Raw genomic sequence first — 69,188 nt, forward strand, 5'->3', positions numbered from 1 at the left:
ATGTAATCACCTTCCATATTGTGATCCGATTTGAGCAGCCAATCAGTTGAAAAGGGAGTTTCCTTGGGGGTGTGGCTTGCCTGCAGTATATAAATGGATGTTCTGGCAAACTTGCTCTCTTTCTTGACCCTGCAATCTTCTCCTGACCTCTGGTTCTTAGGACATAAGCCTGCGGAAGTCTCTGGTCTGTTGCCTAACCTGCAGATTTTGAATATGCAGGACCCTGCAATCCCATGAGCCAACAGAGGCCTCCAGCCTGCCGCCTGACCCAGAGATTTGGGACTTGCCAGCACCCACAAGTGTGTGAGCCATTTCCTCATAATTCTCTGAGCCAGTTCCTTGAAGTAAACTCCTCTTTTGTTATCTCTCTCTCTCTCTTCACTGTTTTTGCTCTTCTAGAGAACTCACACTGTAATACTTGTTGCAAGCATTTGTTAGAGGCTTCCTTGCACCTTATGAAGAGTCTTCCTACATTTGGGAATTTTAAGTTCACAGTATAAGTCTCACTTCTCCAGGGTTGAAAACAGAACTCACTTTCCCTGCCTTGAGGCTGTCTCACACTGTGTGAGATGACAAATCAAGAAGAGAGCAACACAAGGAAGCAGCTGCCACTCAGAATCCATTTTCTGGCTAGGATGGAAAAGATTGGCCAGAGACCTGGAGACTCTGAGCTGGCAGTGGCAGTAGAGTCTCTGCTGGATTTTTTTGGTGGTATAAACTCTGTTACTTGCATCCAAGAACTCAGACTGATAATGCACTTCATATTCCTTTCTTTTTCACCCAAAGGCTTCACGCTCCTCCAACCATAAAGAAATGATCAACTTCACTCAAAATAAGAGGAATGCAAAATAAATCTAGAGAAAATCGCCATTTCCTGCGTATAAAACTAGCAAAGATGAAAACGTCTGATGAAATGCAGTGATGAGAATGTGGGGAAATACGCTGTCAATGGGAGAGTAAGCCAGTAGAGTCTCTATGAAGAGAAATTAACTATAATTATCAAATGTGAAATGCAAAACCCTTGACCCAAAAATTCCACTAATAGGAATTTATCCTATAGTTCAAACACCAACAAACTTTCCTTTCAAGAGCCAGATAATGAATATGTTAGGTTTGCAAGCCATACATCACTATCACAAATACTCATGTAGCACTTATGGGGGTGGATTATCCAATAGGCAAGGTAGGCATGGTGCTTACCTTGCTCACCAGATCATCCGTAGTGAGCTATTTCACATTTTTTCACCACATCAAAATTCTGCTTCTTTGCAACTGATGTCACAAAACAATTTGTTTATAAATTTTTGAATAAAAAAAAAAAGATTCATCTTCTAGGAATGGGTGGCATCTGTCTCTCTCCCAAACCCACAGCACCTTCCTAGAGAATGAAAGCCTCTTCTTAAATTCACAAACCCTAACAGGCGCAGATGACCCAATAAGCAAGGTAAGCACAAGTAAACTTGCTTACTTCCTAAAAACATGCACATATACAAAATTCATTGCAGCATTAGCCTAAGAATGGAAACCGCCTTAGTATCCATCAAGAGAGGACTAAACCCATTGCCATTGAGTCAATTCCGACTCATAGCAACCCTATAGGATACAGTAGAACTGCCCCCATGGGGTTCCCAAGGAGGAGCTGGTGGATTCCAACTGCTAACATTTTGGTTAGCAGCCATAGCTCTTAACCACTGTGCCACCAGGGCTCCGAGAGAGGACTAGAAAAGTAAATTATGGCACATCCATTAAATGCAATAGTTATAGCTGCTAAAAAGGAGGCATCTCTGTATGTATTGATAGGGGTTGATATCTGTTACAACAGCAACACCACAAGTAGGTGGCTTTAAAGAACAGAAATTTTTTTTCTCACAGTTTAGGAAGCTACAAGTCTGATTTCAGGTCACCTGCTCTAGGGAAGGCTCACTGTCAGCTCTGGCGAAGATACTTCTCTCAGCTTCTGTAGCCCTTGTGTTCCTCAGTTCCTGGGCAACCCTCACATGTGTTTGTCTTCCCCAGCGTATGCTTGCTAGTCTCTGTGTCTGACTAATCTGCTCTTTTTATATCTCAAAAGCTATTAGATTTAAGACACACCCTCCACCGATATGGCTTTATTAACATAACAAAGAAAACCCTATTCCCAAATGGGATTGCATCCACAGGTATGGGGGTTAGGATTTCAACACATATTTTTGGAAGACATAATTCAATCCATAACAATATTCAAAATATATCAATTTTTTTTTTAAAATTAAGCAAGGTAAAAAACAAAGTATGCTTATAAATACGTATGCATGTATATGTATGCATTTGCTTATCTAAGCATAGCACATAACTGAAGGGCACACAAGAGCCTGGGGAGGGAAGCTGAATGGCAGGGGTGTGAGAGAGGCATTTTATTTTTCACTGTATACCCTTTTGCACTCTTTGAACTTCATACCATATGCTTTACCTATAAGAACAGATAAATGTAATTTCATTTTTTAAATGCATATGCTCTTTCAGTAGTGTTTTGGATCACCAAATATAGGTAGAAAAATAAAGTGGGGCTCTGAAAAGCAGGCCTAGCTATTTACAGAGTCCCCTCCTATGTCCAGAGGCTGTGTGGTGTCCATCAAAGAGCACTGTGCTGGGAATCAGGAGACCTGGGTCTTGCCACCGACTCTCTGCTGCTACAGACCAGTTGCTTCATCTCTCTGATCATCACTTTCCTCTTTTGTAAAATGGAAGCAATGGTACTTTTGAGCTGTGTAATATAAAATAATATTACTGTTACTGGGAAAATCTCTTAATGTCTCTGAGCCTCTTTCCTCAGCTCCAAAATCAGAAACTTGGACTAAAATGATCCTTTCAACTCTAAAATGCATGATTCTGTTTATAAACAAAATTGTCATTTACCAGAATTCAGGCAGAATAATGAACTTGGCACGCAAGTGAAGGTCTCCTTTCACTTATCTCAAGAAAGTGGCTTCCAAGTCCAAAAAGAAAATAAGATATGTTGTAAGCACTTAGGGATCCAGTCCAACGTGGAGGGAGGCAAAATCATGGGCTGCCTTCCTCCAAAGACTTCCAAGGGCCTTCCTTGGCTGGACTGACCCAGCATTTGTCAGCCAGCAACATTTATTGAGTTACTTGACCCCTGGTGGTGCAGTGGTCAAGAAAATGGCTAGTAACCAAAAGATCAGCAATTCAGATTCACCAGCCGCTGCTTGGAAATCCTATGGGGCAGTTCTATTCTGTCCTGTAGAGTCGCTAGGAGTCGGAATCAACTTGAAGGCAATGGATTTGGTTTTTTGTTTGTTTGTTTTTAACTGGGTAAAGAACATACCCTGTAGGAAGAAACATAGGAAATGCCACTTATGAGGAGGTGTACACTAATAGAGCCAAACAACAGACTCACGAGGGCTGGTGGGACAAAGATATGGAGGGATCCCAGTTAGAGTGGCCATTCATGGAGGTCCCTGCCCCTTCCTGACTTCTGGCCACTGCCAAGAGCCATCAGTTACATTGTTTCAGGAACTACGGGGAGATGACAGGATAGTGATGGGGAAGAGTGGCACTGCGCTATCCTCCTATTTCTGAGAAGTGAGAACAAGAATTGGTCATTGTTAAACAAAAGTTTGGAGAGTTAAACTGACAGGAAACAATATACATGTTGAGTTATAAGTTGGCAAAGGTTATGAAATCTGGTTTCAGAATGTCCCAACTGGATGAGAATATGCTGATGTCATAAGGACCAGGGTGCTGAACACCATCTCAGCTGGTGGAAGAATCTTTCCTTCTCCTGTTCATTTCCATGGGCTTGGATATGGCTTCCCAGACACTCTGAAAAGAATATCACAAAGAACTCTTACTGTCCCTGGCTTTAAAGAACTTCTTACTCCTGAATAAACCATTTTTTGCTCTCTCAATCTTAAAACCTTGGCAGCCAGTTAAACCTAAAAGATTTTAATGCACAGAGCACACCGAAGTTATATCCCAAAAAATGATGGGATGGGGCACAGGACTGAGAAGATGCTTCTTAAGGCAGCAGAGGAAGAAGAGAGAGGAATTTCCAATGTGAATTAAAGAATTACTACTGCTCTTTGAGAGGTTGGAGGTAAATGTTTATTAAATATAAGAAGCCAGGACATAAAGATTAGGTAAAATTCATGGTGGATTATGGGAGCAAATAGAAACAGGATGGAAAAGAGAAAAGATGAAATAAGTCAATTCAATTCAATAAGAACTTGCTATGCCTAATGAGGAGATGCCTACTGAGGAGAAAGATCCTGACCCTGATGGGAAGATGTTGTGTTACAGAAGAACAGACAAGCCCTTATGGTGTAGGGCCCTGAGAGAGAACACTCAGACAGACTAGCACCCAAGAGTGAAGAGAAGGGGACCCCAACAGTACATTCCCTTTGTTCCTTGCCCAGTCCCCATCCCCTCCCTGACTCCCAGGAGAAACCACCATCATAAATTAGGCTTAGCCTTTAATTCTGTGTTTTGCTACATATATATGCAACCATAACAACAGATAGTATTGTTTCTATGGTTTTTATCCACAATTGGAAAACAAAAAGGTAATATCCAATATATACCTACAACTTGTTTTTTTAACTCATTGTTTCCTGATCCATATTGATCTAGTTCATTCATTTTAACCACTTACTATCATTCTATCTTATGACTATATCATGATTATTCATGCATTCCGCTACTGATGGATAATTAGCTTATTTCTAATTATCCTATCTTGTAAACAATGAGATAATGAACATCTTTGTACATGTCTCCTGGTGTACATATGCAAAAAGTTTCCCTACACCAATGTACACCTAGAAATAGAATTGTTTTGTCCTACAGTATGCTTAGCTTAAACTTTACAAAATATTGCTAAACTCTTTTCTAAAATGGTTGTACCAATATAGACTCACACTCACTCCCCACAGGATATTATAAGACTTTTTTTTTTTTTTTTTTTTTTTTGCCATTCTAGTGGATATGAAATGCTTTTTTTTAATTTTCATTTTCCAGATTACTAATAAAGTTGAGCATCTTTTCATATGCATATTTCATCTATGACTTGTCTATTTATACCCTTTGCCCATTTTTCTCCTTTTTTTGAGGTGGGGGGTCTGTTTCATATTGACTTGTAGGAGTCCCCTATATATGTTGAAATTTATTCATTTATTTGATATATCTGAGAGGAGTTTTTAATCCAACAGTTTGAAAACTAAAATATCAGTAATAATTTCTGTTGTACAACATTCAGGTATGTAGATATTTTAATGAGAAAATTTTTTATTTAATTTTTCTGATCTAAAAAAATCATAAAATATTTTCTATCTTTGGCTCTTTTTTTTTTGGCTCTGATGTACCAAAAATTCTACAAATGGCCAGCTCCTGAAGTGTCCAATAGTATTTATCATATGTTACAATAAAACTTAACCCAGTAGAAGAACTTTTCCTCAGACTTATTTTAAACTTTCTATACCAACCAGGATCACCACCCTGCACTCCCCCAAAAACACATGGCACATTCAAATTAGGCAGATTTGAAGATGTTTTAGTTACAGAGGAGTGAGCAGGTACAAAAGAACCATAAAGGATAGTTGCAGTAGAGCTGCCACCATCCCAAAGGGATAAGGGAAGGAGAAGTTGTCAGAACCTGGAAAGAAATAGTGTTTAATGAGCTTCCTAGACAAGTGTGGTGGTGGCCTTCTGTGGAAGGGCACAGCAGCCTGTGGTAACCTTTTAGGAACAAACCAGGGAAATAAATTGTCTGATCCCATGTTTCTCTCTCTCTCCCTTCCACCTCTGGCAGGAAGCCAGAGAGCCTAAGTGCCTTTGATGTAATCCATGCAGAAGGGCCTCCCAGGGTAAAGAACGGTGCAGAGAAAGGTGGAGAGTGGATCTAGAGAGACAATATAAGAAGCCCAAATTCTTCCCCAGCCAAAATAACTTCATATTCTATCCCATGTACAGGAAAGGTAGAGAACTTAATGAAGGTACAAAGAGTTATGAACAGTTTTTTTCTTCCTAAATATGAGTTTAGAACATGAGTTGCTCAGTCAACACCTCCACTCAAAACTATACAAAACAGACTACAATATCCCAATCCAATAAAAACCCATTTAATAAAGGTCAGAAATGTTCAATAACACAATACCTTGTAAATCCAAGAGCTTCCTTGTAAACTCAAGTGCTGTACTATGAACTTTTAAATATTAACAATGACTTAAAGGAGTTTTTAAAGTTATTTAAGAGTAACAAAAACACGACCACCTGTGTGTCTGCCTGTCGGATAGTGGTGGCTTGGGTGTTGCTATGATGCTGGAAGTGATGTCACCAGTATTTCAAATACCACCAGGGTCACCCAGGGTGGACAAGTTTCAGTGGAGCTTCCAGACTGAAACAGACTAAGAAGAAAGACTGGCAATCTACTTCCAAAAATTAGGCAATAAAAACTCCATGGATCGTAACAGAATATTGCCCAATATCATGCTAGACAATGAGCCCCCTACGTTAGAAGGCACTCAAAATACACAGTGGCCACAACAATGGACTGGAGCATACCAATGATTGTAAAGATGGCACAGGACTAGGCAGTATTTTGTTCTGTTACACATGCGGTTGCCATGAGTCAGAGCCAACTCAGTGGCAACTAACAACAATAAAAACAAAGAAAGTGAAAGGTTGATAACGGGGGGCAGATACATAGTTCATAAAATGTTTCATCTTCTATTTTCCACCTTTCATCTCTGCCAAGGAGAGTGATCATTGGACAGAAAATGGTAGAACCAGCATTCATATAACAAACCTGAAAATCCAAACTGGTGGAGAGATTAAAAGGGAGCACCTGGGTTCGCTTCATCAGTGCACCCCTCCTGGCCCTGACAAACCACATGCCAGCCTGGTACTGGAAGAACTGGGTGATAAAATGAGTTGCTGTTTGTTATCTCAGAAGAATCCTGGAAGCAGGGGCAGCGATGGGTACTGCAGTTCTCAGACAGATTATCAAGCATCACTTTGAACCCAGAGAGAAGGAAGGGGAACATTTAAACCTGCAAGGGATTCAGGAAAGAGAAGTCATGATCTAATGAATTAACACCGCTTCCCTTTTTATTCAAATTCTGCCAGACTGGTTGTCTTGGTCATCTAGTGTTACTATAACAGAAATACCAAAGATGGATGGCTTTAACAAACAGAAGTTTATTCTCTCACAGTCCAGTGGGCTAGAAGTCTGAATTCAGGGTGCCAGCACTGGGGGAAAGCTTTCTCTCTCTGTCGGCTCTGGAGGAAGGTCCTTGTCATCAGTCTTCCCTTGGTGTGGGAGCATCTCAGTGCAGGAACCTCAGGTTCAAAGGATGCGCTCTGCTCCTAGAACTACTTTCTTGGTGGTATGAGGTTCCCATGTCTCTCTGCTCACTTCTTTCTTTTATATCTCAAAAGAGACTGGCTTAAGACACTATCTAATCTTGTAGACCTCATCAATATAACTGCTACTGATGCATCCCATTAACATCATAGATGTAGGATTTACAACACACAGGAAAATCTCATCAAATGACAAAGTGGTGTACAATCACACAGTACTGGAAATCATGGCCTAACCAAGTTGACATGTATTTTTGGGTGCACAATTCAATCTATGACACTGGTAGATCAGAGAAAGCTGTCAACATTCAGCTTCTGCATTTGAGCTCAGCATTTGATAGAGACTCACCTTGTGAAGATGGAGGAATGTGGCCCAGATGATCATAAAGATAGATGCTAATTATCAGTCAGTATCAGCTCAGAGTCTCTAGAGTCATGAGGCTCCCCTTGGCCTTGTCCCATTCACTAAGTAAATAGCTGAGTATACAGCTAACTTGCTTAACAACTTCTTTGATGGCTGGGAGAAGTAGCCAATATATTGAACAGCAGAGTGAAGATACAAAGACAATAACAAGCCAAACAAAGCAAAAAAAATTTAATTAAAATAAATACAAAGCCCTACACTTAAATATTTTTAACACATAATAAGAGAATCAGAAAACATGACTAGGCTTCCAACTAAACAAGGCAGATTTTACTTCTTGCTTTTATTTCTTCTCTCTTCCAAAGCTCACCAAAATGACAACAGACAAAGTTTTTTAAAGAGAAGTATAAACCCACGAGAATGAAAGAGGAGAAATGGAGGACAGGAGATGTGAGCAATAATTTGAACGATGGAAAGCAGATAGTAACTGATTTGGGTAGATCAGAAACCACCACCAAAGCACCCACAAAGTACCAGTAAGAATAAAGACAATTTACCCTGAAGAACCCTGGAAAGGTGCAGGATTATGAGATTTCAGGTATCAAAGGAGTGGTGAAACATGGAGTGAAAAGTAGAAAAGTGTGTGAAAACCATTTGATATTGTTACTTACTAGAAATTATGAAATGTATTAATTTCAAATCTTCATTAGCATATGTGAAAATAGCAGTTGCATAAATTCTCCCATGCTCTTGTAATAAAGGGAAAAATAAAAAATAAAGCATGAAAATATTAATAAATTTTAGTTGTTCAGCAAGGATGTGTTAGCATTCACTTAAGATATTTGAGTAGATGTTAGACAACTGATAATCAAATATATTACAAAAGTGATTCAAGGTTTGAGTAGAAAGTTGACTCCGACGACCTTTAAAATCACACCGTCTCAAATCCTATGCTTCTAGAATTTATAGTTTTATCATTGCATAGACAAGACTGCAATAGGTTTTGGATGTAGTTCCTATAGAGTCCTATATAGGTGGCACTGTGGTAGAAGATGAATTCAGCAAGTCGCTGCTCCCTGATTCTTCCAGGCTATAAATCTGTTAATAGGTAATATCTAGAAGGCTCCTGGATGTCAAAATCAGAAATCTAAACCCATAGAATACCTAGGTACAACAGCTCTAGTGACCATGAGCCTCTGCCCGCATTAGTTTGGCATTCTTCTCAGCTCTGGTCTTCTGCCTTATTCATGTCTCAGCAATGACACTTCTCTTCAATATATTTTGTCATTATTGGACAGCCAAATAGGTCAGATGCCAGCGCAACTGTTCCTTCACATCCTAGATATCCTGCCTTATTATGCAGATGCTTTATCACAGGGCTCCTGGGGGTGCAGGGCCTTCCAAGTTTTTTCCCTTTGATTTAAATTATTATTACTTACTTATTAACTAATTAAAAAAAAAACTTCCTTTCCAGCACAAGTTTAGGCCAGTATCTCAAATACAATTTAGTTTCTGGATTGCATTTCTCTTCCACAGCTGTTGTCGGCAGTTTGTTGGTAGGTGCCCATCGAGTCGGTTCCAACTCATAGTGACCCCGTGTACAACAGAACAAAACACTGCCCAGTCCTGCACCACCCCCACAATTGTTGCTATGTTTGAGCCCATTGTTTTAGCCACTGTGTCAATCCATCTTATTGAGGGTCTTCCTCTTTTTCATTGACCCTCTACTTTACCAAGGATGATGTCCTTCTCCAGGGACTGGTCCCTCCTGACAACATGTCCAAAGTATGTGAGACGTAGTCTTGCCATCCTTGCCTCTAAAGAGCATTCTGAAGGAGGTTTATTCTTAGCTTCTTAAAAGCTAACTGTTTAAACAATACCTAGCACTTCCTAACAAATTTTGCCACTCATCAAAGCTGTATAACTTGTTTTCGTTACTTCTCTCAATCTACTTCAAATTTACAAAGTCTGTGGGGATTTTCTGCTCCTCATCAAGGAAACTATCAGTTCCACAGGCCAGAGAACTCTGCACCTACCTTCACTCCTCAAATTCAGAAAAGCATCCTCACATTTCCCCTGCCATGAAATTGATTCGGAGTCCCAGTGACCCTACAGGACAGATTAGAACTGCCCCATAGGGTTTCCAAGGAACAGCTGGTGGATTCAAACTGCTGACCTTTTGGTTAGCATCCATAGCTCTTAACCACTGCGTCACCAGGGCTCCATCCTAACATTAGGAATCAATAAAACTCAAACTCACTCACTCTTGGCATAATTTGCCCCACTGGGCTTTTCAACCTACTGGTTTTGGTTTCTCAGCTAAATGCCATTACCTACTTATCTACCAGTTACTGTTGAGTCAATTCCAACTCATAGCAACCCCATGTGTGTCAGAGCAGAGCCGTGCTCAGTAGATTTTCAAATGGATGATTTTGGGGGAAGTAGAACGCCAGGCCTTTCTTCCAAGCCATCTCTGAGTGGACTCAAACTTCCAACTTTTTGGTTAGCAGTTGAGGTCATTAAACATTTTCACCACCATCACACCTGTTTACAAAAAAAAAAAATCTTGCTGCCGTCAAGTTGATTATGACTCATAGCAACCCTATAGGATCACTACCATTAAAACCCAAAGCCAGGACTGTCTTTTTTTCACCCTTGGGTCTCGTCTAACTGACTAGACACTTGAGCTGAGTGGTGGGAAAAATCTCACACATTCTTTTAAAAGACCAGATTTTCAATAGCATTGGCACCCCTACACTTACTCCAAGTGTGTGTCCTAACTTCCTTCATCAGTAATAGGCATGGGTTCCCAATATCTGGTTGGCTGTGGTTGTTTTGTTTATGTATTTGTTTCTGAAATGTCCCATGTAATAACTTGATGAACTCAAGAGTATCATGTGGTAGCTCAAGATGTTTCCCCTGTCCCAATTCTTTCTGGACTTGATCTTTCTGTCTCTCTGGAGAGGACTAAAATATTTAAAGCAGTTGGTAACCATTTGTAGAAACATCTTTGAATGGTTTGTCTCACAGAAGTAAGGGTAGCAACTAGCTAGTTAGTCTTCCAACTCAGTCATTTCTACAGTTTTAAACATGTTCTCAGTATTTCCAATATCATTTGTGTATGCGAACACCCATCCCACACCCATATCACAAAATGGAAAAATTTCAAAGGAATACTATGCTTTTGGAGATATAAATTCCAATAGGTCGATTTTAAATTTCTCATCATATTCACAGTACTTACTTAATCCCTTAAGTAGCTTATAAAAGGAAAAAAAAAAGTAGTGCTGTAGTGATGCTTGTAATATACTGGATATAAGCAAATTGCAGAACTTTTGGAAAAGGGAAGAACGCAAATTTTGTGGATTCAGACAGCTGAATTTGTCCCCACTCAAGCCAAATGTTTTAATGCTGTGATAACACTATACGCTGGGAGAAACAACAGATGAAGCAAACCAATGTCTTTATGTTTGTAATTCATGCATCTTAAATACAGATGTGAGATAGACATGGATGCATACATATGAACAGGAAGGCATATGTGAGTATATAGATGTGCATGTATAGGCCTAACTCTAGGCATATGTATATACATGTTAACGTGTGCTGCATATATTTTCAAATATAAAAGAAAGCACAGAGGGGGCACTGCTATGGATACTTACTAGACATAATCAAACACCTCACGAGACTGGTTTTACTGGGTTTGAGGGCCTAGGACCATAGTGTTGTGGGGCAACTCAGTCAATTGGCACAATACAGTTTATAAAGACAATGTTCTACACCTTAGTTTGGTGAGTAGTATCTGGGGTCTTAAAAGCTTGTGAGCAGCATTCTAAGATACAACTAATGGCTTCTACTCATCAGGAGCAAAAGAGAAAGAAGGAAACCAAACAGGCAAAGAAGAAACTAGTCTACAAAACTAATAGCCTACACAAACAATGGCCTGGCCTACCTCGACACCGGAAGAACCACTAACTACCTACCACTAGTGACCATTTCGACCAACGTCTCAATAGATGGTCCAGGACAGGATGAGAGAAAAATGTAGAACAAAACTCAGATTCCTAAAATAAAGGCCAGGCTTACTGGTCAGGTAGAGACTAGATGAACCCCTGAGATTATCGCCCTGGGATACCCTTTAAACTTGGAACTCAAATCACTCCCAAAGGTCACCTTTCAGCCAAATGACAGATTGGCCCATAAAATAAATAATATCACTTGTAAATACTGTACTCCTCTAAATAATCATCTAAATGAAACCAAAAGGTAAACATTTTCCCTAGATCAAAGACAAGAAGGTAAGGTGGGATGGGAAGCTAGATTAAGGGAAACAGAACAACCAGAATAGAAGTAATGAGAATGCTGATAATACTGTAAAATGTAACCAATATCACTGAGTGATACATATAGAAATCTTTAAATGAGAACCTAATTTCCTGTTTCACCAAAAACACAATAAAATATTTTTAAAATATATATACAGATGTGGCTTCCAGCACACCAGGATGAGACTGAAGCTTCTAAAACTGATGAAAGAGCTGCTCTAGAAACCATAAAAGCTTTTGGTCTCCAAGGCAAAAAAAAACAATCAATAACTTGAGCCTATACTTGCTTCAAGAACATTTGTAGTGAGGTTTAAAACAACCAGCCAACAAACAAAAACAGCATGACAGGTGCTCCAGAATTAGTTTCTCATTAGGTCACCAGGGGTGCTAGGTCTCTCCAAAAGTCTACTCAAAGATGCCATAAAAATGTCCCCGAACAATTTATGACTTTTATGGTGTTCATCTTCTGGTGCTGATAGTAAAAATAAGGCTATAATTATGCTTCATATGAAGTATAATTATATACAGTATTTGACCATGTTGGCCTGCTTGGTCAATTTATAAACATTCTGGAAGCTTAATACTGCAGGAATAAATGTTTTGGGGTCACTTCTCCAAAAAATCAAGCCCCTAGGCAAGAATATGACCCCCTGCTTTACTTTTATTTCAATGAGAAGCTAAGATTCAACTTGCCTTATTTCAACTTCCAGAAACTTCTCCCAGCTCATACCCATCACAAGAAGAATTTAACTTATGTATTGTACATAAAGCTAAAACAAAATGCAAAGCATACCAGAATATCTGTGTGTGTTAGGTTTTTTGGTAACAAGGTAATTTCGGGTTACCTCAAGTAATTGGGGATTTATTATGAGTCCCATATACCCAAAACCCAAGCCCAGTGCCGTTGAGTCGATTCCGACTCATAAAGACCCTAGAGAACAGAGTAGAACTGCCCCATGGAGTTTCCAACGAGCGCCTGGCGGATTCAAACTGCCGACCCTTTGGTTAGCAGCCGTAGCACTTAACCACTATGCCACCAGGGTTTCCAAGTTGCATATAGGATTAAGAAAAAAGAAATCTCGGCTAGGCAGCAGACAAACTGAACAGTGAGGCACTCCAGGGCCTGGGATACAGGTCCTAGAACTGGATGGCACAACACAGCAGCAGCGACTAGGGAATCTGGGGCAACATACCGACTCCTCAAAAGCAGGTGTTCATGGATCCTGCACCATTATGGTGACTCAGCAACTCTTTTCTCTGCTTCTCCAGCTCCATTGCTATCAACCAACCATCTCACTTTGAATACTTTTTCTGTACTTCATGGCTTATGTTACTCATCCCTTCTGCTAGTTCATAGCTTCCAGAGCCTCTTAGTATCTGTGTAAACCCTTCCTCTGCGGAACCATGATCTGCTTCTCGACCAGTTGCCTATCTACTTCCCTAAAACCTGATTGATTTAGCAAGTAACTATAGGCCACCTCATAGGTCTCTATCCCAGTGGTTCTCAAACTTGAATGTGCATCAGAATTGTCTAGAGGACTTGTTAAAACACAGAGTGCAGACCATACTCTCAGAGTTTCTGAGTCAGTAAATTTGGGGCCAAGGCCAGTAATCTGCATTTCCCACAAATTGTCAGGTGATGGTGATGCTTCTGATCTTGAGACCACACATTGAGAACCACTGCTTAGCCTATGTGGTTGTTGCCAGTTGCTGTTGGCTCAGCTCAATGATCTTGTGTATCTTATGCACATGGTAATGTATGTATCTTATGTACATGACCTTATACACATGACAATCTTATGTATCACAGAACAAAATGTTGCCCAGTTCTGCACTATCTTCTTGATCGCTGGTATGTTTGAATCCATTGTCAAGGTTATTATGTAAGGCCTTCCAGTCTAGGGGGCTGACCTTCCAGCACTATATTGGACAGTATTCAGAATAGCTATATAGGACAATATTCAGCTTAGCATATAGGTTGATAGCATTTGGGTAAGATGTCTACCAGCTGTACACAGGGCAGTAAGTTATGTGACTGAGAATATGGCGACCTATGAATAAGAAACTAAGGGCCATTTCCCTCAGCAAGGAGCTCTGGACATAAATCTTTCAATATGGTCTGTGGACAGGAAAGCAACACTCCAACATTTGCCCTGCCCAGGAGAATACTACCACAGAATAAAGTTTTTTTCTAACGAGGTTTAACAAGCATTTGATGAGCACCTACTACGTGCCAAGCCTTCATGTACTAAACACTGAAATGCAAAGCTAAGTAATTTTAACTTCTAATAATGAGGGCTCAGCTAAATAATTTTAATAACTTATAACAATCAAACTAAATGTTCTGATTTCCATTTGAATGTAAAGATACATCCACATAAAACTACAGGAATTCTCAAGTTTCCACTCAAATCACATTGTGAGGGAAAGAGAAGCGTGAGAAGTGCCTAAGCCAGATGGGTACACTTCAAAAGAATAATTAAGATTTAAGAATTACTTATGAAAGAGTCAGAATTTGTAACACTGTATTAGTTTCCTAAGGCTTCCATAACAAAGTACTGTAAACTTGGCGGCTGAAAACAACAGAAATTTATTGCCTCACAGTTCTGGAGCCTCAAGTCTGACACCAAAGTGTTGGCCATGTTGATTTCTTGTGAGGGTCCTGAAGCAGAATCTGTTCCATCCCTCCTCCTAGCTTCCAGTGATGGCCAGTGATCCTTGGAGGTCCTTGGCTTGCACCTGTATCACTCCAAATCTCTGTTTCTGTCATCACATGGTTATCTTCCCTCTGTGTGTCTGAGTCTGTCTCTTATCCCCATTTATAAGGACACCTGTCATATGGGATTAGGACCCACCCTACTCCAGCATGACTTCTTGTTAATTTAAGTAATAATCTCTTCAAAGACCCTATTTCCAAACAAGGTCATATCTACAGGGACTAGGTGTGAGGACTTCAGCATATCTTCTGTCGGGGGGGGGGGGACATTCAATCCATAACGTTGCATCAACCAAAGAGTATTATGATGAAAACAAACTAGACTCTGCGCCCTTAAAATCCAGCCACATACAAAGGAGTAAAATGAAGTAAAGCATGTCTAAAAAAGAAAAGGTATTTAGAAGATCTGCTAGAAGCACGAAATGAGCCAAATATATACTAGTTTTAGAACAGTCCTATATAATCAGCCTCTAAAATGGTTGCTGTGAAAAACAGCATGCTCCATTTTTCCTTAAAAGTAGGACAGCAGAAGAGAAGGCTAAAAACCTGCTTCCTTTCCCAGTCATTCCAGGTTGTAGTACCCTTCCTTCCCTTCTCTAGGTTTTTGCAGCATGCACTAAATTCACGGTGGGTTTGTGTTGGATTATATCGTCCTCTAGTGGTTTCAAAAATATCTCACCTCCATTCGAGCAGTGCTTATCACAGGGCCACATATGCACTTGGTGCTTTACACATGTCTGTTAAATGAATGGGAGAGAATGGCACAGAATCTACGCAATGATAGACTAGATAATACAACCTACCTCAGCTTCACTAAGAGAATGAGTGTTCAAGTATTTCAGGCTCAGGTTACTTATTACATTATTGGGTTCCTTTAAAGTAGATAATACAACATGGTTTGCCATTGCTTCTCAGTTTCAAGGAAATTCAATGTAATTGAATTAAAAATTTTTTGAGTGATGTAGCCTGGGAGTTTGAAAAGTTCCAAAATGATAACCGTAAGTTTTCTATTAATAAGAACAAATGCAGCGAGTTGAAGTGTTTAAACGCTGGTCTCTATCCCAGAATATTGTGACTGCAAGGCATTTCATAGTGAGCCTTCACATCTCAGTCATGTCCAGAATGTAAACACCTCACTTATCAATTAAGGAAACAATGTAAACTTATGGCTCATTAATCTTTCTTTTGTCTCGGTTTGGTGTATTGTGGGTTTTTTGTTTTGGTTCAGTTTTTTACTTTATGTATTCATTTAACACCTGTTTATTGCTTCTGCTATGTGCAAGGCACCCTCATGGTCAGTTTGGGGGAAGATCAGGATATAAACAGGACACACTAGTTATTAATTTAATTGTGCCCCCCCAAAATATGTGTTGGTATGTTAATCCCTATACCTGTGGATGTAATTCTATTTGGGAATAGGGTTTTCTGTGTGTCCTAAATCTAATTACTTCTGCATTATAAGAAGCAGTATAGACACAGAGACAATGCCGTTTGTCTTAGGCTGGGTTCTCTAGAGAAGCAAAACCAGTATACAGAGATATTTATATCAAGGAAATGGCTCACACTATTGTAGAGGCTGGAACATCCCAAGTCCACAGGTCAGGACAGAAGCTCCTCCTGATTCACATAGCCACCGGGGCTGACAAACCCAAGATCAGCAGGTCAGACAGAGGAGCTCTTGCTCACAGGCTTCGAAGATCAATGAATCCCAAGATTGGCAAGTGAGATGGCAGATAAGATGCTAGCTCAAGTCCCAAGAACTGGAGGTCAGACAAACAGGAGCCGGCTGCCGGATCCAGAGCAAGCAAAAGCCCTTGAGTCTTGCCAGAAAGTCCATTTATACTCAGTGCGGGCCACACCCCCAAGGACACTCCCTTGCTACTCACAGCAGATCTCATCATGGAGGTGATCACATTATATCAAATCCCATCACGGAAGTGATCACATCATCATATGATTGCCAAACTACATCATAACTGCCAAACCACTGAGAATCATGGCCCAACCAAGTTGACACACAACCTTAATGATCACACCACTTAAAGATTGCCAAGGAACTAAGAAATGCCAGGGCTACAGAAGTTGAAAGACAACAGAGAGAGAGAGAAAGCTTTCTCCTAGTGCTGGTGTCCTGGGTTTGTACTTCTAGCCCCCTAAATTGTGAGAAAATTAATTTCTCTTCTTTAAAGCCACTCACTTACGGTATTTCTGTTAAAGCAGCACTAGGAAACTAAGACAACATCCTTGCCCTAAAAGACCAACAGTATAGTGGAGAAACCAGGTGTACATGTAGATTCTACACAAGCTGTTTTTCAAAGTGTCCCAAGAGAGGAATGAAACTGAATTTTAGGAGTTCAAAAAAGGAAAAGGCCACCTCTGAAATAGTTCTGTTTGAATGCATGACACTTATCTTTCACAAATGGTTTGTTTGACCATTTAACAGCAAACAAACCACAGCAAATCAACAGTGACTGAGGTTGATATCATCCGTCATTTTGAAACTGTGACCAAAGACAAAGGACCTCACTCCTATTCGTGCAGTAACAAAAATGCTCCTGAATTTCAACCCAAGGGAAAAAAAAAACACACTCAGTAATTACTGGTTTTAAGATGCTTGACCAGACACCATAGGAAAAGAAAAAACAAGTAATGTATTATTGACCATGGCCTGAAGGAATTTATATAATGGGGAATTTGTTTAGGATTGATTATCAAGCAATGTATCAGAAATGAAATCCTATGAATAATCCTTTAATTTAAGCTCAGCTGTTTTTGAAAGTTCTATTAAAATAATTTGTAACATATCTGAGTGTTAGTATTTGAGGTTGTGGGCAAAAAAACATATATTTTTAGCCTACAAACCCAATTTTTTTTTTCTGGAAGAAAGCATTTACAAATCATTTGTTGATAAAGGAATCGTATACAGGATATAAAGAATTCCTACAACTAAATAATAAAAAGACAAACCACCTAATCAAAAGTTGGGTAAAATACTCAGATACTTCACAAAAGACCTAGAAATGGCCAACTGAAATGACCCAGCAGACCAACATATGCATTATGAGAGTCCCAGACAGAGAAGAGAGAAGGAAAGTGGCAGAAAGGCTATTCGAAAAATAATGGTTGAAAACTTGCCAAATTTGACAAAAGACATAAAATCTACACATCCAAGAAGCTCAACAAACTCCAAGTACGATAAACCCAAGGAGATCCACATCAAGGGATATTATAATCAAACTGTAGAAAACCAAAGCTAAAAATAGGATCTTGAAAGCAGCAAGAGAGAAGCCAATTATCACACACAAGGGGTCCTCCTCAGAAAACATGGAGGCTGAGACCAGAAGACATTGAAATGACATATTTAAAGTACTAAAAGAAAAAACTCTCAACTAAAAATTCTGTATCCAGAATGAGGAAAAAAAAAAAGGCAAAATTAAGACATGCTCATACAAACAAAAGCTGATAAAGTTCGTTACCACCAGACCTGCCATACAAGAAATGCTAAAGGGAGTTCTATGAAGATAGTATCAAGCTGTATGAAGAAATAAGGATCTTCAGTAAAGGCGATTCTGTGGGTAAACATAAAGGCCAATTTTACTGTATTTTTGGTTTGTAACTCTATTTATTGTGTCCTACATGATATAAAAGACAAATGCATTTTTTTAAAGTATAAATTTATGTTATTGGGCACACAATGTATAAAGATGTAATTTGTGATAACAACAACATAAGGGGGTGTAGATATATAAAAATAGAATTTTTATATGCTATTGAATTTTTTTTTTATTGAAGTTAAGTTGGTTTCAATTCAAACTAGATTGCTATAAGTTTAGAAGATTAAATGTAATACCCATTGTTATGACACTGAAAATAGCACAAATTTACACAAAAAGAAATTAGAAGATCATCAAAATGGTTCACTAAAAAAAAAAATCAACTGAACACAAAAGAAGGCAATGTAGGAAAAAAATGAGGGACCAAAAAAGGTATAAAATACACAGAGAACAACTAACAAAATGGAAAAAGCAAATCCTTCCATATCAGTGATTATTATACATGCAATGGAATATTATTCAGCCATAAAGACAAAGTTTTGATATATGCAATGACATGGATGAACCTTGAAAAGATAGTGCTAAGGGAAATGAGTCGGACACAAAAAGAACAAATACAGTATGATCTCACTTACATAAAGTATTTAGAATAAGCAAATGGAAGAAATATCAAAACCTTTGTTTCCTCTAGGGATTAACTGAAAAGGGATACGAGGGAATTTTCTGGGGTGACAGTAATGTTCCATATCTTGATATGAATTTGGGTAACAAAGGTATATGCATTCATAATCTCATTGTGATTTTGAATAATTGGCTAAATATTGAATAATTGAATAAAATATTGAATAAATGTTTATTCAGTAGATTCTTTGCCCATTTTTAATTGGGTTATTTGTCTTCTTTTATTAAGTTATAAATGCTCTTTATATATTTATATATTCTAGATACACATCCCTTAACAATTTGCAAATATTTTCTCCTCTTCTGTGGGTTGTCTTTTCACTTCATTGATAGTGTCCTTTGAAGCACAGAAGTTTTTAATTCTGATGGTCAATTTATCTATTTTTCTCTTACGTTGTTTGTGCTTTTGATGTTGTATCTAAGAAATCATTGCCTAATCTAGGGTCACAAAGATGTGTGCCTATGTTTTCTTCTCAGAGTTTTAACTCTTACATTTAGGTCTTTGAACCATTTTAAGTTCATTTTGTATATGGTGTGATATAGGGGTCCAACTTAATTCTTTTGTATATACATAGCCATACGTCCCAGCACCATTTGTTAAAAAGACTATTCTTTCATTGAATTCTCTTGGCACCCTTGTCAAAGATTAATGTGAATTCTCAATTCTATTCCACTGAGCTATACGGAGAAGTTCTGCTCTACAACATACAGGGTCACCATGAGTAAGAATCAACTTGACAGCAATGGGCCTATGTCTATCCCAAAGTCATAACAAATTATGGACAACATTGTGAATAATGGGAATTCCAGAACACTTAATTGTGCTCATTCAGAACCTTACATAGACCAAGAGGCAGTCAATCGGACAGAACAAGGAGATACTGCATGGTTTAAAATCAGGAAATACGTGCGTCGAGGTCATATCCTTTCACCATACTTATTCAGTCTGTATGCTAAGCAAATAATCTGAGAGCTGGCATATATGAAGAAGAATGTGGCATCAGGATTGGAGGAAGACTCATTAATAACATGTGATATGCAGATGACACAACCTTGCTTGTTGAAAGTGAAGAGGACTTGAAGCACTCACTGATGAAGATCAAAGGCTACAGCCTTCAGTATGGATTGAACTTCAACATAAAGAAAACAAAAAATCCTCACAACTGGACCAATAAGTAATGTCATGATGAAAAGAACAAATATTGAAGTTGTCAAGGGAGTCATTTTACTTGGATCCACAATCAACACCCATGGAAGCAGCAGTCAAGAAATCAAACAACGTATTGCATTGGGCAAATCCACTGCAAAAGACCTCTTTAAAACTGTTAAAAAGCAAAGATGTCACTTTGAGGACTAAGGTGTGCCTGACCCAAGCCACGGTATTTTCAGCTGCCTTCTATGCATGTGAAAGCTGGACAATGAATAAGGAAGACTGAAGAAGAAACACTACATTTGAATTATGGTGTTGGTGAAGAATATTGAATATACCATGGACTACAAGAAGAATGAAAAAATGTGTCCTCGAAGAAGTACAGCTGAAATGCTTCTTGGAATGAAGGATGGCAACACTTCATATCACGTACCTTGGACACGTTAACAGGAGGGACCAGTCCCCAGATAAAGACATCATGCTTGGTAAATTAGAGGGTCAGCAAAAAAGAAGAAGACACTCAACACAGTGGCTGCAAAGATGGGCTCAAGCATAACAATGATTGTGAGGATGGTGAAGGACTGGGCAGTGTTTCATTCTGTTGTATGTAGGGACACTATGAGTCAGAACCAACTCCACAGCATCTGACAACAACAACATCTCAGTACCATGCTTTCTTCATTACCGTGGCTTGTTAGTAAGTTTTAAAATAAGGAAGTGTGCGTCCTCCAAATTCATTCTTCTTCAAGACAGTTTTGGCTATTCAGGTCCCTTGTCAGATTTATTCCTAAGTATTTTCATCTTTTTGATGATATTTTAAATATAATTGGAAACCCTGGTGGCGTAGTGGTTAAGTGCTATGGCTGCTAACCAAAAGGTTGGCAGTTCGAATCTGCCAGGTGCTCCTTGGAAACTCTATGGGGCAGTTCTACTCTGTCCTATAGGGTCGCTATGAGTCAGAATCAACTCGACGGCACTGGGTTTGGTTTTTTGGTTTATATAATTAAATATACACTTTTTCTTTCACCACAAAAAAACTAATAGTAGAAAAATATATTGACAATGGTCTTAAAGAAAACAATGTTGTAATTCTAATCAAATCAGCAAATATCAACCAAATTCAACCTCGCTTGAGATGAAAGTCAATCTCAGTTTAAGCGTGTCATTTTGCCAAATTTTCTGAGCACCAAAGGAATAGAACTAGTTTTAGAAAAACATAATAGTTGCTACCACGGCAACTCTGACTAGAAAATAGTCAACCAGACCCTGCTCTCAGTTTGCTCTCAAAGTCCCAGCAGGCAGAGCCTGATTCCTCACTCTTTCATGCTACTAAGGCCCTTTGTGTATACTCAAATTAACCAGAGTATTATAAACTATTTGCTGAAAACAATTCACAAATGATTGCAGCTGTATATCAACAGGGAACTGCCAGAAAGTCAAGCCAGATTCATACACATGTGAAAGCTGGACAAGGAATAAAGAAGAATTGATGCCTTTGAATTATGGTGTTGGTAAAGAATATTGAATATACCATGGACTGCCAGAAGAATAAACAAATCTGTCTTGGAAGAAGTACAGCCAGAATGCTCCTTAGAAGTGAGGATGGTGAGACTTCATCTCATGTATTTTGGACTTATTATCAGAAGGGACCAGTCCCTGGAGAAGGACATCATGCTTGGTAAAGTAGAGGGTCAGCGAAAAAGAAGAAGACCCTCAATGAGATGGATTGACACAGTGGCTGCAACAACGGGTTCAAACATAGCAACAACGGTGAGGATGGTGCAGGATTAGGCAGTGTTTCATTCTACTGTACACAGGGTCGCTATGGTGCTATGACTTGGAACCAACTCAATGGCACCTAACAACAACAACAACATTACAAACTAACTTTCATTTATACCATTTTCAACTTCAATTCCCTGCCCCCAAATTTCCCTAATTAAAAAAAAGTTGCCACTGATTTTGACTCATAGCAACCCCGCCCCACTGAGTGCTTACTATATGCCATTTACTGTTCTAGACACTTTTCATGTATTAGCACATATAATCCTCCCAACAACCTTAAGAAAAGTGTCATTCTAATCAAATCAGGAAATATTAACCAAATTCAAGCTCCATTTGAGATGAAAGTTAATCTCGGTTTACCAAGCTCTCTGAGCTCCGAAGGAATGGAGCTAGCTCTAGAAAAACACGATAGTTAATCGTTACCATTGCCATTCTGACAAGAAAACAGCAATTCTACAAAGAAATTGTTACCCAAAAATTGCTACAGAAAAGTCACGTGGAGACTTTTGAAGAAAGTGAAGCCTGAATGTATCGACAAAAATAAATATTATTATTCCTATTTTACAGATAAGAAAACTGAGGTATAGGAACACAAGTGACTGGTAGTCACACAATTAATAAGTGGCAGAGTTGAGATTCAAACCCAGACAGACCCAGGAGCCCACATTCCTAACTTTCTAACAATAGAAGAATAATCCTATAAAGCCTGGTCCTACTTGGTCTGGTTTTACAGGTGCCAGGATTAAATAGCAGAGCTTCACAGTAAATGAGAGCTCCAAAACTGAGATGTTTGAGCAGGGATGGATTATCCAATAAACAAGGTATGCACAAGCTTAATTGTGCTTACTTAATAATCTGTAGTGGATAATTTCAGCTGGTTTTTACCACATCTACCGTAAGACGGTGCATACTGTGTTTACTGGTTAATCCGCCCCTGTGTTTATAATAAAAAGGCTGGTCTAAATCTAAATTCAAACTCCTTTTTGTTATTAAAGGAATGATGTCTACTTTGAGAATGCAAACTGCTGACCTTTGTATCTTTCCACTGTGTCCTGCAAAACAGCATCGTAACATATAATTCAGGAAATGTTTTTCTCTGTGGTAAGCTAGGATGTGAAAAGAATGTTCCCAAAGGGAGTCTTGACGTAAATGGCTTATCAGAAGTCTCCGGCTAAGCAACCCTCAAGCAAATACCTTGCTCAAAAACCTATTTTAACAGAATAGTCCCAGGAAAAATTGTCCTGTAATTGCCTTATGACCACAATGTATATATAGTCACATATTCCTACATTGTTAAGAAAATAACCAATCCAAATAGCCCAGACTTATGCTTTGTGCCAATCCCTTCCAATTCCCCGCTTCAAGTTATCCCGCCTTCCACTTCCCTAAATGCTTAAGCACCAATCGAAAAGTTGTACTATAAATCCCTAATTTCACTACATAAATGTAGTTGTTCATCTTCAGATCCCTAGCGCTGGGTTTCGCTTTGTGAAGCTCGCCGAATGTCCACAGTTCAATCCCCTGTTCAAACTGTCTCTCAGCCTCTGATAAATCGCTTTTTCATTTTGATAGAGTACATGTACAAGCTCTTTGACAACAGCCAGAAGAAACTGAAAAGAAATTGTATTCTGCAAATGCGTAAGAGGCCAAAATTCATTAGTAGTTACCAAGGGAGAGAGGGAGGAAGAAAGGGGGAGTCATTGATTCCGGAGTACTGAGTTCCTGTTAAGGGTGATGGAAAAAATTAAAAATGGATAGTGATGACGGTTGCACAACACAACGAACATAATTAATACTACTGAATTGTATGTATAAAAATGTTGAAATAGCAAATGTTTTGTTATATATATATTTTTTACCACAATAATAAAAAGTAAATTCTATAGTTTTCAAAAAGGAGATAAAAATGCATAGGTCAAGGCAACACTTAACCAAATCCCCTTTCTTCTATAGACAGACTGTCCTCAGACACTTCTGCAATTCCAAGGTCTCTGTGTAGCAATCACCCCAGCACCCCAACTCCCAAACAAAAAACCCAGAAAAGCAGTTACCCCCTCTTCATTCTTTTTAAATAGATCACCCCAGCCTCCCCCAGGAAAAGAAGAAGCCTTGAGTGAGAGGGCTGGAAATTATGGCACAGATTCCCTTTGGTGGGATGGAAGCAAAGGCCTTGAAGACCCACAGAGGGTCACTCCTAGAAAATTGCACAGAGATGGGGGATATATACACAGTAGTTTGCAGAGATGGGAAATTTTGGCCAATTACCAGCTTCCCCTCTCCGAGGTCCATCAAAGGTGATCAAAACAAGAGGCTAAACCTATATTTGTTACATATTCTCTACAGATTCAAACAGATAATAGTTAACTATTTGGGAGTTGTCTTAGTTATCTAGTGCTGCTATAACAGAAATACCACAAGTGGATGGCTTTAACAATGAAAAGTTTATTTTCTCATAGTAAAGTAGGCCAAAAGTCCAAATTCCGGGTGTCAGCTCCAAGGGAAGGCTTTCTCTGCTGGCTCGGGAGGAAGGTCTTTCTCGTCAATCTTCCCCTGGACTAGGAGCTTCTCTGCGCAGGAACCCCGGGTCTGAAAGACAAGCTCTGCTCCCAGGGCTTCTTTCTTGGTGGTATGAAGTCTCCAACTCTGCTTGCTTCCCTTTCCTTTTATCTCTGAGAGATAAAAGGTGGTGCAGGCCACACCCCCGGGAAACTCCCTTTACCTTGGTTCAGGCAGGTGACCTGAGGGGTAGTGTTACAACCCCACCTTAATCCTCTCAACATAAAATTACAATCACAAAATGGAGGACAACCACACAATACTGGGAATCATGCCCTAACCAAATTGATACACACATTTTGGGGGGGCATAATTTTAATTCAATCCATGACAGGGGTCATGCATTTTTATTGTTGTTGTTCAGTGCTGTTGAGTAGGTTCTGATTCATAGTGACCCTAAGTACAATAGAAACATAGAAACACAGCCCGTTCCTGCACCATCCTCACAATCCTTGCTATGTTTGAGCCCATTATTGTAGCCACTGTGTCAGTCCATCCCACTGAAGGTGTTTCTGGTTTTCCTGATCCTCTACTTTACCAAGCGTGATGTCCTTCTTTAGGGACTGGTCCCTCCTGATAACATGTCCAAAGTACTTGAGATGAAGTCTCACCATCCTCGCTTTTGATGAGCGTTCTGGCTGTACTTCTTCCAAGATAGATTTGTTCGTTCTTCTGGCAGTCCACAGTGTATTCAACATTCTTCACCAACACCATAATTCAAAGACATCAATTCTTCTTTGGTCTTCCTTATTCATTGTCCAGCTTTCCCGTGCATATGAGGCAACTGAAAATACCATGGTTTGGGTAAGACACACCTTAGTCCTCAAAGTGATATCTTTGCTTTCTAACACTTTAAAGAGATCTTTTGCAGCAGATTTCCCAGTGCAATACGTTGTTTGACTTCTTGACTCCTGCTTCCATGGGCATTGATTGTGGATCCAAGTAGAATGAAATCCTTGACATCTTCAATCTTTCCTCCGTTTATCACGATGTTGCTTATTGGTCCAGTTGTGAGGATTTTTGTTTTCCTCACGTTGAGGCATAATCCATACTGAAGGCTGTAGTCTTTGATCTTCATCAGTAAGTGCTTCAAGTCCTCTTCATTTTCAGCAAGCAAAGTTGTGTCATCTGCATATCATAGGTTGTTAATGAGTCTTCCAACCCTGATGCCCCATTCGTCTTCATATAGTCCAGCTGTCCGATTGATTGTTTGCTCAGCATACAGATTGAATAGGTATGGTGAAAGAATATAATCCTGACGCACACCTTTCCTGAACCATGCAGAATCCCCTTGTTCTGTTCCAATAACTGCCTCTTGGTCTATGTTCCTCATGGGCACAATTAAGTGTTCTGGGATTCCCATTCTTTGCAATGGGAATCCATAATTTGTTATTATCCACACGGTCAAATGCCTTTGCATAGTCAATAAAACATAGGTAAATATCTTTCTGGCATTCTCTCCTTTTGGCCAAGATCCATCTGATACCAGCAATGATACCCCTGGTTGCTCATCCTCTTCCGAAAACAGCTTCAATTTCTGGCAGTTCCCTGCCTATGTACTCCTGCAAGCACTTTTAAGACTAGTGAAATTTATGGGTCTTCTCACCAGAAAATTCTTATAGTCACACAAATTTCGAGGTAGGCGAGGTGTGACAGACCCGAGATTAAGAATTTCTAAAGCAGTAGACTAGTAAGCTAAGTTTACTCACACTCGGTGCGTTTTCTCTCGCTCCCTCCGCTACAGGAACCCGCCGTACCTGTGATGGCCCATAGGTGGCGATGCAGGGACAGGTAAGTGGCACACCGTGTCAATGTGAAGGGCCGAGAGGAGGCGTGGATATGACTCCGTCATCCGGCGGTGGGCGGGGCCTAAGAAAGAGTAAGGGAAGGCGACTGTTCTGTATTGCGCAGGCGCAGGGCTGGACACTCCCCCGGGAGTGAGGGCTGCTGGGCCCGATGACGTGGCCTGGCAACGTCCGTGCCGGCTCGCCTCCCTGGGACTCCGCGCCGCTGGAGCTGCCTGTGGCCTAGTCCCGACGAGCGTGTGCCAGTGAGCAGGAGCTGGGGGCAGCGGCGGCTCTGGCCTGCGGGGACCCGACAGGGCTGCTGCCCTGGGGGAATGAGGCGCCTGCGCCGGCTGTTCCGCGGCAGCGGCGAGACATGACGAGACCCCGCGGTGGGGACAGTGGCGGCGGCTCCTGAGCCCCGGAATGGAGGAGAAATACGGCGGGGACGTGCTAGCCGGTTCCGGCGGCAGCGGCCTCGGGCCGGTGGACGTGCCCAGTGCTCGGTAAGGGACCGATCTGGCCCAGGTCTCCAGAGCCGCTGCCCCTGCGCCTGCGCCTCCTGGCTTGCGGACCCGGACGGCACTGTCAGCCCGGCCGCTGCCCCCGAATCCACCCGAGTGCGCGGGGACGGCCCCACTCCCTGCCCCTGACAGCCGGGAATGGCCTCCTAGGTGTCTCCCAGAGCCCAGACCGCTTTCCCTCTGCTTCCTGGCTGCCTCTAGGGTCCCCGCTGCGGAATGAACGCTCTAGAATCCAGGAAGCTTCTGCTCGAGTTTCTGGTTTTCAGGGTAGACCGTTAACCTTAGGACTACCAGCCAGATAGTTCATGTGAGGGATTTTTATGATCTGTGAAACCTTTCTGTTGGTTCTTTCTCCTTGAAATAGTAGTTTATTAACTAAGCCTTTCTGACGTCTCCCTTCGTTAAGTTAGGGGACGGTGTTAACCACCATCTCTTCAGATGAAACAAACTCGTGAACTTAGCACCCGTATCTAGCTTTATTTTTTTATTTTATTCTAATATGAAATAAGAAATATGTTCTCATTGTCAGAAAGACCAAACAGTAGAGAAATTCATATAGTAAAAAGTGAACGTCTCCCTTTGCACTCAATCCTCCCACCAACCCGTAAGCGGTAAGTACTGTGGCCACTTTCCAGTGTGTCCTGGTTCTGTCCTAAGTTCCGTGATAGTTTCGCAGAGGCATAAAAGATGGCCCAACAGTGTGTTTAGAACTGCTGTTTATTGCCTTCAGTTTTAATGAGGTTACGTTTTTCTCGTTCTTGAATGCTTCTTTTAAGATTTAAGGATTGTTTTGATAAATTCTTTGGAACTGTAGAAATAGCATTAGTAACAACTATTTTTTGTGAAAAGGAAAGGACACAGTGCTAGAACAGTACTTAAACCAACTTCATTTTTGTAGGATTAATTTTCTAATTTGTTTTGAGCAGCTCATTTTTGTTTAAAATCACCTCACATGTTATTTACTGAGGTATGGTAACTAAATGCAATAGACAGTTCTTTAAAGGGCATTATGGGGTCAATTGACAAAACTGGACTATGGTCAGTAGATTAGATAAAAGTACCAGTGTTAAATTTCCTGGAGTTGATAGCTGTACTGATTTTATGAAAATGTCCTTGTTCTTAGGAAATATAGGTATTTAGGGGTAAAGGGGCATGATGTTTGTAACTTAATCTCCAATAGTTAGAAAAAAAAAAAAAAAAACCTGTATATGTATGTGTATATAGAGAGTCAGTGTCAGTCCCTGGGTGGTGAAAACGATTAATGCACTCGACTGCTAAACAAAAGGTTGGAGGTTCAAGTCTACCCAGAGATGCCTGGGAAGAAAGGCCTAGCAGTCTGCTTTTGAAAAATCAGCCATTGAAAACCCTGTGGAGCACGGTTCTGGTCTGACACACATGGGGTTGCCATGAGTTGGAATCAACTCGACAGCAACTGGTTTTGGTTTGTATGTATATGTGTGTACATATATGTATTTATTTACAGAGAGGGAGAGAGGATAGTAAAACAAATGGAACAGAATGTTAACAATTAGTAAATCTAGGTAAAGAGAATATGGAAGTTTTTTGTACTGTTCCTGCAAGTTTTCTGTAAACTTCAAATTATTTTTAAACTGTTATTTTCTCAAGAGCTTATTGTGTTAGGTAGATCAACATGGTAAACATACCCTTACAATCTTATTTGCGTTATTTGCTTAGCAGAGCTGCCCTTTTATTGTATTTATTGCAGAATCAAATTCAGCTCAAGGACTGGCCAAAATTTGAATGTGTTCTAGGTTGTGAGATTTTTACTTTATATAGTTTAGACTAAAAATCAAATGCTGGTTATGATCATTAACAAAAACTAATTGGCATATCCTTTAATTGTGAATCTTTTTATCCCCAAATTCACAAATATGTGTTGTTTTAAATAAAAGATTTCTATTTGGTTTCTTTTAGTTCTCTTTACAGGGAGCATATGATCTCATTTAATCCTTAGAACAGTACTACAAACTAGTAGTGGTATCTTTGTTTTGTAGATAAGGAGACGAAGACTTATAAAAGTTTCACACACCTAGTACCTGTAGAGCTAGGAATATGAATTATTCTAAATCCCATGCATGTTGTTGTTGTTAGGTGCCATCCAGTCAGTTCTGACTCATAGAGACCATATGTACAATGCAAGGAAACACTGCCCAGTCCTGCATTGTCCTCACAATTGTTGCTGTGTTTCAGCCCATTGTTGCAGCCACTGTGTTAGTCCATCTCTTTGAGGGTCTTCCTCTTTTTTGCTGACCCTCTGCCAAGCATGATGTCCTTCAGGGACTGGTCCCTCCTGATAACATGTCCACAGTATCCTTTCACCACGTTTATTTAATCTGTATGCTGAGCAAATAATCTGAGAATCCCATGCATAGTGCCCACTATATAGTAGACACTTGAATATTTGTTGAATGAATTGAACTTAAATTATACACACTGACTTTTTTAAGCAGTGGCCTGCAAGCTGCTGCAGTGGGGAAAGCCCTTCTTGGAAGTTTGAACCCAGCCCAACTGAAATTTGTGAACTTCCGTAATTACAGGTTTAGAGAACTGGAGAATTTTCTAACCCTTCACAGGAAAGACAGGTGTGATATCCTTGGAATGAAACCCTGCCTGGTCCTACGCCATTCTCAATGATCGTTGTTATGTTTGAGCCCATTGTTGCAGCCACTGTGTCAGTCTGTCTCATCAAGGGTCTTCCTCTTTTTTGATGACCCTCTGCCTTACCAAGCATGATGTCCTTCTCCAGGGACTGGTCCCTCCTGATAATATGTCTAAAGCATGTGAGACAAAGTCTCGCCATCCTTGTTTTCAAGGAGCACGCTGGCGGTACTTCCTTCCAAGACAGATCTGTTTATTCTTCTGGCAGTCCGTGATATATTCAATATTCTTCGCCAGCACCACAATTCAAAGACATCAGTTCTTTTTCAGTCTTCCTTATTCATTGTCCAGCTTTCACATGTATATGAGGCAATTGAAAATACTATGGCTTGAGTTAGGTGCACCTTAGTTCTCAAAGTGACATCTTTGCTTTTCAACACTTTGAAGAGGTCTTTTGCAGCAGATATCTTGACTGCTGCTTCCATGGGCATTGATTGTGGGTCTAAGTAAAATAACATCCTTGGCAACTTAAATTTATTTTCTCCATTTATCACGATGTTGCTTATTGGTCCATTTGATGATTTTTGTTTTCTTTATGTTGAGGTATAATCCATACTGAAGGCTATATATGTAGTCTTTAGTCTTCCTTAATTAGGACTTTAAAAACCACAAAATTCAACTTTTAACCAAAATGTTAAAATAATTTTCCTAATTTAATAGTGTTAAGAAAAGAGCAATATATATTATGTGAAAAGTCACATAAGTATATCAAAATACTTTTACAATTTCAAATGTGTGAATGTATGTAAAATAATGTGTGTGTACACACATGGAAATGCAAAGGAAAAGGTTTGGAAGTATGTACCCAGCTGCTCACCTGTGAGGAGGGAACTGGAGTTGGTTTTTATTTAAAATATTTACTAAAACCAACTATTCAGGAATTACTTTTGTAATCTCTTTTTTAGAAAGTAAAAAGGGAGTAAAGAAAATAAATACAAAGTACTTTATGTAAATTAATAAAAAAATTAATAAATATGACTAAATCTTGCCATTTAGAAGTTTTTTAATACTTTAGACGGAAATTGTTTAGGAATAATTGTATATATTTTTCCCTGATAAAAGGAGCCACGGTGGCACAGTGGTTAAGTGCTCTCCTGCTAACAAAGCTTGACCATTTGAACGTACGAGCCACTCTGTGGGAGATAGATGTGGCAGCCTGCATCCGTAAAGATTACAGTCTTGGAAACCCTGTGGCAGTTCTACTCTGTCCTGTAGGATCACTATGAGTCAGAATCAACTCGATGGCAGTGGGTTTGGTTTTCGTTGATAACCCCTGGTCATTATGAGTACCGTCTGTATTTTATTCATCGGCAGTAAGGTGAACTGACTTAAATACAGTAATTCCTTCAAAGGCTCCTTCCGAGTATAGTGAAGCCTGTGAGACCCAGAACTGGACGGGACTGCCTTGTTTTTCAGAGTTGCAAGTTTTCCTCCCTTGACTAGGTGCAGCCTTACCACTTTCGTATTCTTCTTTATTGAATGAAAAATATTTGCATTTTCCTTCTCTGACAGGTGTCCACTTTACACAGGTTTTGCTCTACTTGTATTTTGCATATGCTGCTCTCCGTACTTGAAATACCGTTTTCCGTTTCCTTACTTAGTGATCCTACTTAGTCTTCAGTGCACAGCTTACGTATCTCAAACTCTGTGAAAACATTCTTCGCTTCCCTAGGTAGAGTTAGTTGCTTCCACATTTGTTTTTTAAGAACTCACTGTTTACTTGCCTGTCTTTCCCATTAGACCCTGAGCTCCTTGAGAGCAGAGTGTCTTTTACTCTTTTTGGTGTCTTAGGTATCACCTAGGAATGTGTTTAGTTGTAAGTAACTCAACTAGCAAATTTAAACAAATAGGATTTATTCTTCTCAAGCAGAAGAAACCAGAGGTTGCTGGAATTTGTTCACCCATTCAGTGATGCCATCTGGGACCCGGGTTCTTCGTGTCTTTCATCCCTGCCGTCATTAGTATGTTGGCTTTCATATTCAGGCCTGTTATAAAATGGAGTCAACAGTGTTAGATAAAATTTCTCCCTTTAAGGCAGAAAGAAGGAGAAGGAAGTAGTTGCAGCTCCGTCTTGCCCTTTTAACAGGTAAAGAGAAGGCTGTTCTGAAGCCATCCCAACAAACTTACCATAGGTCTGTCTCATTGGCCACCTACGACATCTGCCACATAGTAAGCAAACAAAGAATTTTTGAAGAATGGCTAGATAGCCCTATAGGGGATGTACACGGCTCTTTGCTGAACCAAAAATTCCCAGACTGCTGTGATTTTAATGTATCTGTATTTTTCCTGGTCTTTGCTTTTTTCCTCCCTGTCGTGTTGACAGTGATCCTCCTGTTTTGACCTCCTCACTTCCCTTCTCAAGTTCCTGGTGACTCCAGTTTCTGAGCCTTTTCGGGACTCTATGCATCTAGTCACTTGACTTTTCAATTGCAACTGTCACTAGTCACTTAGCAAAGCAGAGAAGGGGCAATTCTATGTCTTCTACCCTTCCTGCATTTCCTTCTTCCTATATTATGGCCTTCTAGTTTCATCACAGATGGAATTTGGGTTTTTCGTTTGTTTGTTTTTTGTTCTCAGTTGTTTGGAGTAATTATTATTAAGTTTAAAAAGCATGTTACAAAATAGTCTAGGCAGTTAATTAACCAAGAACACTTTTAGTTTTAATTGGCTTTTTTTTTAATAGGCTTTATCTACAAATGTATTCATAAACATGGAAAAGATTCTGGAAGTATATATGCATACATAATGCTAACCGTAGATATCCCATGGGATGATGAGTTGTTTGGGTATTTTTTTTTATCATTTCATATTTTTTGTTTGGTTGTTTATGTGTATTTCTGTGATTTCTATAGTGATCTCTATTACTTGTATAAGAGAAAAACAGAGGTTACAGAGTTCTTTGTGATTTCAGTGATACTGAAACTTGTTTCTGCTTTTATTTTTCAGATTAACAAAATATATTGTATTGCTATGTTTCACCAAATTTTTTAAGGCTGTGGGACTTTTTGAATCCTATGATCTCCTAAAAGCAGTTCACATTGTTCAGTTCATTTTTATATTAAAACTTGGGTAAGTGTGTGTGTGTGTTTTTGAACTTTTTTTTTTTAATTTCTTTGAAAATCCTGTTTTAACTGAGCATCTTTAAAGAAATTTTACATAGAATATTTTGTGCAGTTATTCCTCCTGAGAAACATTTGATAAAAAAGAGAAGAGGAATTCTCAAGTTTAGGGTACAAAGCTATTAGAAAAGAGATTGTTGTACTCAATAGCTTGCCAAAACATAGACTTTTACTTTAGTTTGTTTTAATGAGATTTTTGCAAATTTCTTATAAAGTCTGACTTAATAGAAGACAGCTAGATTCTCCTATCTGCTTCAGCATTCATTCTGTTGCAGTATCTCATGTTATCTAGTCTCTAAAAAGCTCCCCTCTACACTCATGAGAGAATGAAAATGGAAAACAGCAAATAACGTCTTTGTATTTTTATGAAAATAGTTTATACCTTGCAGACTCCTCCCTGAAGGGTCTCAGGCACCCCAAGATTCCCAGACCATAATACTAGTGTAGCCCAACTCTCTAGCAGGCACAGAACCTTACCTGAGGCTTGTCTTGGCAGAAACGATCCTTTTTTTCTAATTTTAAACCAAGCTGGGCTATGTTTACTGCATGTTTTCTTTATGGTCTAGGGTTGCTATGAGTCAAAATCGACTCAATGGCAATGAGTTATAGGGTCTTCTTATAGTACGAAGTCCACGTTATTCTAAATATGGTGAGAAATTCTTTTTAAATAAAGTTTCTCTGGACCCTGAGGTATTGATAGTGACACCCTCTGTGTTAATAAAAATCTGTTAATAACTCTTGGGAGTACAACGTTGATGATTATGGCAAGTGATTCTCAACTGGGATATTTTTATATCACTGTTTTGGTAATGTGAAAGAGGGATATATAGTTAGTACTTCATTTCTCTTTCAAAATTTGTTATTACTGAATCTTGGAGAAGATGTGGATTATTTTCTTTGGTATTACAAGGTATGAAAAAATATTGAGACTCCTTTTGTGGCTTTTGAATGCTTTCTCAAAGCAATTCCAAAGACAGAGTTTCCAAAATGTTGCATTGGGGGCCTTTACTAGAATAAGTATAGCTCCTTAGTATGATTTCTTTGGAGGATATCATACCTTTCAAGTTCTAGTCCTGTTATATTTGTCTAGAATACATGTCTTTACTTAAAACCACATTTTATATTTAGTATTGATGAATATTAATATATTAATGTTTTAATATTTACGTTAACAGGACTGCCTTTTTTATGGTTTTGTTTCAAAAGCCATTTTCTTCTGGGAAAACTGTTACCAAACACCAGGTAAGTTTTTTGCAGAATCCTTTATTCCTAGCAGCTTTGGATTCCGTGGGTCAGGATGTAACACTCATTCCTTGATCAGAGGTACTTAATGAATTATTGGGTGCATAGCCAAACATTTCCAGCATTAACTTGCTCTTGACTTGAATACCATGTTTTGAAAATTGAGGCCTCAAAAGTATATTGTAAAGTGTTAAGATATTAGAAGAGGGAAGAAAATTTTAAAAAGGTACATATAATTATTTTCTCTTTATTCTGAAAGATTTACAAATCAGACATGGAGACATGCCCAAGAGCCCAGTACAAATGTCACTGGGAGGCAGGTATAAAGGAGGGATGAGGGTGTGGCCTCTGCAATCTTTTCCTACCTACTGACTCTTACTTTGAGCAAGTTACTTAATTTTTCTCTCACCGTAGTTTTCTCATCTGCAAAATGGAGGTAATAATACCTTTGTACAGAAGGAACCCTGGTGGCACAGTGGTTAAAGCACTCAGCTGCTAACCAAAAGGTCGGTGGTTCAAACCCACAAGCCACTCCACGGGAGAGAGATGTGGCAGTCTGATTCCGTAAAGATTACAGCCTTGGAACCCCTATGGGGCAGCTTTACTCTGTCCTATAGGGTCGCTATAAATCAGAGTCAACTGGATGGCAGTGGGTATTTTTGGTTTGGAAGGGAGCTGTGAGAAATAGATGGATTGATACATGTAATGTTCTTAGAATGGTGCCTGGCACGTGGTGACTGTGCAATACATATCAGCTGTCATCCTCATTGTCATCATCATTATTCCCTTTAGGCATCTAAGGTTCAGGATTCATGCCAGAAACATCCTACATTCTGCATAATAATCTTACATCATCAAATCTTTGGACAGCAATCTGTGCCATGATTTTTTCGTTTAGAGTGATAAATTTAAGTACCTCTGTTTTAGAGACTCAGAACATTTTAAAAAACAAGATTAATTATTTAAACCCCATCTAAACATTTTTTCTCCTTTTTGAAATTAATTCAGGCACTGAAAATTCCTAATAGAAAAGAATTTAAAATATTGTATTCCTAGCAAACTAGTGGGAAACTAACAAGAAAACAGCAAGAAGTATACTCTGAATTAAAAGATTTCAGAATTTAAAAGAATGTAGATGATAGAAAATATAGTACTGTCTTGCAAATCCCAAGTTAGTCAAGGAATCTTCATATTTTCTGTTTAATTTCAAATATGTAATCATTTAGCCTTTAAAATACTTAAATGTTGCCATTATCTTGTGTGTTTCATTTAAGATTTTGAGCTATTTCAATATATATGTGACTGAAATTTTTTATTTCTATTTATAGTGGATCAAAATATTTAAACACGCGGTTGCTGGGTGTATTATTTCACTTTTATGGTTTTTTGGCCTTACTCTTTGTGGACCACTAAGGTAAATAAAATGTGTATTTTGAATGTATATGTTTTTATTTTGAATATTAAATTTATTCCACTCTATTTTTGTCAGGTATTTATTTGTACAAATGCTTCTATCACTCCCATAACATTGGATACAATTCGGCGAACATATATATAGAGGGAGAGAACTTGTTTAGTTTATGGATTACTTCTTATTGTGAATACCATCAATTTATTGTTCATGATCTGTCACAGATATTTTACTAGTACAGCCCAAAGAATTTCAGAAAGTTTTTAGCTTCAGTGGCTTTTTTATCGTTCTTTGGTGATCCCTTTAGCAGCTAATTTAGAAGGTAAAAGATCTAAAGTGGTAAATAAACAACCGATAAGGAGTGCAGACTCTTTTTAAAAGCACTCATTTTTTCGTACAACTCTGCAAATACCCCAGTACCCCAGAAAGTGCTTCAAAGATATTTCACTATTTATAAAGCGTTAGACTTATTGGATAATAGTATAAGAAAAAAACGTGTTGCCATTGCTGAGGGGGAAACGTGAGGATGAGAGATGAAGGAAGGATGCTTAAAGGATCTCACTTGGAATTGAGGGGCGGGCGGAATGGAGAGCGATTGGTGGGAAATGGTTTGGGAAAAATTCTTTCCCTTCTCCCAGCCAATAGAATATCTTCTGGGTTTTGGTCTCTTTGGCTTGTTTGTCAGATGTAGAGCAGAATATGCATGACTCCAAATGCCATATCCCTGCCCTGACACAGCAGCATCCTAGAGGGGTGAGCTTGGGGAGGGCCTTTTCAGTTTATGCTTGAGTATGATTGAAGGTGGTAATATTGCTTGTCATCCCTGATATTTTAAATTTCTTATTCATGAAATTATGTTTTGGTGCATACGTTTCTAAATAACTTGTGCCTACATATTATAGTAGGGAGGAAAGGGAGATAACTCTTAAATTCTTACTTGGCCCCATATTTAGCCATCTACCTTACTTCCTGCCCTTATAACCCCTCCCCACCATCAGCACCTCTACCACCACTGCCCCGTCATTGATTTACTAAAGCCATCCTGCAATTTCTTGAGGAGAAAGACTCCTGTGGTGCTTCACAGTGCGTCTTATTTTAGATGAGTCTTACACTGTTGATATATTTTCTTAAATTATAATCTTCTAAATATAACTAAAGTTATTGCTGATGTGTTCTCATAACAGATATTTTATTGTTGTAAAAATATACGTAACCCAATATTTGCCAATTCAACATTTTTCAGGTGTACAATTTAGTGACATAAATTACATTAATCATGTACAACCACCACCCATGATCGTTGCCAAAGTTCCCATCACATAAACAAACATTCACTGAACAAAAACTCCCCTTTTCCCCCTCCTTTACACCCCTGGTAAGCACTAATAAACTTTGGTCTCTATACATTTGCCTATTATTGTTGTTTCATATAAGTAAGATCATAACAATATTTGTGCTTTTGTGGTTGACTTATTTCACTGAGCATAAGGTTTTTGAGATTCATGCATGTTGTAGCATGTATCAGGACTTCATTTCTCTTTATGGCTGAGTAGTATTCCTTTGTATGTATTACGACATTTGTCTGTCCATTCACCTGTTGAGGGACACTCAGGTTGTTTCCATCTTTTGGCTATTGTGAATAGTGCTGCTGTGAACATTGCTGCTTTCAGGTCATGTGGGTGTGTACCTAGAAGTGGATTGCTGGGTCATATGGTAGTTCTATGTTTAACTTTTTGAGGAACCATCAAACCATTTTCCACAGCGGCCTCTACCATTTTACATTCTATCATTACAGATGTTTTTTTACTAAAGAAGAAAAGCATATTTAACAAACATTTAAAAAGCTGTCTACTAATTAGATCTGTAAGCCCCCTTTTGGCTGGTAATAATTTTGTTTTTACTCATTTTTGTGGTAAGATACATGCAACAGAATTTACCATTTTAACCATTTTTCAGTGTACAGTTCAGTGGCATTGATTACACTTACAGTGTTGGACAAGCATCACTACTATTTCCAAAGTTTTTCCATCACCCCAAACTGTACCCATTAATCAATAGCTCCCCATTTTCCCCCTTCTCCTAGCCTGTATTGTTGTTGGGTGCTTTTGAGTTGATTCCGCTTGTTGGGTTCAAACCACCAATCTTTGGGTTAGCAGCCAAGAGCATTGTATTTATCCATTCATCTGTTGATGGACACTTGGCTTACATCAACCTTTTGGCTATTGTGAATAATGCTGCTATGAATGTTGGTATCCAAGAATCTCTTTGAGTCTCTGTTTTTAAGTCTTTTGGGTATATACCTAGGAGTAGAATTGCTTTTGATTCTTTTAAAGAAATATTTCATACATGTAAAAGAATAAATATAAATATTGTTGTGTGCCGTTGATTCTAACTCATGATTATCCTATATATGACAAAGTAGAACTGCCCCCATGGAGTTTTCTATGCCGTAATCCTTATGGGAGCTGATTGCCAGGTCTTTACTACCACCAAGTGGCTGGGTGGGTTTGAACTGTCAGCCTTTAGGTTAGCAGCCAAACATTTAACCATGGCACCACCAGAAAAAAAAAAAAAAACCTTTTGCTGTCGAGTCGATTCTGACTCATAGCAACCCTATAGAACAGGGTAGAACTGCCCCATAGGGTTTCCAAGGAGCAGCTGGTAGATTTGAACTGCCAATATTTTGGCTAGCAGCCATAGCTGTTAACCACTACACCACCAGAGCTCATTAATTATAAATATAGGTATGTTTAAAAGAGTAATAAACATCCATATATTCAACACCCAGCTCCCAAAATGAAATGTTACCAATGCGTTTGAGGCCCTGTGTATCCCTCCTAATTGGATCTTCCTCAACTCCTATCTTTGGATGTAACCATCTTCTTTTTATTTTTCCTTGTAGTTTTACCACATATTTATGTTTAATTTTGCAAGTGTTTTACTTTATATAAATGGAATTATAGTGCATGTATTTTACTGTAACATGCTTTTTCCATTCACTGTTACATTTGAGATTTGTCCATTTTGGTGCATGTATCTATAGTTCATTTAGTTTTATAACTTTTTTTTATGTAATTCACATGTCATAAAAGTTAACCTTTTAAAGTGTTCATTTCAGTGGTTTTTTGTATGTCCACAGAGGTTCATTCATTTTTTAGCTTCTGTATAGTATTGCATTGAATAGATATACTCCAATCTGTTTATCCATTTTCCAGTCAGTGGACATTTAGATTGCTTCCAGTTTTGGGCTACTACAAACAGTGCTGCTGTGAACAATCTTATAAGCGTTTCCTTGTACATATGTACAGGGATTCTGTATGGTATGATTCTAGAAATGGTATTATTAGATGTTGATAGCTTCAACCTTTCTAAGTTAGTTAATGCCAAAATATTTTCCAAAGCAATTGTATTGATTTATTTCTCTCATAATGTTTCATGAAATCAAGGAGTAATATTTATTTTCTTTTACTCTAGTTGAATGCTCTTTTCCCAATAAAGATCAGAAGTATTTCAAGAACGATACATGTTTTATTTTTGTAGGACTTTGCTGCTATTCGAACACAATGATATTGTTGTTATATCACTGCTCAGTGTTTTATTCACGAGTTCTGGAGGAGGACCAGCAAAGGTATAATTTTCCATTGTCAGTTACTTGAAAATTGAAAGTATACATATAAAATGTTACTCAAAGCAGTAAAATATTTTCTTTTACCACTTAAAAGAACACAAGGATTTTTAACGCTATTTTTAATTTTTCTTCTTTTTAAATGATTATAGATTACTAGAAAGTTTCAAGAATAGTACAGAGAAGTTCACAAATAGAGCAGAGAGAGGTTTCATGGGCTCAGTTTCCCCCAATGGTAACATTTTAATGAACTCAAGTACAATATCAAAACAAGGAAATAGACGCTAGCACAATCCATAGACCTTGTTCAAGTTTTACCAGTTTTATTGACACCATGTATATTATACCTATCCTAGTACCCAGTGCCGTCAACTATGCATTTTATAAATACAAAAGGTATAGTAATGTTATTTAGATTGCTTTTACATCTAACATTCTGAATCATTTGCATAAACTGCTAGTATGTCCTTTCGGTAACTTATCAAAAAACAAAACCAGTTGCCATTAAGTCGATTTCACTCATAGCTACCCTATAGGACAGAGTAGAACTGCCCCATAGGGATTCTAAGGAGCTGCTGGTGGATTCGAACTGCTGACCTTTTGGTTAGCAGCTGATCTCATAACCACTGCGCCACCAAGGTTCCTTGTCAAAAAAGGCAATCTTTTGTCAAAATTCCTTCACTGGAATGAAAACTTAAGCTTAAAAAGAAATCACTTTGCTAATTTTAGTAACATGCCCTGTTTATTCCTCTTGCCTAAAGAAAGGCATCTGTAGCTTCAGACTGTCAAGAGTACTACATTGTGAATACTTAGAGTATTGATGTTATTGTAAGTTAACACTCTATCCCTTTCATATTGCAGAGTAAAATAAGTCTGTACTAATTATTCTTCAGCTGCTTGAGCTTTTCAACCAGAAGTAAAGTAGCATTTAAAAAATTTAGAAAGGTTAATTCTATAAACAGTAATAGTTTGCGTATGGTAACCTGCCTAGCTGTATTAGGAGATGGTTGAAATCAAATGTTACGTGTTTTAAATGCCCTTCATGTACCCTGCAAAATTTATTGGAGTGCTTTACTTTTATATCTTACTGTTTATACTATAAATTTATACTATAAAATATAAGGATTTTAATCGCAGATGTTATTTTTTCTTTAAATGTTTATTTGAAAAAAATTTTTTCTTTAGAATTTGTATAATCATAGTCTTAATAATCAACACTTAAAAAAGCATCCTTAGTATTATTTTCTTTATTTTCAGACAAGAGGGGCTGCTTTCTTCATTATTGCTGTGATCTGTTTATTGCTTTTTGACAATGATGATCTCATGGCAAAAATGGCTGAACACCGTATCCTTTGCTATAGATTGGAGTTATTTAAAGTCTTGCAGAAAAATAGAAGACTAGCAGAATGGGAAAAGAAGGGGCAAGTGAATTAAACTGGTTAATCATGAATGAAACTTTCATAGATAAATGTAGGTATTCTAAATCAGTATTCAAATAGTGAATAAATTCATTCTGAATTAAATATAGCATCTCTATATCTTCAGCAGCACCCTAAATACTCAGAAATTTAGGGACATCAAAAGAGTATTTTAGAATGTCCTGGTGCTAAGAAACAATACATGATTTCCCACTCAGTCAATCTATTTGCACCCTTCTGTATTACAGTTCAGATGCTCATTTTAAAAGTCAATGGCAATTATTAAATGTAAACTTCCTTGAAGTAAGAACAACTTTAGCATCTCCTCTGGAAGAGAAAATTCAAAGTCCTTAACCTGGTATTAACTCTCTTGTTCTAAATTATTATTTCCAGCTAAGCCCCACTGTTCTCTTGAATAAACCCAATTTTCCAGTTTAAAAAAAATAAATAAACTCAGTTTTCTCTACAGGTGTACCTAGTTCTTTTCCACCCACACTCCTTTGCCCAGTTTATGCAGTAGAATGCAGCGGAATGCAGAGCACCAGTTTAATTCTTCTGGTTACTGATACTCAGTTTAATTTACTTTGTTACAACAAAAGAGGGGTCATGTCTTTGAAAAAGCTCCAGATTACATGTGATACACCCTCCTTCTCCACCCCACCTTCTCGCTTGCTGCTTGCTTTGCTGAGGCTTATGTGGTCAGTGGCTTCGATTTAGGACTGGTTGTTCCTGTCATTCTACAAGGGCAACCTTAGTTTCACTGGGCAGGAGTGGTCTGAGGAGGTTCCCTGCTCTTGTCCTTTTGTCCATTTTATAGTATGTATGCACATGGTTTTTGCAGGTTAAGAACTAAAATTTAGCAGCTATGTCATAAGCACTATTGTAATTGTTTTAGAGAATTACAGCTCATTCCAATTTATAACCAGTGTCCCAAAATTAATTTTTAAATTGATGGAGTTTTTTATTTTTAAGAGAAACATGTTGTTGAGTATACTCAGGTTTTCTACCCTTAGAATCATCTACATTCAGCCAAAAAGTGTTTACCTAAAATTTCAGGAGGATTTCCATACTGTAATACAGAAGGGTGCAAATAGATTGTATTCCAACTGTAATACAGAAGGGTGCAAATAGATTGACTGAGTGGGAAATCATGTATTGTTTCTTAGCACCAGGACATTCTAAAATACTCTTTTGATGTCCCTAAATTTCTGAGTATTTAGGGTGCTGCTGAAGGGTTAATATTTGGTATTTTTTCCTTTACTTCAACTCACATAGCTGAAGGACATCATGACAGTGCTCTCACTCACATGCTTTATACAGCCATTGCCTTCTTAGGTGTGGCAGATCACAAGGTATGTTCTTTTGTTTGTGCTAATGTGATCAAAAGATCCTGAAAAGTTACAACAATTATAACTTTATAAGTGCGTTTAAAATAAAGTATAAGTAATTTACAATCTTTCTTTCCATTTAAGTAATTACGTTAAATAATTTGATCCATGGAAAGAAACATACTAGTTCTATTCCTTCAGATGTAATGTACTTAAGGATTCAGTATTGGACTGTGTTTCTAATAGGACTTACCTCATTTTACTTATAGGGTGGAGTATTGTTGTTAGTGCTGGCTTTGTGTTGTAAAGTTGGTTTTCATACAGCTTCCAGAAAGCTCTCTGTAGATATCGGTGGAGCCAAACGTCTTCAAGCTTTATCCCATCTTGTTTCTGTGCTTCTCTTGTGTCCATGGGTTATCGTTCTTTCTGTGACAACTGAGGTAAGAGCAAGAATTTATTGGTAACAAGTAAAATGGATTACTAGTACTTATAAATTTTAGCTCATTACACTTAGTTCATTACATTGTATTTTATTTTAATCAGATGTTAAAAGTGACTTAAGTTATCTTTGCTTTTTCCTTATAGTTTTTGAAAAATATTTGGTGTTAATTTTATTGTTCATGGAAAGTACAAATCAAATACTATTGGATTTACATATTCCTCATATTTCTTTGGTACAAGCATTATGGGTCAGCTAGTATTTATGAACTTATTAGATAATTATGCTTTGTTTTGAATACTGTGGGGGGTATTGGAAAAATGTCAATGTCTTTTAGTGCTTATGTTTTGACATTTCACAAATCATGTTGAAACATGAGAATGTTGGTTTATAGGTAAAAGCATTAACTAAAACATAAGATGTGAACTTTTTACTCGTGTAGTATTAACAATTCCTTTTTTTTTTTTTTTTTTAATTTTTAGAGTAAAGTCGAATCTTGGTTTTCTCTTATTATGCCTTTTACAACGGTTATCTTTTTTGTTATGATCCTGGACTTCTATGTGGATTCCATTTGTTCAGTCAAAATGGAAGTTTCCAAATGTGCCCGTTATGGATCCTTTCTCATTTTTATTAGTGCTCTCCTTTTTGGAAACTTTTGGACACATCCCATAACAGACCAACTTCGAGCTATGAACAAAGCAGCACACCAGGAGAGCACTGAACATGTCTTGTCTGGAGGAGTGGTAGTGAGTGCTATATTCTTCATTTTGTGTAAGCAATTTCCCCTTGTTTTTATTTTAACAATTATGATGTTCAAATACTTTACTTAATTTGGGAAATTGTTCAGTGATTGCATTTAGTATTGAAAGCATGTTGGTTTTTGGTAACTTAAACTTTTAAAACTTTTGTAATACTCCCCTTTTTTTTTTTTCATTTTGTAGCTGCCAATATCTTATCATCTCCCTCTAAGAGAGGACAGAAAGGTACCCTTATTGGATATTCTCCTGAAGGAACACCTCTTTATAACTTCATGGGTGATGCTTTTCAGCATAGCTCTCAATCCATCCCTAGATTTATTAAAGAATCACTAAAACAAATTCTTGAGGAGAGTGATTCTAGGCAGATCTTTTACTTCTTGTGCTTGAATCTGGTAAGATTTTTAAATATTAGTGGTATATCTTAATAGCTTACTATTGTAATTTTGACAACTCTGATAATTTGTGATTCCCAAATTTCTGATAATTAGAGAGAGAATAAAATTTATGTTTCCTGTACACAGTAGAAAGAAGACAGGGTCATTTTCAGACTACTTGAGCAAACAATTTTCTAGGTATTTTTAGAAGTAATTTCAAATCAGTAAATATAGTACTTTTTAAAGATTTTTATGTACTCCTTATAGGATCTCACTACAAACCCACTGATAGTTAGCATTTTGTAGCCCAGCTTATTGATTATTACAGACATGTGAATAAAACTCTGTTCTTTTGATTAGCTTATGATTATAAGATGGACATACCTGATTTAGCCTAGTCTTTCTTAAAGTTTATAGGAGGTTTCCAGTTTAAATTGCAGTTGAGTAACCAAAGAAGCAGAGTTACATGATTTCTTCGAATAAGATTTGGCATTTAAGGATTGAAACCCTCATGACTAAATTCTAACAAATGTGTATTGAACAATATTTCACAACATACTCCTCCCTGTTTTTTAACTTTCATTTTTTTTTTTTTTTTTAGCTTTTTACCTTTGTGGAATTATTCTATGGCGTGTTGACTAATAGCCTGGGTCTGATCTCTGATGGATTTCACATGCTCTTTGACTGCTCTGCTTTGGTCATGGGCCTTTTTGCTGCCCTGATGAGTAGATGGAAAGCAACTCGGATTTTCTCCTATGGGTAAGTACACTGACTACCAAGGTGATGTAGTGCAATGAAAAACCTAAGTGCAAATTTCATCTTAGGGAATAAATGTTATTACTTTTAATACAAATGATTTTTCAGAGCTTCATTTTTCTTTAATCTGAAGTAGATAAGAGGAAGTGAACCAAACATTGGATAAATACCGAATGGCAGTAAGCTCAAGACTATATACCTAACAAATCCCTCTTACAAACAGGGAACAAAGTCAGTTAAAATCCTGAGATTCTTGCCTGACGTGTTTCTTTAAGGCAATGGAATGTGCGTGATCATTCACATCTTTGCTATTAAAAAGAGTATTCAGAATTCGAAGTGATTGTGCATAAACATACCTTTCATTAAGCAAATATTTCAGCAGGTATTAGAGGCCTTGCTTTGTAAAAGGTATTTTGATAAGACCTATCTGAATAGATTAATAAAATTTAGTTCTTATTCTCAATTATTTATATTTTGAAAAATGGATGAGCTGAAAATAACATAATTTTGGTACAAAGCAGTGTCCCATTTGCCATGAAAGATACAGAACACAGCAAGGGTTTAAAGTAAGGAGAAATAACTACTTGCTAAGAAATTAAGAAAGGCTTTGTATGAGAGGGGACACTGAAGAAGGATCTCAATGAAAGTGTAATATTTCAACAAACAGATAAGTATGTGGAAGGACTTCCAGCATTAGTAAAGTATTTAAAGTCCTGGTAATTTTCTAATCCTATTATTTTGAAAATTTGGGCTTGTTTCCTCATTTATAAACTAGTAATATTTATACTTTAAAATATATTTGTTGTTTTCCTTTTCTAAAAATATATCCTACTGTTTTAGGTATGGCCGAATAGAAATTCTCTCTGGATTTATTAATGGACTTTTTCTAATGGTAATAGCTTTTTTTGTGTTCGTGGAGTCAGTGGCTAGATTGATTGATCCTCCAGAATTAGACACACACATGTTAACAGTAAGTCTTTTTATTTTCCTGCTTGAATTTCTGCTCTTGTATGCATACGGTTACTTTCCATGTGATCTAGGGAAATTTTATTATTTAAATTTTAAACTACTATTTACATTGCTAACGCTTAAGGTTTTTTTCTAATATTTCACTGTGAAAAATTACATGACATGGTAGAACATATAGGTGTTTTTTCTGACTTTTAAATTTTTTTTTTTTAAGATGAGTTTTTAAATATCTGAGGAAATTTGCAAAATGTTGAAGGTTAAAAAAAATCAGGGAAAAAATAGAATTTTAAAGACTTTACAGTAAGCTGAGTATCAAAGACTTGTCCCTTCTCCTTCACTTACCATTCAGATGAGGCATGAAACCACAGGCCAAAGTAAGAAGCCTTAATTTAGAACTTTAGCATTGTCGGTCCAGTACTGAAGGCAAAGTGACACTACTCCTTTGCCTGTTCCAAGAGCCCCCTTTGAATAGCTCTCTCCACAATTTAAGCAGTACCTAAGGGCGTAGAGAACTTTAGAGATGGAAGGTACTTTAAAGGCCATCCCATTGCTATTCTTTTATAGATGAGGGAATTGAAGTCCACAGGTGAGGTGAAATCCTCACATTTTACAGCTAGTCTGTGATAGACACAAGACTAAAACCTAGATTTTTACTGATTTTTCTTCTGTACTATACCCAGTAAAACCCAGTGCAATTCAGTCCTTTTCTAATTTAAAGTAACCCATATATTGTTACATAGGTGCCCATTCTAAAACACTCATTTTTATCTTGTTAGTGTTTGTCTCAGAACTTCCTTCTTAATATTTCCTGTACCAGGTACACATTTGACTTTCAAGGCCCTTTGTAGACTGGTTCCACAGTTGTTGTTAGTGTCCGTTGCATCAGTTCTGACTCATGGTGGCCCCATGTGTGCAGAGTAGAACTGCTCCATAAGTTTTCAAGGCTGTGACCTTTTGGAAGCAGATCGCCAGACCTGCCTGCCCAGGTGCCTCTGGATGGGTTTGAACCGCCAACCTTTTGGCTAGTAGTTGAGGGCTTAACTACTTGTGCCACCCAGGAACCAGAGGACAGAGAGAATTGTTAATTTAGAATGTTGTTTAGCTAGGTTATCTTTGAAGTTTAACCTATATTCTGTAATTGTATATGTTTATATAATATTAGATCATATACTACTACTAAATTATTTTTAATTACATTTTATACATAGGTAGGATCCATAATCAATGCATAGATTATCTCTCTAAGAATGCAAAGAGATAAGTATCAAGCGGTGTCACAATGGTTGTCTCCAAGAAGATAAACTGGGTGGCTGGGGAACAGAGAGAGAACTGTTCTTTATTGTCTTTTTTGTACCTCGTACAGGCATTACCTATTCAAAAATATTTCAATTTTTTTTCTTAAAGTATATCTACTAAATTAACAATGATGATTAAGTTTTCATTTGTGTCCCAAAAGTTACAGTTGAAATAAGGACAGGCAGATCATTATCCTTTACGCAACTGGTTTGTTCAAGTTTATGATTGCAGTGTGACCATTTTGATTTTTCTCACACACACAAACACTCCTCCACCTCTCATCTGAGTCCTAAACAGGCCTTAATCATCTCTTGTCTAGACCATTGTAGTTGTCTCCCTGACTGCATTATCCTTCTTCTTCCAGTGTCCAGTCTGTCCAGTGATCATAAAGTAGTCTTCCTAAAACACAAATCTGATCATGTTTGGAATTTTGTGGCTTTTTCATTAGTTACATAACAAAGTCAGACTTTTCCAGTGGCCTCTGCCCATTCTGAACAACTTCCCTTCATTCCCTTGACCTTGTGATGGTTCTCCGTCAACCTCATCATCTTTCCATGTACTGCTTATAGTTAAAATGCACTTCCCTCACTTCTGCCCTTTAGTCTCCTTCGAGGCTTTACTTATATGTCTCCTCTGATTGGACACTTTCCCTGAATTCCTCTTTCCTGTTCAAAGTTAATTTGATTTTCCTTCTCCATATTCCCATTGTATCTTGTGCATTCTTTTACTAGCAACATTGGAGTTGTAATTGTTGTTTCATTTGTCATTCTACAATTAATATGTAATTGTAAGAAAAAAAAAAAAAGATGTGTCTTCAACACCTGAACTGTATGTCATTAACTCTCAGATTCTAGCACCTGGCTTGTAAGAGAAAATCAGCAATTAATTGTTGAATGACTAAAAGCAGTTATGAATAAAAACATGTCTTGTTGGTAGAAGCATATGTTAGTAAAATGTTTTTTGGCATACAGTTTGGAAATATCTATTGGACTTTTAAATGCTTATATCCTTTGACTTTTATTTAATATTTATCATACAGAAGCATTCACTCAAGCCTATAGAAGTACATGATTCATTGTACCATTGTTTGTAATGGTGAGAAGAAAAAAGGAAGCAACTCAATTCCCATCAATTAAAGGGACTACTTAAATAAATTTAAGGTTAAAAAAATATATATATATTAGAATAATACTATGAAGCTATTTAAAATGAGATACATTTATATATACTGGTATGAGAAAAAAATGTACGAAGTGAAGAAAACAAATTATACAACAGTATATATAATATGATCCTATGATTAGTTTAAAAACATGTATATGTATGTATTAGTATGTGCATAGAAAATACACCATTCTCTTAGGAATGACTAACTCATGGGAATAGAATTATGGGGGACTTTGACTTTCTGGAAACCCTGGTGGTGTTGTGGTTAAGAGCTACAGCTACTGACCAGAAGTCAGCAGTTCAGATCCAGCAGGTGCTCCTTGGAAACCCTGTGGGGCAGTTCTGTTCTGTCCTGTAGGGTCCCTATGAGTCAGAATCGACTTGACGGCAACAGGTTTGGTTTTTTTTGGTTTCACTTTCTACGCTGCCATAGTCATCTAGTGCTGCCATAACAGAACTACCACAAGTGGATGGCTTTAACAAAGAGAAATTTATTTTCTCACAGCGTAGTAGGTTACAAGTCCAAATTCAGGGCATTGGCTCCAGGGGAAGGCTTTCTCTTTCAGTGGGCTCTGGAGGAAGGTCCATATCCTCAATCTTCCCCTGGTTGAAGAGCTTCTCAGGTGCAGGGACCCCATGTCCAGAGGATGCGCTCTGCTCCTGGTGCTGCTTTTTTGGTGGTATGAGGTCCCCAACTCTCTGCTTGCTTCCCTTTCCTTTTATCTCTCAAGAGAGAAAAGGTGGTGCAGGCCACACCCCAGGGAAACTCCCTTTACCTTGGATCAGGGAGGTGACCTCAGTAAGGGTGGTGTTACAATCCTACCCTAATCCTCTCAACGTAAAACTACAATCACAAAATGGAGGACAACCACACAATACTGGGAATCATGGCCTAACAAGGTTGACACATATTTTTGGGGGGACATGATTCAATCCATGACATACATCATAATATACAAAGATGAAGTATTTCTCAGTAGGGAAAGAAGTATTAATGGGATTATGGGGTTCCCGTAAACAGTATTTGGAAACCCTGGTGGTGTAGTGGTTAAGTGCTACAGCTGTTAACCAAACGGTCGGCAGTTCAAATCCACCAGGCGCTCCTTGGAAACTCTCTGGGGCAGGTCTACTCTGTCCTAAAGGATCACTCTTAGTCGGAATCGACTCGACGGCAACAGGTGTATAAGCAGTATTTGGTTTTACTCCAAAACTCATTAACCATCTACAAGCTTATACAGCTGACTGAAAGTTTAAATCGGGTAGACAAATGGTCTGAGTCACAGGAAGAAGTAAATAAACTCCAATAAATGCTTACTAAAGTAAATTTCTTACTACCTTTGGAAAGTAAAGTTATATATTCTCTTCATTTTTATATTTTCTATTTATAAAACAAATGGATTTCTCTAAAGGAGAAATCATAAATGTTTGTAAATTAAATAACACCCTAAGCTACTATTTGTAAGAGAAAAGAGTCAAGAGCAATAAGCAATTTTGTTTATGTCTTGGAGTGTTAAATTAAATAATTGCAATCATTGCCATTACAAACTGTTGAAACTTACCTTAAAAAAAAATAAGATTTCAGGTAAAGTATACACTTGCCTAAGTAGGCAATACTTTCAAGCTCTTTAAACAAAACTTTAGTACCATTTATTTATACATAAGCTGTGAACCAGGTCCGTGTTAATCATGTAATTAAAGCAAGTCCATATCCTTCAGTTTGTCAAAATTCTGTTTGGTATTTGAAAATTAAAACGTTTCTTCTAAAATATTCAAATTCATATTTTTTTAATTTTGTATTTACATATTGAACTTTATGAGGTATTTGTCAGTACTTTTGAAACTAAACAGAAGAACATACTAATTATTTAGTAACTTTTAAATAGCAAGTTTATAAGAAATTACAAATCTGAAGATTTTCTTTTCTCTCTTTACTAGCCAGTATCAGTTGGAGGGCTGATAGTAAACCTTATTGGTATCTGTGCCTTTAGCCATGCCCATAACCATAGCCATGGAGCTTCTCAAGGAAGCTGTCACTCATCTGATCACAGCCATTCACACCATATGCATGGACACAATGACCATGGGCACGGTCACAGTCACGGATCTATAGGCGGAGGCATGAATGCGAACATGAGGGGTGAGTCCTTGCCACATACTCTGCTACCTTTCACCTGTGTTCTGAGAAGCCTCTCTGTTTTTATTTGTATTTAATATTGAGCTTCTGATAAAGTTTTATTTTTAAAAAGCAGTCTGTGGCTAAAAAAGGTCTGAAGTCATTTGCTATAGAAAATATGTTTGTTCATAAACATCAATTTTTAATTAAATTATTATGATTATAGCGTCCATTTCTGATAATCGAATAATCATTATTTGCAAAGGAAACAATGAGTATACCATAATGAACTTTCACTACATAAGAGCTGGGAAATTTTTATTGTACTGTAAAAAAAAAATAGGGAAAATGTTAGTCACTTATTATGTTGAATTATTTATTCTTATTGTTTAAATGATTTTGGTGATGTCAAGACTTGGCTCAAGCATGATTTCTTGGAAATCTTCCCAGATAAACTGTATTATCATAAAATTCACCACACTGTGTCATAGTTACCCAAGTACATACTTTTTGCCACTATACCGTGAACTCTTTGAGAGAAGTAGCCATGTTTTAGTCATGCTGAAAGTACCAGCCCCTAGCATAGTGCCTAGTACATAATTGTTGTTGTTAGCTGCCATCAAGTGAGTTCCTGACTTCTGGTGACCCCACGCACAATGGAACGAATTGCTGCCCAGTCCTGTGCTATCCCCATGCCCAACAGGATTGGCCCATTGTGATTCACAGGGTTTTTATTGGCTGATTTTCAGTAGTAGTTTGCCATGCCTTTCATCTTAGTCTTAGTCTGGAAGATCTGCTGATACCTGTTCAGCATCATAGCAACACATAGTAGATAGTAATATTTGTAAAATGGATGAAAACTAAATTAGACATGACTTAATTTTTTATGTTTTTATGTATTTTATTTGTAGGTGTATTTCTGCATGTTTTGGCAGACACACTTGGCAGTATCGGTGTGATCGTATCCACAGTTCTTATAGAGCAGTTTGGATGGTTCATTGCTGATCCCCTCTGTTCTCTTTTTATTGCTATATTAATATTTCTCAGTGTTGTTCCACTGATTAAAGATGCCTGTCAGGTCCTGCTTCTGAGACTGCCACCAGAATATGAAAAAGAGCTACATATTGCTTTAGAAAAGGTACTGTACATAATTTGTTCACTATATTTTTCTGTTTTGTGTGTGTGTGTGTGTTCATTAGGTGAAACTTTACAGTGAAAATTAGTTTCTCATTCCAAGATTTATACACAAATTGCTTTCTGACATTGGTTGCAATCCCACATTGTGTCAGCACTCTCCCCTTTTCTGTTTGCACCCTGGGTTCCCCGTGTCCATTCATCCAGTATGCCTGTCCCTTCCTGCTGCCTCATCTTTGCTTTTGGGCAAATGTTGTCCATTTGGTCTCATAGACTTGACTGAACTAAGAAGCATATTCCACACGTGTTATAGTTTGTTTTATAGGCCTATCTAATCTTTGGCTGAAAGGTGGACTTCGGAAATGGCTTCAGTTCTGAGTTATCAGGGCGTCCAGTGGTCGTAGTTTACGGGGTTTCTCCAGTCTCTGTAAGACCAGGAAGTCTGGTCTTCTTTATGTGACTTTGAATTTTGTTCTACATTTTTCTCCTGCTCTATCTGGGACACTCTATTGTGATCCCTGACAGAGCGGTCTGTGGTGGTAGCCAGGCACCATCTAGTTGTTCTGGGCTCAGGCTGGTGGAGGCTGTGGTGCATGTGGTCCATTAGTCCTTTGGACTAAAAATGTTTTCCATGTGTCTTTGGTTTCCTTCATTCTTCTTTGCTGCAGATGGGACCAATACATGTATCTTAGATGGCCTCTCATAAGGTTTTAAGACCCCAGACACTACTCACCAAAGTAGGATGTAGAACATTTTCTTTACGAACTGTTACGCCAGTTGTCCTAGATGTCCCTGAGATGATCCCCAGCTCTCGGCCCCAGTAACTCAGTCCTTTAAGGTGTTTGGATGTATCTAGGAAGCTTCTATGACTTTACCTTGGTCAAGTTGTGCAAACTTCCCCTATATTGTGTGTTGTCTTTCCCTTCACCAAAGTTGACACTTGTCTGCTATCTAGTTAGTGATTTCACGTCCCCACCCCTACCGTCCCTCCTAACCATCAAAGGTTGTTTTTTTTGTGTGTATAAACCTTTTCTTGGGTTTTTATAATAATAGTGGTCTCATAAAATACTTGTCCTTTTGTAATTGACTTCTGTCTTAGTTTTCTAGTGTTGCTGTAATAGAAATACCACAAGTAGATGGCTTTATCAAAGAGAAATTTATTCTCTCGCAAACTAGGAAGCTAGAGATCCAAATCCAGGGCGCCAGCTCTATGGGAAGGCTTTCTCTGTCAGCTCTGGGAGAAGGTCCTTGTCATCAATCTTCCCCAGATGATGAGTTTCTCAGCACAGGGACCCCAGTTTCAAAGGATGCGCTGTTCTCCTGGCTCTTGTTTCTTGGTGATACGAGAGCCCCTGTCTCTCTGCTTGCTTCTCTGTTTTATATCTCAAAAGAGATTGATTTGAAGCACAAGCTAATCTTGTAGATTGAGTTCTGCCTCATTAACATAACTTCCCCGAATCCCACCTCATTAACATCATAAAGGTAGGATTTACAACACATAGGAAAATCACATCAGATGGTAAATCAGTGAACAGTCACACAGTATTGGGAATCATGGCCTAACCAAGTTGACACACATTTTGGGAGGACACAGTTCAATCCATAACAACTTATTTCACGCCCTCAAGATTCATCCATGTTGTGAGATGTTTTGTGGATTCATCATTGTTCTTTATCATTGGATTGTGTGTGTGTACCATTTATTTATCCATTCGTCTGTTGATAGGCACTTAGATTGTTTCCATCTTTTTGCTACCGTAAATAATGCTGCAGTGAACATGGGTGGGCATATGTTTATTCGTGTGACCGTTCTTATTTCTCTAGGATATATTCCTAGCAGTGAGATTGCTGGATTGTGTGCTATTTCTATTTCTAGCTTTTTAAGGAGGTGCCGTATCATTTTCCAAAATGGTTGTACCATTTTACACTGCCACCAGCAGTGCATAAAAGTTCCAGTCTCCCCGAAACCTCTCCAACATTTGCTATCTTCTGTGTTTTTAATTTGTTCCAGGAATGTTAAGATGAGATGGTATCTCATTGTAGTTTTGATTTGCATTGCTCTAATGATTAATGATCTCCAGCATTTCCTCCTATTTCTGTTAGCCGCCTGAATGTCTTCTTTGGTGAAATGTTTGTTCATATCCTTTGCCCATTTATGTTTTTCTTTTTAAAAAAGCATCTAAAATTGAATAATCTGACCTAACAAGAGATATGCCAGATATGAATGAAAAAAATAGTTTTACTTAAAAGACATAAAGCAGGGACTAAATAAAGGGAGAGGGAGATTTTCTTGGAGAAGACTCTGTATGGTGAAAATGTTGATTTTCTCTGATCTTAATCCAGTTGCCTCTCATGGGGACTTATTTTCATTTTTGTTTTGGGTCAGGAGGTGATAATCCAATATTAAAGCTTATTTGGAACAGTTAATATCTGAGAGTAAGCAAGAAAATTGTACTTTTTTACAGAATTAATGAATTTATTCATTAACAGATCATATTTTGTGCTTATAAAGTTATAGAATAAACTAACAAAACTAACAGTTTGATTTTTGCATAGGAATAAACACATAAACCAATAGAGAAACAAAACAGGTCATCCAGAAAAAGACCCAGGAACTTAGAGGAATTTAGTATGTAGTAAAGATGGCATTTCAGATGAGTGGGAAGAAAAGGTTGACCTAGTTAACCAGTTTTGGATCAGTTACTTTTCTATTTGGTGGGAAAGAAAAGCTATATCTCTACACCATATCATATAAAATATATTCTCAGGGGATTAAATGTCTAAATAGCTAAAAAAAAATAAATAAAACTGCTCAGATAAAATAGAAGAATATTTATATAGTCATGGAGATAAGGAAGGCCTTTTTAATTTTGAAATGAAACCAGAAGCCAAATGCTTACACTGGCAAAAGATTCCATTAACAAATATGAAGTACAAAAGGCAAACAAGGAGAAAATATTTAAATGATGTCTAAATAGACAATGGCCTGCTATCCATAATCCTGTAAATTAAAAAAAAAAAAGCAGTCTCATAGAAAAATAGACTGAGACTATAAACAGACAATTCACAGAAAAAAATACGGAATAGAATGACTTCTACCTGGTGATTTCTCATATCATATTAAAGGAATTATCATCTGCTGATAAAAGAGTTGACATCTTAAATATTTATGCTATACCATCTTAACCCACTGTTTTTATAAGTAAAGTTAGTAAGATTTTCTTACTCTCTCATAATTAGTAACTCCTGTATCCTGCTGGAAACCCTGGTGGCGTAGTGGTTAAGTGTTGGCTGCTAACCAAAAGGTTGGCAGTTCGAATCTGCCAGGCACTACTTGGAAACTCTATAGGGCAGTTCTGCTCTGTCCTATAGGGTCGCTATGAGTCAGAATCAACTCGACTGCAGCGGGTTTTATCCTACTAGGAGCCCTGGCTGTACAGTGGTTAAGAGCTCCACTGCTAACCAAAATGTTGGCAGTTTGAGTCCATCAGTCCCTCCTTGGAAACCCTATGGGGCAGCTCTGCTCTGTCCTGTGGGTTAGCTATGAGTCAGAATCAACTCAACAGCAATGAGTTTGATATCCTATTAAAACGCTGCTGGCATAGCAGTTAAGTGCTAGGCTGACAACCAAAAGGTTGATGGTTTGAACCCACCAGCCACTGTGCAAGAGAAAGATATGGCAGTCTGCATCCATAAAGATTTACAGCCTTGGAAACCTTATGAAGCAGTTCTACTCTGTCCTATAGGGTCGCTATGAGTCAGAATTGGCTTCACAGCAACAGATTTAGTTTGGATTTTTTTTATATTCTAAAAAAAAATGTGGTCCCCTCCCCCCGCCTTGATACTTACTTTAGAAAATACATTAGTACTTACTGAGGAAAAAATGCCCAAAGAAAGTGATTTTTTTTTTCTTTCTTTCTTTATTGTGCTTTATGTGAAGGTTTACAGATCAAGTCAGTCTCTCATTCAAAAAGTTATACACACCTTGCTGTGTACTCCTAGCTGCTCTCCCCGTAATGAGACAGCACATTCCTCCTCTCTACCCTGTGTTCCCCATGTCCATTTAACCAGCTCTCGTCCCCCTCTTCCTTTTCATCTTGCCTCTAGACAGGAGTTGCCCACATAGTCTCATGAGTCTACTTGAGTCAAGAAGCTCACTCCTCACCAGTATCATATTCTGTCGTATAGTCCAGGCCAGTCCCTCTCTGGAGAGTTTGTTTTGGGAATAGTACCAATCTTGGGCTAACAAAGGGTTCAGGGATCACAACCTCCAGGGTTCTTCTTGTCTTAGGCAGGCCATTAAGCCTGGTCTTTTTATGAGAATTTGAGATCTGTATCCACTGTTCTCCTGCTCCATCAGGGATTCTCTGTTGTGTTCCCTGTCAGGGCAGTCATTGGTGATAGCCAGGCACCATCTAGTTCTTCTGGTCTCAGGCTGATGGAGTCTCTGGTTTATGTGGCCAGCCCTTTCTGCCTCTTGGGCTCATCTTTACCATATGTCTTTGGTGTTCTTCATTCTCCTTTGCTCCACGTGGGTTGAGACCAAGTGGTGCATCTTAGATAGCTGCTTGCTAGCGTTTAAAACCCCAGATGCCTCTCACCAATGTGGGATGCAGAACGTTTTCTTAATATATTTTGTTATGCCAATTGACCAAAAAATGTAGTTTTATTTCAAAAGTAATATACGTCCACTACAGAAAATTTCAAACTACAGAAACTTCCAAAAAAGGAAAATAAATAAAAACATACATAATTCTACCACCTGGAAAGAAATACTTTTACAAGTTGTTTTTCTATATAGTTTTTTGTTTTAGTAAAAATGGCAACAAACTGTACTGTTCTATAAATTTTTCTTTTATATCGGTAAATACTCTAATACATTTTAATGACAATGTTTTATTACATTATACATGTAGTCTATAATTTATTTAACCAATCCTCTATTATTGAACATTGAGTTTATCTGTGAATGTGCTATCTATATGTAACAGATAATATATCCATATGTGTATCATTGTAAAGAAAAGCATGTAGTTCTTTGCACATGTCCAGATAATGTTTGAGAAGCCTGAGTATGTCTGTGTACAATAGGCAAAGTATATTTTACATAGGTGAAAATGGGTGTGTGGCTGTTGGTGATAGTCATATTTGGGTGTAAAGACACCTGTAACCCCCACTGACCTTCCAAGTCAGAACTCCTTCTCTAGAATCACTCTTAGGTCAGAATGTTAAATACAGGCACCTTTACTTCTAGCTAGAGGTCCCTCTCCTATTCTTTCTACTTTTTTTTTTTTAATCCACTTACTAGTGATTCCTGGGCCAAAAGAATTGCTGTGTGTTAAGCAGATTAACTTTTAAGAATATATATATCACCTTTTTTTTTTATTTGCCAGATACAGAAAATCGAAGGCTTAATATCATACCGAGACCCTCATTTTTGGCGTCATTCTGCCAGTGTTGTGGCAGGAACAATTCATATACAGGTGACATCTGATGTGCTGGAACAAAGAATAGTGCAGCAGGTAATAATCTTTTTGTTTTTAAAGTAATTTTAATTGAGGTAGTTCATGCCTAAAATTGCAGGTTACTGTAAATGTAGCTAAATTCATAGCAGTAATGAAGTTGATAGGATATATGCTGCTACTGGAGACAGGGGTCACAACAGTCCTCTGTCTGCATTCTGGATGAACCCAGTCGGAAACAATAGTTGTTTTCCTTTTCTACCTTGAATGACAGAACAGTAATTTACTAGCCATCTAAAAGATCCTGTCTAACGTTTTGACTAACTAAATAATAAACTTTGAGGATTTATCTTTGACTATCTGTAACTATAAAAAATACAATATTGACTATGTAAGACATGTTAAGATGAACATATTTTTCATCTAGATACTTTTAAATGTCTTGATTTTTATAATCAGGTTACAGGAATACTCAAGGATGCTGGAGTAAATAATTTAACAATTCAAGTGGAAAAAGAGGCATACTTTCAACATATGTCTGGCCTAAGTACTGAATTTCATGATGTTCTGGCTATGACAAAACAGATGGAGTCCATGAAATGCTACAAAGATGGTACTTACATCATGTGAGATAACTCAAGAATTACCTCTGGGGTATGAACAATGAAGTGAAGATTAAGTGACCCAGTATTTGTGATATTGCCAGAACAAAGAAAATTGCACGTAACGGTACAGAAACATGTTAATCATATTTGAAATTTTTTTTAAAAGCTTCCTACTATTGGATCAAGAAATCTTTCCTAAAAGAAGTTTAAATCCAGAATGAAGCATTAACTGTACAAGTAAAATAATAATTATTTGAATTATGTGTATAAACAATCTTAAAATTTGAGTGACCATGATGTATCACATCATCTTGGAAAATGGACAAATAATGATGGATCTCGTCAAGACCAAAATTACTTCTGTGTGTTTATTTCTATCAGAAAGCATCTCCAGTGTAAATATGTATTTACATGTTTATTACAAAGATCCAAATGAAAAATCGAATTTTTAGTCAATTTTTTTGCATAGCCTAAGGATAAAATAGGAATAAAAATTCTATATTTATGGATTTTCTGTATATAAAACTGGTTTCTAATTATAACTTAAGTCCATTAAGTAGAATTTGTATTGCCACTTTAAATGTATACTAAATTATTTGGGAGAAACTTCAGCCACTGATATGAGACAAGCAGTGAGAACAGGGAAATATAACATTAAGTTTTTGATGTATTACAAAACCAACCACTCTGTAAAATAAATTTTTTACTTTTGGTAATATTTGCAAATGAATAATTCATTTATTAGGGTCAAGAACGTATACTAAGGTGTGTCCATGTTACTCATTCACTTGTCTTCTTCCTCCAAAGTACAGTAGTATTCCATTGTTACATGTCTGGTATCCCAAGCTGCTTACCAAGCTGGTAACCTAGGCTTTCCATCTTTTCATTTAGCTCCCTATATTGTGGAGCAGCCAGTTGAGAAAATCATAAATAGTTGTCAACTCAGAGTTGAATTCTCTACCTATGAATGTACTATATTTTTTAAATTTCTGTAACATATGAATATATAATAAATAGCAAAGAGTAGGTAGTTATTTTAAGGTTTGATCAGTAAAATTTGCCCATAAATATTTGAGCACCATGAAATCAAAATACTTACCCTATAACTACTTTCTGTATGAAAATCTAGTTTATATTTTTTTATTTCCTATTTAAACTGAATGTGTAGTCTGAAAAGTCTCTACAGTAAATAGATATATGGTAATATATGCAGTTGTACGAACACCAAAGAATGTTGTCCAAAAGAAACTTTTGAATAGCTATCTTTCTATTTATGAGCATCTGAATATTTTCATTCTTATACTAGAAATTTTGATAAGTAGGAAGAATTAATTTTATTGTGGGGACTACTTTCTTATCTATATCCTAATGGCACATGTATTGTAAATATATTTTTGTCTTTCCACTTTTACTATGTGAAGATTTTAGAAATTTATTATAAGTTATTTTGATACTCTATTTGCATATTTTTGGTCTAGAATCTTTAATACATATTAAAATTTTTGAGTGGTAGGAAAATAATTGCATATTGATTAGTTAATACAACTTTTAGACATTTAAATTTTAAGTTGATAGTTACAATAAACTGCATCATTATTAAAATTGTCATTTCCCTTAGAATGCATATAAACAGCAAAAAAAATTCAATTGTGATTGAGAGTTATCAGGGTAAGAGAAAAGGGCAGCGGGTTGGAGTTTAAAGAAGTGCAGGTGGAAAGCAGAGAAATTCCAGTAGTGAGAGACCAGGGTACTGGTTCCAGCTGATAGAGATTGTGTGGTTTTAGGCAAATCAGCCTCTCTGAGTGCCGTTTTTTTTTTTTTTTTTTTTCCTCATACATGAAATCAGGATAAAATCTGCTCAAATCTACTTCACAGAGTTTTGAGAAGCAAAAAGGAATAATGTATGTGAAAATGAATTGAAAAGGGCTAAATAAAGATGAGGAATCATTGTTTTAAGAGTGATTTCAAAAGTAGATTTCATTAGTCTCTTTTTTCTATTTAAATCTGCATCCCAAGAGATTAATTAGATGTTAAGTGCAGAAATAAGTTTAAAAAATAATACCTCAAAGAGAAGCCTGCTAAACAATTTGCCCCAAGAAAGGTGGTGGTGATGATGATGGTCGTTGTTGTTTACCACACATATCAGTCTCTCTCCCTTCCCTTTGTCCCTAACCATTGTGTTTCCTTATTACCAATTTGGAAGGTTGTAATTCCCATTTAGAATAAACTTTACTTCTTTTGTAATATAAATGTATTATTCCTTATTCGTAATAACTGATTGTACCTTAAACTAATTTCAGCAGAAGAGTAATGATGCTATATAATTAGATATCTCTAGCCAAAGGATTCTGGCTTCACCTTAAATTTAGATAATGATTCTCCCCTAAATCTATATTTACTATAGTAATGCAGAGATGCATGTTATTTACTAATTAACAGTCACATGGTATAAAATTCAAAAGAGTAAATGTTAAAAATGTTTGTCATCCAGATACCACACAGCTCTCCTTTCTAGAAACTACCAACTTGTCAGTTTCTAGTATATTCATCCAGAAGAAGTACACCCAGAATGCTCATTAGAAGCAAGAATGGCGAGACTCAACTCACATACTTTGACCATATTATCAGGAGAGACCAGTCCCTGGAGGAGGACATCATGCTTGGTAGAGGCTAAGGGAAAAAGAGGAAGGCCCTCAAAAGATGGATTGACACAGTGGCTACAACAATGGGCTCAAGCATAACAATGATCATAAGGATGGTGTAGGACCAGGCAGTGTTTTGTTCTGTTGGACATAGGGTCCCTATGAGTCAGAACCAACTTGACGGCACCTAACAACAACGTAACAGTATATTCTTCCAGATACTTTACGCAAATACATATATTTATTATTTTTCACTTAGAGATTATTCCATAATTGAAATACTCAAAATCATCCTCATTCTTTTGTATATTCATAATATCCAAAAACTGGGAACAACCCAAATGTCCATCAACAGAATGGATAAATGGTGGTTTATTGATAATGACATATTTCTCTGCAGTTAAAAAGATTACTGTTACAATATAGATGAATGTCCAAAACATTGTTAAATGAAAGAAGCCATACTATGAAAACAGCTCATTTATATGAAGTCCAAGAACAGATGAAACTATTCTACAGTGATAGAACAGAGAAAGTGGTTTGAATGAGCTTTTTCTTTTTGCTGTAACAAGTTAACAAACAGTGGCCTAAACAACACAAAGTTGTTCCTACAGTTCCCTAAGTCAGGTGTCTGGTATGGGTCTCAATGGGCTAAAATTGAGGTGTCAGCAGAACTGCGTTCTTTTCTGAAGGCTCCATTTTCTTGCTCATTCAGGTTATTGGCCGAATTCAATCCCTTGCAGTTGTAGGACTGAGGTTTTGTATCTTCAAAGCCAGCAACTGCAGGTCACATCCCTCTAACGCTTCACGTCTTTCCTGGTTTCTTTCCTTTGTTGTATCCTCTAAGAACCACTCTTCTGTCTTCCTTTTCCACTTTTGAGGACTTCTGTGATTACTTTGAACCCACCCAGATAATCCATTCTAATCTCCCTATCTCAAGGTCTGTAAAGTCCCTTTTACCATGAGTAGTAGTTGTTTTTTTTAGTAGTTGTTAGGTGCCATCATGTTGTTTCCAATACATAGCAACCCTAGGTACAACTAAATGAAATACTACCCAGTTCTGCACCAACCTCCCAATTGTGGGTATGTTTGAGCCCATTGTTGCAGCCACTGTGTCAGTCCATCTCATTGAGGATCCTCTTTTTTGCTGACCCCCAACCAAGCATGCTGTCCTTCTCCAGGGACTGATCCCTCCTGATAATAAGTCCAAAGTACATGAGACAAAGTCTCACCATCCTCCCTTCTAAGAAGCATTCCGGCTGTACCCGTTCCCAGACAAATTTGTTTTTTGTTCTGGCAGTCCATGATATATTCAATATTCTTCACCAACACGATAGCTAAAAGGCATCAGGTCTTCTACAGTCTTCCTTATTTATTGTCCAGCTTTCACATGCATATGAGGCAATTGAAAATACCACAGGATTGCATCAGGCTCACCTTAGTCTTCAAAGTGACATTTTTGCTTTTCCACACTTTAAAGAGGTCTTTTGCAGCAGATTTGCCCAATGCGATACATTGTTTTATTTCTTGACTGCTGCTTCCATGGGCACTGATTGTGAATCGAAGTAAAATAAAATCTTGAAAAAATCAGTATTTTCTCCATTTATCATGATGTTGCTTATTGGTCCAGTTGTGAGAATTTTTGTACTCTTTATGTTGAGGTATAATCCATACTGAAGGCTGTGGTCTTTGGTCTTCATCAATATGTGCTTCAAATCCTCTTCCCCTTCAGTAAGCAAGGTTGCATCATCTGCATATGCAGATTGTTAAATGAGTCTTGCCCCAATCCTAATGCTATGTTCTTCATATAGTCCAACTTCTTGGATTATTTGCTAAGCATACAGATTGAATTTAAGTGTGGTAAAAGGATACAACCTTGACGCACACTTTTCCTGATTTTAAAGGTATCCCCTTGTTCTTTTGGAACAACTGCCTCTTGATCTATGTACAGGTTCTGCACGAGCACAATTAAGTGTTCTGGAATTACCATTCTTCTCAATGTTACCCATAATTTGTTATGAGCCACACAGTCAAATGCATTTGCATAGTCAGTACAACACAAGTAAACATCTTCGTGCTATTCTGTACTTTCAGCCAAGATCCATCAAACATCAGCAATGATATCTTTCCTTACATGTCCTCTTCTGAATCCGGCTTGAATTTGTTAGTTCCCTATCAATGTACTGCTGCAACTGTTTTTTATCTTTAGCAAAATTTTACTTGCATGTGATATCAGTGATATTGTTCAATAATTTCTACATTCTTTTGGATCACTTTTCTTTGGAATGGGCACAAATATGAATCTTTTCCAGTCAGTTCACCAGAAAGCTGTCTTGGCATAGACAAGTGAGCACTTCTAGCATTGCATCCATTTGCTGAAACATCTCAATTTGGACTCCAATTCCTGGAACCCTGTTTTTCATCAATACCTTCAATGCACTTGGACTTCTTCCTTCATTACTATCAGTTCTTAATTATATCTACCTCCTAAAACATCGACTAATTCTTTTTGGTACAGTGACTTTGTATTCCTTCCATCTTCTTTTGATCTTCCTACTTCGTTCAGTATTTTGCCCATAGAATCCTTCAGTATTGCAACTAGACGCTTGAATTTTTTCTTCAGATTTTTCAGCTTGAGAAATGCCAAGCATATTCTTCCTTTCGGTTTTCCAACCCTACTTCTTTGCGCATTTCATTACAATACTTTTTCTTCTCGAGCTGCCCTCTAAAATCTTTTGTTTAGCTCTTCTATTTCATTGTTTCTTCCATTCGTTTTAGCTACTCTATGTCCAAGCTAAAGAAAATTAAAACAAGCCAGAGTACAACCTTGAGTATATCGCACCTGAATTTAGAATTTAGAGTTTGTGATGTAAGATAACATACCGTCAGGATTAGAGCATGGACGTTTTTTGGAGGCCATTATTCTGCCCGCTACATGGTTGTTAGAAAGGAGCATCTTTCGGGGGTCAAGGAAATGTTCCTTATCTTGATTGGGGTGATGGTTTCACAGGTATATGCAACTGTTAAAAAATTTTTTAGTTTTATTTCATTTTATTGTGATTTAGGTGAAAGGTTACAGCTCAAGTTCATTTCTCATACAAAAATATGCCCATTTTGTTATGTGACATTAGCTGCAGTCCCTATAATGTGCACACTCCACCTTTCCACCCCGGGTTTCTTGCGTCCATTCAACCAGTTCCTATCCCTCCCTGCCTTCTCATCCTGTCTCTGGACAAGAGCCCCCCATTTGGTCTCATGTGTCTGCTCGAACTAAGAAGCATACTCTTTGTGAGTATTATTTTATGTTTTATACTCCTGTCTAATCTTTGTCTGAAGAGGGGTCGTCAGGAATGGTTTTAGTTCTGGGTTAACAGAGCATCCCGGGCCATGGTTTCGGGGCTTCCTCCAGTCTCAGACTATTAAGTCTGCTCCTATTATGTGAATTTGAGTCCTGCTCCACACTTTTCTTGCACTACATCAGGCACTCACTGTTGTGTTCCCTATTGGCACAGTCACTGATGGTAGTAGCCAGGCACTGCCTAGTTCTTCTGGTCTCAGGCTGATGGAGTTTCTGGTTTATGTGGCCCTTTTGTCTCTTGGGCTAATATTTTCTTTGTGTCTTTGGTGTTCTTCATCCACCTTTGCTCCAGGTGGCTTGGGACCAGTTGATGCATCTTAGATGGCTGCTCACAAGCTTTTAAGATCCCAGACATCACTCATCAAAGTGGGATGCAGAACAGTTTCTTAATAAACTGTTATGCCAATTAACCTAGATGTCCCCCGGAACCACGGTCCCCAGGCCCCAGCCCCGGGTACTGTCCCTGAAAGTATTCAGTTGTGTTCAGGAAACTTCTTAGCTTTTGGTTTAGCGCAGTTGTGCTGACTTCCCCTGTATTGTGTCTTGCCCTTCCCTTCACCTAAGATGATTCTTATATACTATCTAGTTAGTGAATACCCCTCGCCCCCCCCACCCTCGTAACCATCAAAGAATGTTTTCTTCAGTGTTTAAACTCTTTCTTCAATTCTTAAAATAGTGGTCACATACAATATTTGTCCTTTTGCGACTAAATTCACTTAGCATAATACCCTCCAGATTCATCCATGTTGTAAGATGTTTTGCGAATTCGTCATTGTTCTTTATTGTTGTGTAGTATTCCACTGTGTGTATGTACCATAATTTCTTTATCGATTCATCTGTTGATGGGCTCCTAGGTTGTTTCCATCTTTTTGCCATTGTGAATGGTGCTGCAGTGCATATGGGTGTGCATATATCTATTCATGTGATGGCTTTTATTTCTCTAGGATATATTCCAAGGAGTGGGATTGCTGGATCGTATGGTACTTCTATTTCTAGCTTTTTAAGAAAGTGCCAAATCGATTTCCAAAGTGGTTGTACCATTTTACATTCCCACCACCAGTGCGTAAGTGTTCCAGTCTCTCCACAACCTCTCCAACATCTATTTTGTGTTTTTTGGATTAGTGCCAGCCTTGTTGGGGTAGGATGGTATCTCACTGTAGTTTTGATTTGCATTTCTCTAATGGCTGATGCAGTGGCTAATGATCCTGAGAATTTCCTCATGTATCTATTAGCTGCATGAATGTCTTCTTTGGTGAAGTGTCTGCTCATATCCTTTCTCCCTCTTTTTAACTGGGTTTTTTGTCTTTGTGCTGTTGATATGTTGCAGTATCATGTAGATTTTAGATATTAGACCCTGATCATATATGCTATAGCCAAACATTTTTTCCCAGTGCATAGGTTGTCTTTTACTCTTTTGGTAAATTCTTTTGATGAGCATAAGTGTTTGATTTTTAGGAGCTCCCAGTTATCTAGTGTCTCTTCTGGTATTTGTGCATTGTTAGTTATGTTTTGTATTCTGTATTGTATTAGGACTTCTAGCATTCTCCCTATTGTTTCTTCCACAATCTTTATCGTTCTAGATTTTATATTTAGGTCTTTGATCCATTTTGAGTTGGTTTTTATATGTGGTGTGAGGTATGGGTCTTGTTTCATTTTTTTGCACATTGATATCCCGTTACAGCAGTACCATTTGTTAAAGACTGTCTTTCCCCCATTTAACGGACTTTGGCCCTTTGTCAAATATCAGCTGCTCATAGGTGGATGAATTTACATCTGAATTCTCAATTCAGTTCCATTGGTCTATCTGTTGTACCAGTACCATGCTGTTTTGACTCCTGTGGCAGTATAACGGATTCTAAAATCAGGTAGTATGAGTCCTCCCACTTTGCTCTTCTTCTTCAGTAATGCTTTACTTATTAGGGGCCTCTCCCCTTTCCATATGAAATTGGTGATTTGTTTCTCCATCTCGTTAAAAAATGGGATTGGAATTTGGATCAGGATTGCATTGTATCTGTAGATCACTTTGGTTAGAACTGACATTTTCACAATGTTGAGTCTTCCTACCCATGAGCAAGGTATGTTTTCGGCTTATGGAGGTCTGTTTTAGTTTATTGCAGTAGTGTCTTGTAGTTTTCTTTGTATAGGTCTTTTACATCTCTGGTTAGGTTTATTTCTAAGTATTTCATCTCCTTAGGGGCTATTGTAACTGGTATTGATTTGGTGGCTGCCTCTTTAAAGTTCTCTTTGTTGGTGTAGAGGAATCCAACTGATTTTTATATGTTTATCTTATATCCTCATACTTTGCTGAAATCTTCTATTAGTTCCAGTAGTTTTCTTGTGGATTCTTTGGGGTTTTCTGTGTATAAAATGTTGTCCTCTGAAAACAGAAATACTTCTTCCTTACCAATTTGGATGCCCTTTATTTCTTTTTCTTGGCTTATTGCTCTGGCTAGGACCTCCAGAACAATGTTGAATAAGACTGGTGATAAAGCAATGGAATACTACACATTGATAAAGAACAATGATGAATCCGTGAAACATTTCATAACATGGAGGAATCTGGAAGGCATTATGCTAAGTGAAATTAGTTGCAAAAGGACAAATACTGTATGAGACCACTATTATAAGAAATTAAGAACAGAGAAGAAAATACTTCTTTGATGGTTACGAGAGTGGGGAGGGAGGGAGGAAGAGGGGTATTCACTAATTAGATAGTAGACAAGAACTGTTTTAGGTGAAGGGTAAGACAACACAAAATACAGGAGAGATCAGCACAACTGGACTAAACCAAAAGCAGTTTCCTGAATAAACTGAACACTTAGAGGGCCAGCATGGTAGGGGCAGGGGTTTGGGGACCATGGTTTCAGGGGACATCTAGGTCAATTGGCAAAATAAAATCTATTAAGAAAACAGTCTGCATCCCACTTTGGAGAGTGGCGTCTGGGGTCTTAAATGCTAGCAAGTCGCCATCTAAGATGCATCAATTGGTCTCAACCCACCTGGAGCAAAGGAGAATGAAGAACACCAAGGATACAAGGTAATTATGAGCCCAAGAGACAGAAAGGGCCACATAAATGAGAGACTACACAAGCCTGAGACCAGAGGAACTAGATGGTACCTGACTACAACCGATGACTGCTCTGACAGGGAACACAACAGAAAATCCCTGAAGGAGCAGGAGAGCAGTACGATGCAGACCTCAAATTCTTATAAAAAGACCAGACTTAATGGTCTGACTGAGACTAGAAGGACACCTGAGGTCATAGTTCCCACACCTTCTGTTAGCTCAAGACAGGAACCATTCCCAAAGCCTACTCTTCAGACAGGGATTGGACTGGACTATAAGATAGAAAATGATACTGGTGAGGAGTGGGCTTCTTGGATCAAATAGACACATGAAACTATGTGGGCAGCTCCTGTCTAGAGGGGAGATGAGAAGGCAGAGGGGGACATGAGCTGGCTGAATGGACATGGAAGTAGAGGGTGGAGAGAAGGAGTGTGCTGTCTCATTAGGGGGAGAGCAACTAGGAGTATATAGCAAGGCGTATACATAAATTTTTGTATGAGAGACCGACTTGATTTATAAACTTTCACTTAAAGCACAATAAAAATTTTAAAGAAAGGAGTGGTGATAAAGGACATCCTTATCTGGTTCCCATTCTCAGGGGTAATGAGTTCAGACTCTCCATTTAGGATGATGTTGGACGTTGGCTTTGTATAAATGACCTTTATTATGCTGAAGAATTCCCCTTCTATTCCTATTTTGCTGAAAGTTTTTATCATGAGTGGGTGTTGGACTTTATCAAATGCCTTTTCTGCATCAGTTGATAAGATCATGTGGTTCTTTTGTTTTATTTATGTGATGGATTACATTGATTGCTTTTGTAATGTTGAACCATCCCTGCTTACCTGGTATGAATCCCACTTGGTCATGGTGAATTATTTTTTTGATTTGTTGTTGAGTTCTATTGGCTAGAATTTTGTTGAGAATTTTTGTGTCTATGTTCATGAGAGATATTGGTCTATAATTTTCTTTTTTTGTGGTGTCTTTATGTCATTTTGGTATCAGGGTTATGCTGGCTTCATAGAATGAGTTTGGGAGTATTTCATCCTTTTCTATGCTCTGAAATACCTTTAGTATTAGTGGTGTTAACTCTTCTCTGTAAGTTTGGTAGAATTCTCCAGTGAAGCCATCAGGGGTAGGGTTTTTTTTTTTTTTTTTGGTCAGGAGTTTTTTTTTTTTTTTAATTACCTCTTCAATCTCTTCTCTTGTTATAGGTTTATTTAGTTTTTCTACCTTGGTTTGTGTTAGTTTAGGTAGGTAGAGTGTTTCTAGAAATTTGTGTGTTTCAAATTTGTTGGAGTACAATTTTTCATAGTATTCTGTTATGATCCTTTTAATTTAGTTGGGTCTGTTATGATATCACCCATCTCATTTCATATTCAGGTTATTTGCTTCCTCTCCTGTTTTTCTTTTGTCAATTTGACCAATGATTTATCTATTTTGTTGATCTTTTCCAAGAATCAGCTTTTGGTCTTGTTAACTCTTTCAGTTGTTTTTCTGCTATTTCATTTATTTCTGCTCTAATTTTTATTATTTCCTTTCTTCTGGTTCCCAAGGGCTTCTTTTGCTACTCTCTTTCTGTTTGTTTAAGTTGTAGGGTTAATGTTTTGATTTCGGCCCTTTCTTCTTTTTGGATGTGTGCATTTATTGCTATAAATTGACCTCTGAGCACTGCTTTTGCTATTCCCAAAGGTTCTGGTAAGATGTGTTTTCATTCTCATTTGGTTCTATGAATTTCTTTATTCTGTCTTTGATTTCTTCGATAACCCAGTAGTTTTTGATGAAGGTATTGTTCGGCTTCCACGTATTTGATTTTTTTTTTCCTTGCTTTTTCTGTTACTGATATCTACTTTTAGGGCTTTATGGTCTGAAAAGATGCTTTGTAATATTTCAATGTTTTGGATTCTGTTAAGGCTTGCTTTGTGGCCTAATACATGGTCTATTCTGGAGAATGTTCCATGTGCATTAGAAAAGAAAAGTATACTTGGCTGCTGTTCAGTGCAGTGTTCTGTATATGACTGTGAGATGAAGTTGGTTGATTGTGGCATTTAGATCTTCTGTGTCTTTATTGAGCTTTTTTCTAGATGTTGTGTCCATCAATGAAAATGGTGTGTTGAAGTCTCCTACTGTTACTGTGGAGCTATCTATTTCTCTTTTCAATGCTGTTAGAGTTTGTTTTATGTATTTTAGAGCCTTGTCATTGCGTGCGTATATATTTATTTTGGTTATGTCCTCCTTTTAATCATTATATAGTGTCCTTCTGTATCATTTGTGGTGGATTTTGCTTTAAAGTCTATTTTGTCAGAGATTAATATTGCCACTCCTCCTCTTTTTTGATTGTTGTTAGCTTGATATATTTTTTTACATCCTTTGAGTTTTGGTTTGTTTGTGTCTTTGAGTCTAAGGTGTGTCTGTATGCAGCATTTAGAAGGATCGTGTTTTTCAATCCATTCTGCCACTCTTGGTCTCTTTATTAGTATATTTATTCCATTTACATTGTGTAATTATTGACAGGTATGAATTTAATGCTGTCATTTTGACGTATATTTTTTGTGGTGTTGACTATTTCTTTGTTCCACTTGATTTTCTGTGCTGAGTCGTTTTTCTTTATGTGTTTTAAAAGCTTTTTAGTTTTAATTATAAGTTTTATGTTATCTCATTTTCCTTTTCAAGTGTTTTTATTGTTTGCTAGTAGAAATCTATGTAGAAGCTACTATGTGCTAGGCAGTGTATTAAGCAAATTACATGACCATCTCATGTATTTTTTTTTCTCTTAGTACTCTAGTATTATCTCATGTTAAATCTGCTTTAACTGAGCTACTTCAATACTGCACATTTGCCTGGTTTAGTTCCACTTTTTTATGATTTTCCATTTGAATTTACAGCCAAGGAATTTTCCTTCTGCCACAAAATATTGTACATAGATCTGTCAATATTAATACGCACACAGATATGAAAACTGGTTTAAGAAAATAATATAATTCAGTAGTTCATTTGTAGCTTTTAAAACATTTAATAAATTCATTCATACTCAACAAATATTTATTGAGGGACTTTATAACACAGACGCTGCTCTAGGAGCTAGGGATGGTGTTGTGAGTAAGACAAACTCCTGCCCTAATAGAGCCTACTTTCCGATAGAGGAGACAGACATGTGTAATGCAATGTCAGGTTTTGATAAGTCCTATCAAGAAAAGCCATACATCTTATTGAACCTTTACCATGTTCCAGATGTGCACTATTCTAATGAGTAAACACATGCAATTATCATCCCCATTTTGTGATAAGGAAACAAGTAAGAAAAGGTTAATTTGCTTTCCCAAAGCCATAAACCTAGTAAGCATGAAAGCCATTTTACCAAATGAGGCACTCTGGCTCCCAGAATCAACACTCTTAACTAAAGCAGGATATGGTGACAGAGAGTGACA

General features: G+C 37.7%; 1 protein-coding gene across 1 annotated transcript; it reads left to right on the forward strand.

Annotated features, from left to right (window-relative positions):
• Nucleotides 1-26,418: 26,418 nt before the first annotated feature.
• Nucleotides 26,419-58,524, forward strand: SLC30A5 (solute carrier family 30 member 5). The gene is made up of 16 exons (XM_049864934.1): nt 26,419-26,783; nt 32,427-32,549; nt 33,775-33,841; nt 35,170-35,255; nt 38,793-38,880; nt 40,135-40,222; nt 41,571-41,647; nt 41,893-42,063; nt 42,545-42,833; nt 43,004-43,212; nt 43,796-43,953; nt 44,791-44,920; nt 49,318-49,519; nt 50,407-50,633; nt 56,023-56,151; nt 56,551-58,524. The coding sequence occupies exons 1-16, from the start codon at nt 26,704-26,706 to the stop codon at nt 56,719-56,721; spliced, it is 2,295 nt and encodes a 764-aa protein (XP_049720891.1). The 5' UTR covers nt 26,419-26,703; the 3' UTR covers nt 56,722-58,524.
• Nucleotides 58,525-69,188: the final 10,664 nt, after the last annotated feature.

Source organism: Elephas maximus, chromosome 2, assembly GCF_024166365.1.
Source record: "Elephas maximus indicus isolate mEleMax1 chromosome 2, mEleMax1 primary haplotype, whole genome shotgun sequence".
Lineage (NCBI taxonomy): Eukaryota > Metazoa > Chordata > Mammalia > Proboscidea > Elephantidae > Elephas > Elephas maximus.

Coding starts and splice junctions, on each gene's coding strand:
- SLC30A5 (XM_049864934.1), top strand. CDS start 26,704: ATGGAGGAGAAATACGGCGGGGACGTGCTAGCCGGTTCCGGCGGCAGC. Junction 40,223..41,570: donor GGCAAAAATGGCTGAACACC/GTATCCTTTGCT, acceptor CAACTCACATAG/CTGAAGGACATCATGACAGT. Junction 43,213..43,795: donor ACTTCTTGTGCTTGAATCTG/GTAAGATTTTTA, acceptor TTTTTTTTTTAG/CTTTTTACCTTTGTGGAATT.